The 72089-nt window shown below is 41.6% G+C and overlaps 1 protein-coding gene across 1 annotated transcript; it reads left to right on the top strand.

Annotated features, from left to right (window-relative positions):
- The first annotated feature begins 24351 nt into the window (after nucleotides 1–24351).
- Nucleotides 24352–50999, top strand: LOC142151174 (uncharacterized). The gene is made up of 6 exons (XM_075206538.1): nucleotides 24352–24763; nucleotides 41739–41868; nucleotides 42068–42153; nucleotides 43412–43636; nucleotides 48689–48865; nucleotides 50444–50999. The coding sequence occupies exons 1-6, from the start codon at nucleotides 24697–24699 to the stop codon at nucleotides 50644–50646; spliced, it is 888 nt and encodes a 295-aa protein (XP_075062639.1). The 5' UTR covers nucleotides 24352–24696; the 3' UTR covers nucleotides 50647–50999.
- The last annotated feature ends 21090 nt before the right edge of the window (nucleotides 51000–72089 follow it).

Here is a 72089-nt window from a genome sequence, read left to right as displayed (position 1 = left end):
CATTGCCAGGTAACATATACATACTGCACTAGCAAATTCAAAGAAAATTAAAAAATATATAGTTAAAAAAAGAGGAACGGATTTAGGGCTCTTCTCCCTATGATAAATAGACCCGTCTAGCTGGGAGTTAAAGATGGAATAGTTATGTGATAGAATTAGTGACATTTTGGAATGTAAATATGCAACAAAGAAAAGCGGTAGTAAACGTATACACTGCGCTCCGCTTCTTTGCACAGTTTTTGCGCACAGATAGAATATTATTATTCTATATAACATTTTTGCCTTTGGGGGGTTTTTTTGTGCAACACAATTATGTTCTGCCAATGTAGTTGTCTAAAACACATTTTCTGCCCCACACAGCTCTATGTTTATCTAAAATAAATCAGCCATGGATCAGTTCTTTATTTGGGGTTCGCTATTATCCCCTCCTTGGTAGGAGCAGAGATAGTGAATCCTTCTCACAGTGTAGGCTCAAAAATGGGAGTGTAAACTGGCGATATGGCTTTTTTTAATTTCCCCCTATATATTACCGGGTTACTGGCAGCAACGATAACTGGCGGCGGTAAACCAAACGCTAGTAAGATTTGCCTGCTTTCAATGGACGCTGTTAAAATAAACCATTTTTTTAGTGTATTAAAGTATTTTCATATTTTTTAGTTTTTACTACCACAGTCATGGAACTGAAAGCCCAAGGGGGTATATTTACTAAACTGTGGGTTTGAAAAAGTGGAGAAGTTGCCTATAGCAGCCAATCAGATTCTAGCTATCATTTTGTAGAATGTACTAAATAAATGACAACTAGAATCTGAATGGTTGCTATAGGCAACATTTCCACACCTGCAGTTTAGTAAATATACCCCGAAATCTCACACAGACTCGCCGAAGTGGAATGTTAACCATTACTGTTCTGGACCAGTATTGTATTCTTAAACTGATTTAGTAGGGAAATTAGACTGCATGCTCCACTGATTGATGTGAGTGATTAAACATTACTTGCAAAGCAATTAAATGAATAAATCCAACGTACAAGAAGAAGAAGCCTTGGGATCTCTCCTCCAGATTTACACTTCAATGTCTGTTACTTGCAGAGTTCCGCTCAACTTTTTATTTACAGAGTGTTGCAAATCATATGTTCATATGGAGGCTGCAAACAAAATAAATTTCTTAGCAGGACAACTGCGGATTTCAGTGTCATGTCGGATGTTCTGTCTAACACAACATGGACTTGCTAGGCTGCATTGCGTGAGAACTACAAATATATCCTCCCCCTCCCCACACACACACATACACACACACACACACACACACACACACACACATACACACACACACACACACACACACACACATACATACACACATACATACACACACACACACATACATGCACACACACATGCACACATACACACACATACACACACATACACATACACACACACACACATGCACACACACACACATACACACGCACATACACATACATACACGCACACACACATACACACACATACACACACACATACACACACACACACACATGCACACGCACACATACACACACACACAAATTAATTAACCCCTTCTGCTGTGTGGTGTCCTCCTCTAACACTCCCTGCAGTAAAGACCCTCTTTCCCCACAGACACATCACAGTAAGGTAGTAACAAGATAGACAGAAGCTGCAAAATGTAAGACTGGAAAAAAAAGCAAAACCAAAAGATAAACAATGGCCGTTTATAAGAAATCAGGGACCGGAGAAGAAATGAAGGAGGAGGGGATTGCTCCAGTCTCCCTAGGGGGACGGAAAGTCCAATAAGCTGGTTATAATTTATCTTTACTTTCCCCTTTCCAGGGGCTGTTTTTAGAGTTGTTGTTGGTCAAAGGCATTGTGAGTGAACACGTCCTAAATTGCCCATTGTGTGCCACACTTGCTTATTCCACCCTATTTTTCATTAATTTTACACTGAAATGGGAGGTTGGTAAAGAATAAATAAAAACAATTGAATTCACATAAACTAATTTCTGTGCCGCCCCCTAATCTATGCTGGCCCTCAGGCTGTGCAGCCCCAGGCACATGCCCGGTTTGCCTATATGGCAAATACAGACAATCTAGAGGCACTTAAGTCAGCTGGTGTTTTATATGGAGACCCTCAATTAAACAGCGCAGCCTCAACAGCACTGGAGCCATTGGTTTGATTGTGACCTGGGCCCTACCTGTATGAATGTGTTTGTTCTTTTACACATCTTTAAAGGCAGTAAAAGCAAATATGCAATGCTGTGTCCACACCAAAGTGTGCACACTTTTTATGACCATCAGCTCAGTCAACAGTGTGATCAGGGTTTTCTGTTGAGGTATAAATTTATGGTAGTACCCATAGTGCTTAGAAAGGCTCTAATCTGCTTTTGGTTAATAGGATGGGATCACTTTATGGTGGCCTCCTCCTTGGCTGGGACAGAGCACACCTGACTTTCCCTGACCCCTAACTATCCTCATCTGATACTGTATCATGGTGTTGCTCCAAGATCCAGTAGGATCCTGGTTGGGGGAGATGTTATAAGAAGCCAGTGTCACAAACCATGGCAGTAGTGGTCATATTGTACAGGGCTATTTATGTTGTCAAGACCAGTCTGTATAGAAAGTTGTCAAACAGGTATACATCACATAATCAAATGTAAATGAGTGAAAAATCACAACCTGAAAATAAAACAATAAGCACAGTCCAAATTCATAATTTTGCTAATATGGAATAAATTAATCATAAGACATAGTCCACATGTCAAAAAACTAGTATATAGATGATGAAATGGCAATCATATATCAGCAGGCTCAAATAACAGTCTGCACAGCTGTGTGTGCGTATCAAATTCAAGGTAAATTGAAACAGGGTATCGGTGAGAAATAATTTCCATACAATATGTACGGTGCTTATCCGTTCCTATAACCTGTATGATGAATCGAAGAGATGATAATCCAACAATGAGCCAACGAGTGAGCCTTGAAATACCTAGAACTGTGCATGAAAAAATATTCAACCACGGTGTTTAAAATAGTCGCTTCACTCCAAAAGATCAGAAAGTCTACTGGCTGACGCGTTTCTCGTCATGTAGAAGCCGTTTTATCATACGCAAAGGAGCAGGGTAGCAGCGGGTGTCCTAATGAGGAGTTATGTCATTCCAGGTGCTGGACATGCACCTGTGTCTATAAGTATCTGGCAGCAGCAAGCAGGAGTTGTCAGATTATTGAGTCCCTTGGAACAGTGTCTAGCATTTCCAGTTTCACTGCAATTGTGTATCAGACCAAGGCTGTGAACTCAACTATGCTTTATTGTATCATCCCAGGGCTGTTTCCCATTGGACACGATGGGCAATTGCTCGGGGGTCCCACAGGCATAGGGGTTCCATATGCAGGACTCTATTATTATTATTATCATAAATTTGTAAGGCGCCACAGTGTTCCGCAGCGCCGTACAGTAGGGAAGACAAGGACATACATAAAACAGGACATACGTAAAACAAGAACAGACAAGGCAGACAAAATGAATGGAGACATGAAAACAAAGGGTATGGAGGACCCTGCACATTAGAGAGCTTACATTCTAAAGGGAAGAGGGCACAGCAGGAACAAGAGGACCTTTTTGCGGTGGCGTTCCAGCTCCCTCTCTGTTCGCACTGAATTTCGTGCGTGACATTATTCCTGTGAGTGGTTGTGTAGGTAGGGCCCCAGTGCACTGCTCTGCCCAGGGAGCCCATAATGTTGTTAAGATGGCCCTGTATCATCCTGTGTATCAGGCTTTGACCGCTGCTATACTGCTGCTCATTGGTCACATAGGGGTTTTTTTTTGGTGTATCAAGGAACATATAGTCCTCTTAGTGTTTCTAATTTTAGACTTCTTTATAACAATTCCTGAGTATATTATAAATACATTTGACTCAATTGTTTAGTTTCTTCTTCTTCTTTTTTCTCCCTCTATTAGATCTTCTTATTGCTCCAGTGTTGTACCTCTCTTTTCCTATGACCAATTTAATATAACTCTATCTCAAATTAATTTATAATTCTGACATTCTAATTAATATTGTGCAATCTATATGGACTCTAGGGGGCGCACTCTGCAGTAATCTAACATCGCAGAATTTGCCTCTCACACACATAATTAATATGCCTATATTGCACCTCATTATTAATGAGTATGCATTATGCTTTCTTTCTGTCAATTCTCTATAGTCTTTCTCATACATATTTTTTTGCAGCACAGTGGCTTAGTGGTTAGCACTTCTGCCTCACAGCACTGGGGTCATGAGTTTGGTTCCCGACCATGGCCTTATCTGTGTGGAGTTTGAATGTTCTCCACATGTTTGCATGTGTATCCTACCACAATCCAGAAACATACTATTAGGTTGATTGGCTGCTATCAAATTGACCCTAGTCTGTCTGTGTGTCTGTGTGTTAGGGAATTTAGACTGTAAGCTCTATAGAGGCAGTGACTGAGTTCTCTGTACAGCGCTGCGTAATTAGTGGCGCTATATAAATAAATAAATGATGATGATCTGTAATTAATGTTGGCAATTTTCAATCTTAATGACTCAAATACAGCCTTTGAAGATTATAACTCAGATATCACCGCTGAAAATGATACTATTTCAAACATCGCTATCGCCCATATATTCCTACGTCCAGTGGGGTGTAGTAACCTTCCTTTGATATATTTATACTTATAATTTCACTATTAAGCAGTATGATTAAAATTCACCCCCGTTGAGTTTGATCTGTATCTGGGTGTCAGTATTTGTATTGATGTTTCTGTATTAGTAAATGTCTGAAATCTCTATTCTGTGTATATTATTGACTTGTACATATGATGTACATTGAATGTACATTCGCCACATATACTGGTACGGCTGTTATTGGTTTGGGTTGATAGTAGAGTATATTATGACCAACACATTCATGAATAGGGGCTTACAGATAACAATGTCTATTTATCATATCATGTATCATAGGCAGCACTAAATCTGCCTTTTATAACTGAGCACATAAACTTCCATCCCTTTAATGTCATAAATAACAGTATGAATTAGTATTGTATACTAAATATAGCATTAAGGTGTTAAGACATTAATCAAAATTATAATTTAAAGATACTTCTATTGGATTTTTCGGTGAACGTATCATTGAGGACCATCAAGAAACTTTTTTAATTTGTGGTGTTATAAGTGTGAAGGACTTACCTGGATGGGGTCGTCGTCCGTCTCCAGGCGGCGGCGGTCCCCTCTGTTCGGCCGGGGCGGTGAGCCAATCAGGGCTCACCTCCCGGCCGTTTGAAGCTATGCGGCGGCGGGCCAATCAGGACCCGCCACGTCATCGCGTCGCGTCGACGCTGCGTGATGATGTCAGCGCGTCACCGACTATTTAAGTCGGCGCGCGCGCCGCCATTTTTAGTCCGTCGGCGGAGAGAGAAGAAGCAAGATGTGTCGCGGAGAGCTGCGGGATCAACGCTAGAAGAAAAGAAGACAGCGCAGACCAGCAGTGGCGGCAGAGAGCCCTTGTCAGGGCTAAGAGCGCCTCTGCTGCCTGAAAACCGGCGTGATCAAGACCAGAAGCCGGCGGCAGAGCGTGGAAGCAGCGGCAGACGGGGAAGGAGTCCAGGAGAAGCTCCCTGAAGACTTCAGAAGTGGGTAAGGCCCCTGTCGGGCACCACCTCTACCGGGCCCCCGCCCGCAGTATACCCCCGCTAAAGTCGGGCACTAGGCCCGTGGCCACGGTCGGGCACAAGGCCCTAGTTAGTGGGCTCAGAGCCCTGAGTTAGAGGGGGCTCAGGCCCATAGTCAGAGCACAAGGCTCTGTAGGCAGCTGTGCACGAGGCACATGGTGTGTAGGGCATAAGGCCCTGGTGGTGTGGTAGAGGCGTGAGAGCCTTGTGAGTGTAGGCGCGGTCCTGTGTGAGGAGAGCCCACGGAGTTAGGAGGTACAGTAGAGCGGAGGCTCCTGTGGGTGCTGTAGCAACCTGCTGGTTGGCTAGCAGCTGTGTGCTCTGGTGAGTAGCGTGCAAAGTACTGTATACTGTATTTATTCTGTCTGTGCGGCGAGTATTGCTTGTATTACGGTATTTTGGGGGTGTGCTACATAACTGTGTCCAGGGGCAAGATGTCAGGCCCCCATTAAAGGTAGGCTCTTGTTTCCTGTGTTTTGCTGTGGGGACAAGTGTAGATTACCAGCTTACACAGGGGAGAACATACGTAGTTTTCCCGTCCCTTAGGTCCCTGGGGTCACACTGGTTCCCAGAGGGGGTGGCTGAGTGAGTCGGTGGCAGTGCAGCACACCTTGAGGCAGTTCCAGGGGCGGCCCATGGTTCTAGTTGAGGGTCCCCAAGTCCGGTTTCGTGCAGGTGGACCTGTGGCTCCGGACGTAAGGACACATGTTAGATACCCGAGTACAGGCAGTCGGGCGGTTCAGTTTCGATCGGCTGTTCCGTGCGGCAGTCGGCCCGCGGGTTAGTGTGCTGTTCCACTGAGCCTCAGCCGGGCCTGAAGCAGCCAGTCCTTAGGGTCCGTGGGTGACCCCATCGTAAGGAGACACTCTCCTTGGTTAGACCTGGGTGAGGGAGTTAGGAACCGCCCTCCGGTATAGTCCCTGAACACCGGCTAGTGTTCCCCGTAGTGCTTAGTGAGTAGTTCCTTTAGTGCACCACACCTAGTTAGTCATAGTTGTTTGACTTTGTTGCGTTGCCGACCATTAGAGCGTTGTTAGGGTCGGGTCGCTGTTGTAGTCAGTTTAGTTTTCTGGGTGCCCATCTTAGTCTCACTGAGAGCGCAGAGGGAGGCTGTGTGTTCCTTGTCATCCGCAGGTGTCGGGGAGGTGCAGGAGAACCGGATCGGAAGTGGGAGTGTCCCGGTGAGTATCACGCTCGATTACCCCTTTCGGTTAGGCCCTCACCAGGAGGTGTGCCAGGTACTTGAGGCGGGACTAGTCCTGGTCTCAAGTGCCTGTAGACCCCCGCGCCTTGGTGAGAGCAAAGTGAGGAGGCGGCAAGGGGGCTTGGACTGAGTGTGTCCTTGTTCATTGCCGTATTCTCGGACAGCCCTTACTTGGTAGGCTCGGTTTAACTCTGTTTCTCCTCTTAGGTGTTATTCGCGAGCATACAGAGAACTTCCCGATCCGGGACCGAGGTAGGATCCAGTCATCCACGTGAATCGTGGTAAGTCTTGAGGTACTAGGAGTTAGTCGCCCTGTGAGGCACATCTCCGCGAAGGTCCTTACATAAGTACTATATATGTTGCTTTTGGCTTATTCTAATCTCATTTGAGCTGTTAAACTTCAATTCCACTAAGCTTATATTGATTAATGTATTCTAAAATTGACATTTTTGTTCTTTATTGTTTCATTTTGGTAGCACTGTAAAATTTTTAATAACATGGTATGTCAGTTTCCAACAGGATTCCCTGGGTCTATCACTGTCAAAGGAATTCTCTAATAGTAGTTGTTAATAGATTGCCTTTATAGGTTTAATCAAATGACCAGCATTGTCACTAAGGCATATTTTGTAGATAGATTAATCTACCAGTGGCTACAGTTGTATTACCGGCATTTAAATTATTTAACTTTGGCAGCAGTGGCATTAAGCCGCTGTCCCATTGATCACCTTAAGGGTTTGTGATGTCACGCTTAAAGTCCAAACCCAATGAAAGTTTTGCCATTTGCTTTCTCTGCAAGATGTGCATTTAAATGCAAACCCGTTTCACCACTAATTAAATTAGTAAGGACATTTAGTATATATAACCTGGCCCATTTGACACCAATATAGTGTATTGTGATGACCCAGTTAATTTAAATCTGTTGTTTGTTCTTGAATGATTTAACCATCGGTGGTCTGCTGTGCCAAGTGAATCATATATGTACATTTGTATTATTACCTTAATTGGTTACAGTCAAGGGAACCATCTTTAAGATAAATATATAAGAGTATATATATATGAGTTAATATATATATGAGTTAGGCTAGGTACACACTGAAGAATTTTCCAATCGAAGTGTTATCTCAAACGATTTTACCTACGACTAAAAGTTTGATCAGTCTGGCGAATTATGTGTACACACTGACACGATTTACTTTCAGATCTGTGCTCTTCATCTGGTCCTTCATCTGGTGCTCTAGTACGGAGAATGACAGCACAATATTCATTCATTCATTATTGACACATAATGAATTTCGTTAGCTTCTGTGACTCTGATACGAAACATTATGTCTCAGAACAAACAAATGAATTATTCCTTCTACAGCACTCTCTGCATTTTTTCATCGGGACATTCATCGCTAGCATCGCCTGAAAAGAGCCTGACTCTTTTGAATATCGTGAGCATGAGTGCATATATACTACATGATTGGTCAGTGGTTGGTCGGAAAATCTTAAACTCTTTATCCAACCAAATGAAACGATGCCCGGAACTTTGGGACGACTTTAGATCATTGTGTCACTAGACACAGTCATATGATATCTGACCAAACAGTCGGATGTTGGATGATTGGAGGTTTTTCGTGCAATCATCGGGCCAGTGTGTACCTAGCCTAAAAAATGACCAGCCTCACACTGGAATCACAAAAAATAAACTGATGTGCAGAAGTCTTCTGTAAAGAAATCAGGTGTCCAAAGAGAAATTAGACAACAGGGCTCCCGGACTGATTACTGCTTACACATAATGTGACATGCTGGGTAACAGTTGTTTATGTGTGGGGCGGCTATTGGGTTAAAACCAGTGGTCGAAGTGGCTGATATACGGTGGTATGCCATATACCGCCACATCGCCTACTGCTTTGATTGTACAACTATTAAATTCCATGCACTTACATTATAAATATCACAACTTATAAAATCGCACTGCAACCACCAGGGAAATCTGTGAGAGGGTGGCTAGTGTGGCTGGGAATTATGGGGAGTGTTCTGGATGGAATTGGATAATTAGAGGATACAAAGAGGCTTTGTGAGCTCGAATGAGGTGTCTTGTGGCAGTTCTTCTAAATGGTAATTATAAATGAATGAGTCAGAAGCTGTATGAAATCAACTATTACAGTGTTTATAAAACATGGCTGAAATTAAGGATATATGAATGCACTTGTTGGAGAGTTGGTATGATCTGAATGGGTAATTCTATGTGAATGCATTGTGCATGAAATCATTTCTTAAAGTATGAATCAAACTTTGACATGGAAAAAGGGTTAAACTGCTAGTATTACATATATGAATAAGCTGTGTGAACATATATGAAATCACTTGAAAAAATATTATTATATCAAGCATGAATATTGAATGGCGTTTCTAGATGTTATGTGAACACATCTAAAGTCATTTGTTGGTATAACTTGAAGCTGGTGGTTTGACAAAGTATAAAGCTGGGAATGTGGGATGGGTATTTATGTGGCTAAAAGCAGTGGGTGAGTGGGGGCGGAAGAAATAATATGTATTCATAAGGAGCAATGGGAAGCATGCGAGAACAAGATTGAAAATTGAGGTCATGTGGATAGAAGTGTTAACAATGGATGAAGTAGGGTATGCAGCAAGATACTGGCATGGGTTTTATTAATCTGATTGGTTTTTGTGAATGGTTAGAGGAATAAGTGCCTTTAAGTTTCATTTGGGGGGTGGTCCATAATGTCTGTACAGGTTAATAGAAGCTCCAAATGTTTATGTCTGTTTTTAGACCATTTGGGATGAGCCTTTTCAGTTAATATAGCCTTTCTTTGGTTTGAAGCTACCTATGTTGCTTTGTCTGATAAAGTGGATTTCTTCCTCGGGTTGTTTAGAATACATATGAAATTTTATTCACATCTGTTTAGGTAGAGGTTGGCATCGATTGGGGGAAATTTAGTTCCCATTGCTGTGCCTTGCATTTGCAGGTGGTATGTGTCTTGGAATATAAAATAGTTGTGTGTGAGGATGTAATTGATGCTTTTAAGGATGAAGACTATTTGATCTGTCAATGTCTACATATTCTTCTAATGTTTCTATAACTTTGTGCTGTGGGATGCAGGTGTACAATGAACTATCGTATATTATTTACCACATGTATGACATATATAGCTCAGTAAGAAACTGAAGCACTGATACTGCACAGCCAGAGGTATAGACCCCGGTGGCTAGTGGCCACTGCTATAATGTATAGAGTTAGCAAAGAGGATGCACCCTCTAGTGGAAATAATATAGCATAAAGAACAAGTAGTAAAGACAGACCTGCCAATGAGTATCAATTCTACAGTCGAGTGGTGTGCAAAAACAGAATTTATGCAGTTAACAGCACCAAAGGAATTCTGGCAAAAGGTAGCAGGCATTGGTTTTTTAACAATGTTAAAACATAGGTCAGAGCCTGATATACACATAACGAAGAACCAGCAAAGAGATTTCACACCGGACACAAGGCATTTGTAATAATGTAGGAACAGGCACAGGGGCAAACGCAGGATTTGTAGTGGGGGGTTTCCACACCACGCCACCAGTGGGCATGACCAGCATGCATGGTGGCGTGGCTATAACTTTAGACAGTGCTTGGCTGCTCTCCAACTCTTCCTATCCCTATAATATACATGGGCAATGCTGCGTGTACTGTTAGGTGCATGCAGCTTTTCCTTTTCAGGCAGAGCTGTGTGAAGCGGGAGCAGGGTCCAGCCACCTCAATTATACAGTGCCCCAAGCTTGGAGGGGACTAGGTACTAGGAACCCCTCCTTCTTGGTTTGCTTTTGCTGCTATGCTTTCAGCGTGGCAGTGCTTTACTTTTGTGTATTATTTTTCTTACCTGCTACAGTTTGACAGTCATTAATCTGTGTGTTTTTACCTCTACACACACTGGCTGTTTTTTTTCATAATATTTATTCACAAAGAGAAGACAAACAGCTGCTCAAACCATATTAAAGCCTTCCTGCAGGTTCATCGGGGCTGAATCAGCCAATAGGATATGTTTCTCTCTGTGAATTTAGAATTAAGATTGACTGTTCTTAATTTGATTCTTTGGAGATAGCAGGTGTGTCTGCTATCCGCCGTTATCTCTTAGTAAAAAACAGCACAGCAATATTTGATATTTATTGAGTGTGACTGAATCACTATTAAATAACTTTTAGTAAAAATGTATTTAAAGCAAATAGCGCAGGGCACTTATTCATGTAATTGCACGTGCACTTATTTTTTGATATTGAGTATATTGTGAGATAGGAAATCGCTTCTGAATTTGTGAGACCAGGGGAAGAAATATGTCTATTGTTTAACCTTGCTATAGGATATGCCTATTTCTTATGTATATATCTGATACAATGAGCCTGTGTTTACCAAGCCTTTGGTGTATTGTAATGTGGGGAAGTAGCTTGTTTTGGGGTTTTTTGTTGTTCTGTGGGAATGGGTATTCCACGACTGTCTGAAGTATTTATGCCAGTCAAACCTTTTGACTTGCTAGTGGGTCTCCTGCCTCTGAAATAAGATTTAGGAAAACACAGCAAAGTTTTTCAGAATTTCATACCTAAGTATAAATATTAGCGGCTTTGCAATGCATGTAAATATATGTTTGTGTAAATAGAGTATATCCTGATGCTAAAAATAGCATGTGTCTGAAAGGTATAAATGCACTGACTTGTACACTGAAATGTATTCTGATGTTCCATCTGACCTGACCACTGATACCTTAAATCAGTGGGACTGTCCTTGTCAGGACACTTGAGCAATAAACATCACTCTGCTTCAAAGACCTGCTTGACAACTTCTTCCATATTGCTGTAATCCTGTGACCTGCCGATTAGACCCTAAATCGAATCCGTTCTCTGGCTGTCTGAGGTTTGGACCCAAGCTTTTCCAGTACCACCGCTCTGCCTGCTACCTGCAGCTCTGGTCAGTGTGATAGGCCAGGGAGGATCCATCCACAGCAACCCGGATCCATAGTAAGAAGTCCGGAGTTACCAGCCCAAGTGTACCAGCACAGGAGTACACTAGCAGTGACAGTTACCCAGAAGGAACTTGGTTCTGAGCGCCATAAAGGAGTTCAGTGGTGGCAGCATTTTAAGCCCCTCCCACTGTGGCAGGAGGGGCGTATTTTGGATAACGAAAGGGAACGATGGCAAAGTAAGCCCAGCCGGTTCCCAGCAACAACAGACAGGGTGGCATAGGCGGTCCATCCTGTAACATTGAGCCTTGGGTTTCCTAAGACAGAACTCGATTTAGGGAATATACGGTCTACTTTGTGTCTTTATACATATTGGCTACATCATTACATTTGACATCTATATTGAATAAGGAATGGTCTCTGAGAGACACATCTAGCCGTACTTTTCTTTGTACCTATCTTGTTTTTTTCTATTTTTATATGTGAAATGTTTTGAATACATTTATGTTTTTATGTGCAACCTAGGTGTCCTTGGATGTAATTCCGCCATATTCTTACTACCTTTTTATTATCTATGCTTAAATTTTGATGCCCCTAATTGTTTATAAATACTTTCAGCTAGTCTGGCACTCAGGCAATGACTGGCAGTAGTTATATTCCAGATGCAAAGTTTGATACATGGAGCAGGAATAATCAGTGAGCAGGCTGCAGCCAAAGTCCAGTATATATGGGAAGAGATAGCAGCATTCGGGTTCATAGCTGAAGTCCTGTTTACAAATACTGAATAAGCAGCAGTCAGGGTTCACAGCTGAAACACCAAAGACAAATAAGCAAATAACTAAACTCACCATAAAAGTCTGGTACCTTGGTACAAAAAAGTCAGTGGTCAGATCTGGTACACAAATACAGACACGCTAGACACCTGGAAGATAGAGAATCACATGTATAAGACACTTTCTGAATAATTGTTTGTAGAGACTGGTTTTAACAAAGTAGCCATATGCTGTTGTACATGCACAGGACCTGCTAATACCATCGTTTGTGAGTCTTTCCATGTGTGGTCTTGTAGGATGTTCAGTATATGTTTTGTGTCTCTGAAATATGATGTTGTTTTACTAACATATGGTTGTAGGGCAGTATAGATGTAGGTTTTGTGTTATATAGGTGTAGGTTTCGTGTTATGTGTTATATAGTCTATGCCTGATACAATGGGTCTCCCAGGTGGGTTGGTGATGGATTTGTATATATTTTGTAAGAAGTAGAATGTGGGAATTTCTGGTTGATTGGTTTAGAAATGTTGGAATTCTTGTTGGTTCAAGATATTGTCCTCTAGAGCTTCTTCTAGAAGGTTGTCTAGTTCAGAGATTCATTGGTTAGTGTCACAAAACTCATCTGCTCCCCACTCCTGTGCTGCTGATTTTCTCTGCTTCTGTGTAGAGGTCAGAACTTCCTGGTTTGGACAGTCACATGATCGTGGCAGAGTATATAAAGCTCACTTTGACACTGCAACAGTGTCAGAGCAATAGGTTTTCCTGCCAGTCTGACTCCCTGTTTGCTGCTGAAGCTAGCTTACCTGTGCTTCTCCCATGGCTTGTCTCTCTGCCTGTTAACCCTTCATGTACCAGTCCTTGCTTGTTTTGCCACTCTATCTTGGATCCTGATTTTGTACTGCACTACTGCCTGTGTACTAGATCCCGGCTTGTCATTGGACTTCCCTGCTGCATAGCGATTTTGTACCTTACTACCGCCAGTGTAACAGTCCTTGGGTAGCTGACTTGCTTTCAGATTTCCCTTTTTATCCACTGTGTTGCAACTAGTGCTCAATCAGAGGACTGCGACCTGCATGTTCCCAGCCACTAAAATCCATCCCATCTCACAGCGGTTCTGGGTGACCCCATACCATTAGACTCCGTACCTCTGTTTGGCCAGTCCTAGACAAGGCTAACATGTGTATCAATCACGCCAGGGCTTTCCACCTGAGACAATCGTTACAGTTAGTGGGGTCGTGGGGGAGTTTTGTGTATGTGTGGGGTTAAGACAGGAGTTTGCTTTCTCTATGTATTTATGTGTGTCCATAAAAACTATTATTTAATTATTTAATTATTATATGTCTTTTTAAGGAGTTTGTGGGCTATGGAGTGTTCTTTGGTTAGGTTGAATGTGTGATGGGTTGTTCATCTGTTGTAGATGTTCTAGGTCTTGTGTTATGAGTATTTTAAACAGTACTTTTAAATCTTGGTTAAGTTTGGTGTATCTTGATGACTGTGTTAGTGGGAGTTTGTGTTTCTAGATGAGTTTTGAAGTTTCTTTTAAGTGTTTCTGCAGAAGTGTTTCAATGTATGTATCAAAACTAGATGTGTATGGGGTGGGTGCGAAACTGAGTCCATTTATAAATAAGCTCTGTTGAAGTGCGTTGAGTGTTTTTCTGTTGAGATTGAAGATAACCGATTTATATTCATTGGGTTTGAGTTTGTGTTGAGAGAGAGCTCATAGGATAGTATTGGATTTTGTCTTCTTGCAGCAGTGTTTCCAGGTAAAATGTTAAAACTCCTGTATAAGATTACACAGCGACACAGTGGTTAGCATTGTTGCCTCACAACGACGGAGTCATGGGTCTGATTCCAACCAGTACTCTATCTGTGTGGAGTTTGTGTGTTCTCTCTAGGCCTGAGTCATTGAGGTTCGTATTTCTGTTTTTTGTGCGCATTGCATGCAAATCCCATTTGCGCATGCTCACATTGGGCTCACCAAACGCAAGTCTGCTGCGTATGCAGACGCAAAGGACATATACTACGGTCTATCATTTCGGGTGTGAACAGGTAGGTGAAGGGGCGCGGTTCCGTAGTCAATGTACAATGAGTACGTTCCCGAGCAGTAATGTCCAAACCAGTCTAGTTTAAACACTGCTGTCAACCGTCAACATACAGTTGCATACCGCGTTGTGTAATGAGATTGTGACCTTTGCTCCCTACACCTGCATACACTTCTCTCATTAAACACCACTATATTAAGACCCATTTTAGCATGCTCTATATGCTGCCATTTAGTATGCATCTGCTATTGATGTCATTCTGCTGTATACAATTCTTGGAGAGGCGCCTTTTATTAACTAGGTATTCATTTTGTTCACATTTTCTTTGCCTTTGGTTGCTTGTTTCATGTTATGGCCCAGTGACGTGCCTGTTTAATATTACTTTATTTTATTGTTTTTTATTTCTTTTGGGGGATTTTTGTTTGCTCATACATTTATTCCCCTAGCAATGTGCCACATTGTTTTTTTTGCTTTTCTTTGTTTCTTTGTTTCATGTTATGGCCCAGTGATTTGCCTGTTTAATATTACTTTATAGTATTGTTTTGGTTTGCTCATACATTTATCCCCCTTGTAATGTGCCACAGTTTTTTTTGCTTTTTTTTGTTTCTTTGTTTCATGTTATGGCCCAGTGTTGTGCCTGTTTAATACTACTTAATTTTAATTTTGTTTACTTTTTTCTGATTTAACTCGTAATAGTTTCTCAATGTATGCCCAATGAATTATTTTCTCTTTTTTTTTTTTATATAAAAATAGTTTCAAAGCCACGAGGTAATGTATTTTTTGAAACCCTTCATCCTGATCTCTCAAATTTAGCGTTTCTTTGAAGTGCCGGAGGCACAAGTGGAAGCACAGGAGGGCAACAGTCATCGTCCCATCCAAAACCAGCAACTAGACCATCGTCGCCGGCCCAGGGAGAGTGTCTTCAGGTCACGTGTTAGCCTCTTTGGGATGTCTGATGCTGAGGTGATCCGTTGTTATCGGCTCTCACCTCATATCATCCTGGACAGGAGTAACCTAGAGCCAATACCGCCATTGACCAAACTGTTGGCGGTATTGCACTTTTGCATGACAGGGTCACTCCAGACCACAGTAGGAGTCACGGCAAAGACATCCCAGAAGTCCTTTGGTCATGTGCTGAAGGTTGTTCTGCGAGTGTTCCTGTCGTGGCTCAGGCAATTCATCCATCTGCCACTCAATGAGGAGTCCCTTGTACCCACAAAGCAGCAGTTTGTGACCATAGCTGGCTTTCCGCACGCCATAGGGGCAGTAGATGGGACACACGTAGCCGTGGTCCTGTTGTGTGGGAATGCTTCGATTTATTTGAATCGGAAGCATTTCCACTCGATAAATGTTCAGGCTATATGTGACGCATCTCTCCATATTCGTGACCTGGTAGCTGTGTGGCCAGGGAGTACACACGACTCCTTTGCCTTCTGGCAATCAGGGACATGACAAAGATTACAACAGCGGCAAGGGGGCCAGATGGTGACGCGTGGCTATTAGGTACTATTTACATCTATAAAATTATTTTCAATTTTTTTTTTACGTGAAAACACTTCATATATGTAGTATGTAAAACTGGTAGCCAAGCCGTAATTTCATAAGTGAACATTATTGGCATTATATTGCATGTAGTAATGTTAATATTCATGGCCTTAGTTTTATAGCTTAATATACTGACAGCTTAGCATGGAGTATTCCAATATGCTTTCCCCGTTAATTTTTAGTGTGATGTAGATATATCACATGGCCAGCTTCCCTAAAAAAATATGTCTCAATATTTCCAAAGGACCTACCCTCTTTTTATAAAAAAATACGGACCTCTTTGCCTCTCTGAAGAAATCAGTTCGCTATCTTGACTGTTTGTCTATCAACATGTTGTTCGTGTCTTTACAAGTTTGTTGTTCATATATTGCTCTTTGTCTTTCTTGTCACCCCTTATAGGAGACAGTGCACATCTTTTTCGCCCTTGGCTCCTCCCTCCTCTTTTGAAACCTCATGTTGCATACAACTCAGCACATACAGCCACAATATCAGTTGTGGAGCCGGCATTTGGCTTTTGTTGCCAAGACCGTCTGTAAAAAATTTAGCTTCATTACATCTGACTGTAACCGCCAGCGTATATTTATGACTTTTGTTTTTGTTAGTTAAGGGCAGAAAACATTAAATTACTTAAAGCTATACTCCATTCAAATGTACTTGGTGATGTTAGAGGCTCAGTGAAGGGTGGGCTTCGTCCATTGTCCATGTGGTCCACCCCTTGCACCATCTCGTCATCGATACAGGCCAACGCTATGGTCTTAAGGGGGCTGAGGGGGGGAATCACCACCTGTCCTGTGATCATGCATGCGGTGGTCCCTCAACTGGTCCTTTAGTCTACGTTTAAAGTCTTGCCACCTGAGAGAAAAGTTCACCAACAGCAATGTTGACATTACCCAAAAATACCTTTCATCATTTTGTAAAAAACAAAGTGGCGTGCAGATGCACCTACGTGCAGTACGAACCAATAACTGCATGATGTTGAAAACTCTCATTTACTTGCAAACATGCGAGCAACAATGTACACATGTGCCAAGCAGCCGGTCCTAACAGCAACACTTGACAGTTGCTTTCAGCCAGCAGCTCGGTAGGTCAGCAATGAGGAGAAAGTGAATGCATACAGGCAGATGAGGTTGCTCAAGCGTGCAGCTCCGGAGACTGCTCTCTACAGCAGTCAACCTGAACAGCTGCTGGTTGTAGAAAGTATGTACAGGGTTATTGTAGTGCATACATGCCAACTCTCTCCCGAAATTCGGGTCAGTCTCCCGGGCAAGCTGGCATTTCTCCCGCATCCCAATCTCACACCGAGAATCGCGTCATTTGACGCGATTCTCTGTGAATCACGCCATTTTGGAGGACGGGAGGGGACGGGACGAGGCCAATCGCGTCATTTTGGCCCCGCCCCCCGCGACGCAAATTACGTTTTCGTGGGGGGCGAGGCCAAAATGACGCGATTGGCCTCGTCCCGCCCCCTCCTGCCCTCTAGTCACGCCCCCTCTCCCGGTGTTTCCGGGAGTTGGTAAGTATGTTGTAGTGTAGTGGAGTTTTCAACATTTTCTTTTGCAGCAGAAAGACATAGACATGTGAAACAGGTTCTCCTTCCCATGGTCACAGTGTACAATACCAGAGGACATCCTAAGTACCCCCAATGGGGAACCTGCTAACCCCCCCCATCCCCCCCCCCAACTTCTTGCTTTGTGTGGAGTTGGCCGGTACAGCAGTGGATGGCTTGAAAATTGTAGCCTGGGGGGTGAGACTCTGCTTAGCAGCCTATTGGGAACATTTCATTTGAACAAAAATGCAGCCAAACTTGCAAAACACACACTATATATACTATATACTTCTGAATACTACTGTTTTTAGCATAACATAAACCTTTGGCCTGTTCATGACATAACATACCATTTGTGAACTCTACCAAGCTTGCAAAATGTACACCCATATAACTAGCATTTCACCATATCAATGCTTTAAGAGTGCATTTTCAACATTGTTTTATTTCCTTTTTTGCAGCTGACTAGGAGTTGATGTCGCCACAACACAGTCACACCCCAAGATGCTGCCCCTCCCAAGTGCTTTTATGGCAAATCAAAAAACAAAACAAAAAAGTATAAAAAAAATAAATAAAGAAAGGCAAAAAGAAAATTAATTATTTAATGACTTTGCTAAAATTAAAGTTATTTTGTAAATAAAATTGTTTATTTAGTATAAAAAGTGTGTGTGTGTCTGTGTGTTTGATTTATGTTTTAAAAATGGGTATTAAGGTTTTTGAAGTTAAAAATGCTGGGTCTCAACCCCCCGACCCCCGCAAGCTGTCCCCAGCTCCATGCTGATAGCACTAGGACTCTTTCCACACCCCTGGGTGATGGGTGTGGGGGTAACAGTGATTTAATTATGGCCAGCAGACGGTTAAAGGGCAATGGGGGAACAGACCGGGCATGGTCTCACTATCGTAGGGGCGAACCTCCTATTAGTAACAAAGTTTGGAAATTGTAGTAACAACAAGCACCTATTCATGGCTGCCAGGGCAATGGGCATGCTGACACTTTGGGATTCACAAGTGCCAGCATGCTCTGTTACCCAGAGGCCACTGGTGCCTATAGGTGAACAAAGTTGCATAAAAAAAATGAGGAAACATATTTTAATGTAAATTACAACCACCACTACACAACCCTCACTGTAGAATATTTCATTGTATTGTTTGGTAAATAACAAACAAGGGTAGTCAATAATAAACCATCTCCTGAGAGCTCCACGCCAATGTTCCTATTCAAATGCATAGCGTTCACTGCCGCATGTAGGTCTGGGAAGTACCTAGTGGCCGAACAATGTACTATGTGTGCACAAACGTAAATGCTGTTGCTCCCAATGTCATTAAGCAGGGTATGTGACGATCCGTGTCGTGGTGTTGGAAGTACACAGCGGACATTTACGCACGGTAAAACGCAGACGCACAATGGGCCTGATTCATTAAGGAAAGTCAAGCAAAACATTTAGTACGTTTTCTTACTAAAGTTTTCTGGACAAAACCATGTTGCAATGCAAGGGGTGCAAATGGGTTTATTATTTTGCACATAAGGAAAATGCTGGCTGTTTTATCATGTCGCACACAAATACTTGATAGCTTATTTGTACACTGAAATTTAAAGTTGATCTAGGACATGCCCTGCCCAAATTATAAATCTGCCATCGCATTTTAAGTTTACCTCCCCCTCCAATGCAACATGGTTTTGCCTTACTTACTGTTGCTTAACTTTCCTTAATGAATCAGGCCCAATGTGCCTAGTATTCGTGCCTTAATGACTCAGGTCCCCTGTGTTTGTGGGGTTGGGTACGAATTACCGATTAGCACAATTCCGACATCTCTTATACCTACAAAAAAAAACGATAGCACAAAAACACGAAGTAAATACAAGTAGACTTGCCTTCGATGAATGGTAATTTAAAGCGGCAATGTCTGGACCCTGCAGGCTAACTGTTGACACACTTAGCCGCCGGGGTCCGCACATTGCCACTATAAATTACCATTCATTTAAGTCGCGCACACGTTACACTGAAGTGCCGGAGAGCTGTCCATTCGGAATCACTGCCTGTCAGCCTGCGGTGCTATCGGACATCTGCCTCTTCGTCTTTCAGGTAAGTCTGCTTGTATTTAATTTGTGTTTTTGTGCCAGCAGGTTTTTTTCGTAGGTACAAGAGATGTCGGAATTGTGGTAATCGGTAATATGATTACCACCGGTGTTTGTGTGGGTTGGCTCCAGGTGCTCCGGTTTCCACCCACAGTTCCGAAACACACTGGTAGGTTAATTGGCTGTTGACAAAATTGAAACTAGTGTGTGTATCTGTAGTCCTATACTTGTGGGAGTATTGACCTGTTTACACACCAACAGTGTGGGTACCTCGGTCATAGTGGGGACATAAAATGACATCCCCACAAAATTTGCCAATGCTAATCAATGCAGATGAGCTGCTAATATACTGCTCATCAAAACCCTGCATGTCTCCGTGAGACACATTTGCGCGACACCACTGGATGTCACTGGAACAGCAGCGTTCAAACATGTGCACATTGGAAGTGAAGAAGATTTCCAGCTTTCCCGCCCTTTTACACACAATGGGAAGAGAGAGAGAGCAGTGGAGATTAGTATGTCCCTGACACTTCACAGACACCAGCAATAGCAGCGGAGATGCTCTATTCAGGGGCAGTAGAACAAAGCGAAGGAACACAGAGGCAAGTTCTATGCACAACAATTCTAGACTTAATGGCAGCGATGTTTTCAACACACAAGGCAACAAAGATGATGCAGTCTCTGTCCAAACACTTTCCCAATAACGTAATGGCAGCAGGGTGTATAATAAACAGCAATACTGCTTGTGTATAATAAACAGCAATACTGCTTGTGTATAATAAACAGCAATACTGCTTGTGTATAATAAACAGCAATACTGCTTGACACTTTAAGTTTGTTAAGTTTGTTTGTCTCCAATTACCTTCCTGTGTGGTGGAACGGATATTTTGTTGCCGGCAGCCCCCAGATCTGTAAGTCGTGACCACACCTTTATAGATGCCATCTGCTATTCTGCCCGGGCATGCTTTAACACAGTTTACTCATTTTTAGGGATATATATGTAGAAGTATGGAGCTTTTATTTTATGCTTGTCACTATTATTTTTTATTATGTTTCAGTATTCCCATGATTATTATTATTATTATGTTTTATCTCATAGGACTGTTTTAGTACAATATATACACTACATTATTGGTTGTATACACTTATTTGTACAATTAGAAGAGCGTGACTATCATAGATTTTCCCAGTGCTCTGCAGTGTTTATCTTTCTTTCTATCTATCTATCTATCTATCTATCTATCTATCTATCTATCTATCTATCTATCTATCTAAGTAATATCTATCTATCTAAATAATACCTATCTATCTATTTATCTATCTATCTAATACCCATCTATATATTTATCTATCTATCTATCTATCTATCTATCTATCTCATATCTATCTATTCGTCTCATATTAACCTATCTATCTGTCTCATATCTATCTATCTATGTAATACCTATCTATCTATCTACTACCTATCAATCTATATATCTGTCTCATATCTATCTATCTATCTATTTATCTATCTATCTAATTTCTAAGTAATACCTATCTTTCTACTTATCTATATAGCTATCAATCTATCTAAGTAATATCTATCTATATACTTATCTAGCTATCTAACTTTCTGTCTCGTATCTATCTATCTTTCTATCTAAGTAATACCTATCATATCTATTTATCTATCTATCTCATATCTATCTCTATATCTATCTATCTATCTAAGTAATACCCATCTACTTATCTATATATATATATATATATATATATATATATATATATATATATATATATATATATATATATATCGATCTATCTCTCTAAGTAATACCTATCTACTTATCTATATATCTATCGATCTATCTCTCTAAGTAATACCTATCTATCTATTGATCGATCGATCTATCTATCTATCTATCTATCTATCTATCTATCCAAGTAGTAACTATTTATCTATTTATCTATGTAATTATCTAATTCCTATCTATCTATTTTTTTAATTATCTGTCTCATATCTATCTCTCTATCTATCTATTTAAGTAATACATATCTATTTATCTATCTCATATCTTATAAATGTGACAAAAAGGACAGTTTGCCACAAATTGTTTAGAGACTGATTATCTTTCAGAGAGTCTGCCAACTCATGCTGTAGATTCCTTGTACTCTAATTCCTTGTACTCCTCTGCACAGGACACAGGTACACAGGACACAGGTACACAGGACACAGGTACACAGGACACAGGTACACAGGACACAGGTACACAGGACACAGGTACACAGGACACAGGTACACAGGCGGAAGACATGGGTGGCATTCATTTCTTTTTTTTTATTACTTAATTAGTGCTGGGGAGGAAGTATAAATAGGTGGTTCTGTGTTGAACTAGTTGACCGGTGATTAGTTGGTAACCGAATGTTTTGACATATACATTATATTTGTTTGCTGGAACTGCACATCTTGCTGATTGAACCATCATATCTATCTATTTCTCTCTGATAGCCATCTATCTATCTGTCTGTCTGTCTGTCTGTCTGTCTGTCTGTCTATCTATCTGTCTATCTATCTATCTATCTATCTATCTGTCTGTCTGTCTGTCTGTCTATCTATCTATCTATCTATCTGTCTATCTAGTGTCGGACTGGGGCATGAAGGGCCCACAGGGGGAATACAATGGTAGAGGCCGACCAGAGGGGGTGTGGCCAGCCACTAGAGAGGCGCAGCCAAACCATGGGGTGTGGTAAGCCCATGAAGGATAGCTAGCACCATAGTATAGTATATAAAGAATGCAGTGTGTATATAAAGAGTACACAGTCTTGACCTACCCCTTAGATTGGGCAGAACAGTTATCAAAAATCGGGATTGTCCCACTAGAATCAGAATATTTGACAGACTGTCATGCTCTCTCCTGCCTGTTCTTGTCACTTTCACCACCTGTGGCTGCTGGTTTCTTTAGTTGCGGCTTGTCTGGATCCTGAAATGTTGGGGGCCTATTTTGGGGGAAAAAATGGGTACATTCAGAAAATTCCAACCAACCCTGGCGTTAAATCAATAGAAACCACGATTACTACTTTAGGCCTTCCTCCAGCCCCAACATTAAAATAATAGTATTCCCATTTAATAAATAGATCTATATCCCTCCAACCAACCCCAACATTAATGTAATAGTATTCCCATTTAATAAATAAACCTATTTACCTCCAAACAACCCCAGCAATAAATTAATAGCATTTACTTATAATAAATATACCTATTACCCGCAACCGTCACTGCCATTAAATAATTCATACATTTAATAAATAGACCTCATGCTCCTCAAACTCAGCTCCACATTCAATTAATAGCCCCCAAACCACCCCATCTTAAATTAATAGTCCCCACTATAAAATTAAATTGCCCCACCTTTCATCACCATGTGCCACACTGCTCAAGCTCCCCCCTTCATCACACTGTGCCATCCTGCTCCCCACCTTCATCACACTGTGCCATCCTGCTCCCCACCTTCATCACTCTGTGCCATGCCGCTTCCCCCCCTTCATCACTCTGTGCCATCCTGCCCCCCCTTCACTCTGTGCCATCCTGCCCCCCCCCCTTTCATCACACTGTGCCATCCTGCTCCCCCCCTTCACTCTGTGCCATCCTGCCCCCCCTTTCATCGCTCTGTGCCATCCTGCTTCCCCCTTTCATCACTCTCTGCCATCCTGCTTCCCCCTCCTTTCATCACTCTGTGCCATCCTGCTTCCCCCTCCTTTCATCACTCTGTGCCATCCTGCTTCCCCCCTTTCATCCCTCTCTGCCATCCTGCTTCCCCCTCCTTTCATCACTCTGTGCCATCCTGCTTCCCCCCCCTTTCATCACTCTGTGCCATCCAGCTCCCCCCCCCCTTTTATCACTATGCACCATCCTGCTTTCCTCCCTCCTGTATCTATCTATCTATCTCTCTCTCTCTCTCTCTCTCTCTATCTATCTATCTATCTCTCTCATATCTATCTCTCTCATATGTATCTCTCTCTCTCTCTCTCTCTCTCTCATATCTATCTATCTATCTATCTATCTATCTATCCTGTTATTTTGAATCTTGCTAATAAATAACATTCTATACTATGTGAATAAGCAACACTTTATGACTAGACCATACTTGTTTTTTACGGTAAAACAATTAGACCCCAATAAATTAGCAGTGATGGGCTTACAGTGGTGGGTTTTTTTTCTTTGTTCCAAAATGAAGCATTTAGAACCCCCCTCTAGAGATCATTTCTTCGCCCCTGACACCTCCAACATAACACGACTTTACCGAAAATAATCACGGAACAACTTAATTACATTTTAATCCTTTTCAATAAATGTTATCATATGATGTAAATGATAAAAAACAACTGCTGAGGAGTTACATTCAGCATACAGAAGAGTCCACCTTACAAGCAATAAAACATTAACCATGTTAGTACATTACATCACCCACACGGTGTTACTCATTGAAACACGGGGCTTTCAGATGCTTACGTATCATGGGAAAAACCCAAAGCAAACTGAAAGTAAGGACACAAGCTCGGTGACCGAGTGAAGAATAGACTATAATAGGCAGAGAGCAAGCAAAGCAGAGGCAATGAGAGGACAATAGAGACGAGAGAGAGATTGGGAGAGAGAGAAATTGGGAGAGAGAGAGAGGGGAAGAGAGAGAGAGAGAGAGACAGAGAGAGAGAGACAGAGAGAGAGAGAGTGCGAGAGAGACATAAGTAATTTACAGAAAGTAATTGACACACAGAGGTTTAGACAACTACATACACAGAGACACAGAGTAACAATACAACGTACAGAGATGTAATCCTAACTATCAAGCACACACGTACTGTTCATACTGTAGAGCTGGTGGGATGATGTTTCGAAGAGTTAACTTTTTCTTTTCACTATACGTGATCTTGGAGCTCAACCATCGACCAGGTACGTGACTCATTTCTTATAGAGGTTGTACGTGTGTATCCTGATGATAACGTTCCTGTTTTCCTGTACCATTTGCATGTCATTGTGGAATGTAATTATCCGTCCCCACAAAGGCTGTGTTCTCTTTAAGCTTATGATAATGCAAATGTAAAATAGCATATAATCCATAGCCTCAAACAGACCACGTTTTACAAGATTTACCTTCAGATCTGTGCTCCTCATCTGTCATAAGTCCCCGGCTGAAGAGATTGTGGCTCTGCACACTCCATAGGAGATCTATGGACACGAGAATTTTAGTCCGTTTATAAAATCAATTGAAACGATACGACGTTCTTTGGAACGGTAATTGTTCGTGATTGGAGCGTACACACTAGTGCGATATCGCACCGAACAGTCGTTTATCGTGTGATTGGCCCAAAAATCGGGTGAAAAACCATTAGTGTGTACCCAACCTAAGTATCAATCAGCCATGAGAGTACCTTCATTTTACTATGTCTGAACAAAATATATAATATATAGTCAAAGTGTTTGTAAAAAGGCTGGGGGAGCCTGCTGGGATCTATAGTTCGCTAAACACAAAACACATCAGCCTGTTGTAAATGATATACAAACATGTAAACAGTAATGACTAGCCTCTGCTCTAAAGGTTACACAGATTACCAGTACATATAGACTATATTACAGATAGGCGACGTAACGCTCACCAGGCTCTCTAGGGATAGTACCTGTATAACTGTTATATAGCCGCTGGCAGCAAAAGACTGCTCTGCCGGCTGTGCAAAACTATTAGTGCATGCTGAGTCTTGTAGTTCTACAACAGCTACAGAGCTAGTTTGCAAGCTTCCATCAACATTGCTATTGCTGCTAATGCTTGATACAAACTAAACCTCCTTATTGTAGAACTTTGCTTATAGAAAATAATAATATTTGTTAATTTTATTAGTGTAATGTGTGTGTGTTGCATCTCTCAGGCACCTTGTGTCAGAGTCTTAACCTCCATCGCCCTCCAGAAGTGAAATATTTTTGCTGAAACAGTAACGTGTTTTAACTTGCAAAAATGAAAAGTAGATCATGAGAGTCTTTAAATACACACTGATTCATGAGCTGTCAGCTGTACGTTTAATTCTTTGTATTTTATTTTTCATTTTTGCAAGTAGAAATATTTTAGAGCGCCATCTACTATTTCAACATATTACATCATCATCATCATCCTCGCCGTTTATTTATATAGCGGCACTGATTCCGCAGCGCTGTACAGAGAACTCACTCACATTAGTCCCTGCCCCATTGGAGCTTACAGTCTAAATTCCCTAACATACACCTGACACAGACAGACAGACAGACAAGGGTCAATTTTGATAGCAGCCATACATGAACATATTGTCTAAAAAATAATTTATTAAGAATATATAATATAACAATTTACATAATCATGAACAAATAGTTTCAAGAGGTTTCAAACAGTAACATTTGATATTCTTGATCACCTTTATACTGACATTTATAAATGTGTAACAGATAGTTTATTCATATATTTAAGACATGGCCACATAAGATTGAACAGAATTGGATCCTTAATAGAATCAATGCTTAATAGAAACAATAGCTTGATGGATCTTCCTTCTCCGAAAAGCGTTTAAACAGATTTTTTGGACAATTTTGGATGATGATACGGCAGAAAGTACTACCTCCTCCCAATCACAATCACCGGGATCTTAAAACAACACGAGGCAGTCTTTCCTGTATGTGTATTTTGTGTATTCACAGAGCAAAGATAATTGCTTGCGTGGAGTGATAGTGTTATATTCACATGTATAATATCATGTTTACAATTATATTATAATGTGCCTCTCCACAGTCATTAGTTGTCAGATCGGAACTTTAGTGTTTCTTAAACTCAGTATAAATCACTGAACTTGGCATTAAGTCACAGTAAACAAAATAATGACCACTACATTACCGCCTAACGCGGTGAACATTTTCTTTTACCAGTTTAAAATGGCTTTGCAATGTAAAAGAATCTATAAGTCAGGAATGACGTGTATGCCTCATTAGAGACTGTGAATTAAAATATACGCAGGTTTGGTCCAGGTGGTTAAACTCTGGTTATGCTATCGGAGATGGTGTTGGTGATTATTTGTTATACTGGGCCCCCAGACCCATACATTTTTGTTGCATTTCTCTTAATATTGTGTAAACTGGCCAATATATCTGTGCGAATTGTATCTGTATCAATTTAATGTACTTTTTTTATTATTTACTGTTTTCAATATACTTAAATTGTCAATAGAGCTCATAGGAAGTCATATCATATAATAGACACTGTTGGGGGGAACAGTGTGAGACTATCAGAGCATAGCTACTGTGTGTTCAATACACAAACAGTTACTGCTACAGAGTACTCCTGTATAACTCTATCAATGGAGGAGATTGAATTCCGTGCAACATCCACGGAGACACCTCGAGTCAATGTTCCTTCCTGGAAACTACACTCATTTTTTCTCGCACCCCATAGCCGTGAACTGAAACATGAGCGGAGATTTCTACCGTAACTGCCGGCAATGTGCGTAGCCGGGAATCGTGGTGATGTCTGCACGCCAAATCGCCGTCAATTGAATCTCCCCCAAAACTCCTCATTCGGCCAATAAAACCAGCACAATAGGCCGTGAGAAAACGAAACACTGTTAAATAAAAGCAGTTTTTGCTGAAACAATGTATCAATAAACAAAACACTATTTACTTGTGCTGTCGATATAAAGAGAAAATAAAGAAGAGATCATAGCAATGCGGGTCTAGGAAATTCTTGCCAATGTTTCATATGGTTTTAAAGAGCAGTCTGTCATTAGAGCAACATGGGGTAGCGTAAGGAATGTGGCAGGATCTTGCCTATCCTTTACACCATCCGGCAAAAAGGCTACTACTCCCATATTATAGAAGACAAAATAACATTACATTGTGCCCACTATCCTTGACACTTCGGGTCTACTTATTAACAATAGATGATAGAGCTATCGCCATCATTTACCATTAAAACCTCACAGAGACAGGTGTGCGCTACCCAGCTGCCTCTGCGATTCTGGCCAGGAGTGGTAAGAGTTAAGAGTCTCCAGGGATATGTGCGTCTGTGACCCGGATAACCTGCCCACACATGCCGAGTGGAACTGAACGCTCGGACTTGGTCTCTGTCCAGAAAAAATCAAATACTTTTTTTTTTTAGTATTTAAATAGAAATTATTATTAAATTAAGAATTATAAAAAAAAATGCTAAATTTAATATTATTACCAGGTGAAAAAAAATTGTTATTTAAGTAATAATACATTCATTCTTTGAGTAGCTCCTCCTGAGATGGTGATGCTTCGCTTATTTGTTTATGCCTTGCCCGGTGAATCTTTCCTCTTGAGGGTTCTACCTCTGGCATACCTTCCAAGTGTCACGATTTTGCCCGGAAATCCCGATTTGCCGGCTGTGAAAGGGGTGACCCTTTGATAGACAGATAGATAGGGGTGACTCTTTGATAGATAGTGGGACACATTATCTCTGGTCAGAACCACCCGTCTCGCTTGGCATGGTTTTATTAGAATAGGTTACTTTAAGGATAGGGGAGGAAGATGTTGTTCTTTCTGTATTTTATTTATTTATTCAAAATAATTAAAAAAATATATTTAATTTAAAAAAAATTGGCTAATAGTTTGCGTACAGTATTTTGTGTGTAAAAACAGAAGGGGAGGTGTGGTGTTAGTTTCTGTCTGACTGATATATCTGTGTGATATTAGGGCAGAGAGTGGGTGAGACAGTTTAATGTGTTAAGTGTAGCAATGAGCACAATGTTCTAAATTATTCTGTGAAATATTCACCTTGTTCTGCATGTGGATGCCAAATTTTAAGTGTTTACAGTAACAATACCCCAATCACGTCACACAGCACTAGTAATTGGCCGCCATTGTTCCCGCTTTAATCATAAATGTAAACATTATTAACAACTGTGGCTGGATCACGTAGAAATAACTTATTGTAGATATTTATTTTAATTAGGGGTATAGTGCCCCGTTGTATATCATTGCAAATGTACTGATTTTTTTATATTGTATTCTACTTCTGACTTCTGTATAGGAATTGTATTTATTTCTGAGGAAATTGAATGTTCCAGGGGAGGAAATTGGATGTTTGTAACTTCTCTAAAGGAAGCCTCATGCTAATTAATTCTTTTCATCTGAAGTAGCCAACATGTATTTTTAGCCTGAAAGCACATCAGGGAGTCATTGCCTATTATCCTGACTTGTTAAAGTGAAAGGAAACCTCTGAACAATGTGATTTACAATATCACAGATTGCTGTAAATTTTGTTAACTTTGCATAGCATTTAAATCTTTGGAAAACATATTGCATTCTGATACTAAATATCTGATATAATATCTCAGTCTTTGCGGAGCCATCTAGGATCGGGGATGGTGTTACCCCCTGCGAACATGTGTGTCAGAATGTGTATAAAAGGAGCACTGTTTGACCATGTAATGTATCTTTACTTTCTGGATATCACTAGTACCTTCAACTAGTGTGTAACTGTCCTTTTTAGGACTTCCTGATCTAATAAACATCACTGGTTAAGGAATCTGCTTTGATACCTACTTAGCCTGCTGTAATTCCTGTGACCTATAGATTAGACCAATCGAATCCGCTATCCAACTGTTCTGAGGTTGGGACCCTGCATCCAGTATTAACACTCTGCCCCGCTACCCTGCAGCTCTGGCCACTGTGATAGGCCCGGGGGAACCATCCACAGCAACCCTGATCTAAAGGAAGAGGTCAGGGGTACCAGTCCAGATGCCCAGTGAGGGGGTACATTAGCCACTTCTGATTACGTGTTGACCACTCCAGCTGATAGTACTTAAATCATTAGCATTGCAGCTAAATATAGAAAGTCATGCACGTCTATTTGCATTACTTTCAGCTCTGCATTTATTTTGTCTACCTTTTATGTCCCTGTTTTTATGTCCTGTTTTCCTGTCTGACACTGCGGAGCACTGTGGCTTCTTACAAATTAATGATAATAATTACTTAATTGATATTTTCATTTGGACAACTGCAAGAAAGAAAATCCCCAATTGATTTTAAAGGGGTAAGCAACAGACGTGGAGGTCTTTGTATTTAATGAAATATTTTATGGAAAATGCATCTTTTGCATTTATTAATAGTGTTCAAGACACTGTACTCTTTTGTCTATGCACTATATTATATTATTGTATTATTGTATTGTGTACAAATAGGGTAATGCGGCTTTTGCATTTATTACTAACACTAACAAGCCGCATCTCTGCGCTATCATGAGGCGTAAGTATACACTTTTGTACGCTTGCTGTTTTGAGCTAGAAACATCTTGAGATGTTTCTGACTCAACATATACACATAAATATGCTTTTCATTTCCTACATACGTTCAGTGCGCAAATTTGTCCCACGCTAAACGATTCCCAAAGTGTAGAATTCCGATCCACAGATGGGGAAGCAAAACTTTACTCACACAAAATGTTGCCCACAACTTCGCTCATCTCTACATGGGCAAATTGAGGGGGGGGGGGGGTTCCTAGTGCCTGGAAACCCCCCTCCAAGCCTGGGGCACTGTATAATTGAGGTGGCTGGACCCTGCCCCCACTTCAGACGGCTCTTCTTGAAAAGGGAGAGCTGCGTGCACCTAACAGTAGTGCACGCAGCATTGCCCATGTATATTATGGGGATAGGAAGAGTTGGAGAGCAGCCAAGCACTGTCTAAAATTATAGCCACGCCCCCATGCATGCTGGTCACACCCACTGGCGGCATGGTGTGGAAACCCCCCTCTACAAATCCTGCGTTTGCCCCTGCTCTAGCTAAGGGTTATGTAGAGGTTTTAGTGTATAGCTGTGTAGTATACTGGGTTTGGTAGATTGTGTAGGTTATTTTTGTAGGCAGGTTATACTGTGTGGGGTCTATTGTTGTATGTAAGGGTATAAAGTTTTTAGATCAGTGCTAGACAAATCCCAATTGTTAACATATTATCCCTTATCCACTCTGACCTATGCCCAGAATTTTTATCCATTGAGCCGCACCTGAAGTAACTGACTATCCAATAGCCAATACATCAGCCGTAAACCATTTGGAATCGGTTCCGGGGAAAACACCTCCTGGCATTAGCGTTCCAATGACGTATATTACATCTGACTATTACTTGTGCATATAAAGATTAAACAATAAAACAATATGTGAGATTTGACAAAAGGCTAGCCAGAAGCAGCAAAGTGACTTAACGCAGTCCCAAATCTTCCTTTCCCCCCGAGGGAAATCTTTCTACCATTAAACAGGATACTGTCATGCTTCCTCTAGCTGGGTAAGACATACCAGATAAAACGGTGTACTTTCCCAATAGGCTTGTGCACACTGATTACACTGTAAATAAACTGGGAATTTTTATTTTTTTTAACTGGTATTTGAATTGGATCATCAAACCGGTTTGCTAAAAGTGTGTGTATATGCTGATATAATTGCAGCTTATGTAGAGCAGGCTTTTTCAGTTATGTTACTAATATAACATACATTGACATTATTACAGGTAACTGATTATTGTTTCAATGCTGTATAAATGTATATGTGTACGCAACATATTTAAGGCTGTTTTATAGAATAGCTATATATCTGTAGTAACATTCTACTACAATGCCCTAGGGATGCGATTGACTCTAATTAAGTCACAATCTATTGAATTACTCAGCTTGATTTTATTTTATTGCTGCTACTTTCTGATATTGATTGATCCACTGCTATTTATATCATATTGTTCTTGTTGTTCGTTTATATTGCTATTTTTTGTATCGCTATTTATTATGCAACGGTGCTTTTATAATAAATGTCAATGTGTATACTATTTCATTATCTGGGACTGCGCCTTTTAATTGATCAGCGGGGCAGTGTAGAAACTCTTTATTTTAGTTCCTAGAAATTGCAAAACTTGTTTCCGAGCTTTGGGAATAGGCCAGGAATTAATATTGTACACTTTGCTGAACACTGGGGCTACTGTTTCACCTCCTATCTTGTGTAGATATTGAACCTTTGCTTTATCAAAATGGCATTCATATGTCTTCATAGAGTAAATATATATACTGCTTGTATGTGTATATATATATATATATATATATATATATATATATATATATATATATATATATATATATATATATATATTATACACACACATGCACTCTAATGACTTATATAGCCTACAATTAGTACAGAACAATACTGGGACGTTTAAGCTTTTATTGTGCTAAAGGTACCTGCCAATCTCCTCTACATCTCCTCTAAGGGCATCCATAAATTAATTTCCTACTAATCAAACATGTCATCTGCCTTAGGCATAGGTTAAGCATCTGTGATATTGTTATGTTTACACTGACCCACGCAAAACCGGGTGCTACCGTCTTCCTTAATACCTTTTATTCCACCGCTTACCACCAAAATATCATGTCTGATCTGCAATTTCCTCACTTACCTCTGCATAATTAAACACATTAAACTTTCATTGTAATTAGGTGCTTCTTATATAATATATACCGTATATACTCGAGTATAAGTCGACCCGAATATAAGCCGAGGCACCTAATTTTACTACATAAAACTGGGAAAACTTATTGACTCGAGTATAAGCCTAGGGTGGAAAAGAGCGCTAATTTAAAAACCTAAATAAAAATGATAGGTTCAATCTATGAAATCATTTTTAGATAGATGACAAGGAACATTCATAAATGATTATAAAATCAGAGAGAGAGAGAGAGAGAGAGAGAGAGTCAGAAAATATATAAGGATATTATGCCTCCTCTCAACAAGCATGCAAGTTGTTCTAAGCAACTGACTGAGGACTTCAAAAACAACGGTAACTCAGAGTTACAAGGCAGAGAAAAGCTATACAAATATAGCAAAATGCTTCCAGTTAGGAATTTACCCTGTCAGAACCATCATTAAGAAGTAGAAGAGGTACTGGTGCTGTTTAAATCAAGGCAAAACCTGGAGACCCAGAAGATGTGATCGAACGGCTTGTAAATCCACCCCGCAGTGGAACGCATATGCGTTCCAACAACAGGAAGTTCGGCATTTGGAACGCAAGTTTGCGTTCCAAATGCCGAACTTCCTGTGTTGGAACGCATATGCAGAAGTTGAAGCCGAGGGACCGGACACCAGGTAAGTTCACCCGTGTATAAGCCGAGTGCCCTTTTTCAGCATACAAAAGTATGCTGAAAAACTCGGCTTATACACGAGTATATACGGTAATTAATATTTTTATTGCATGTCCTGACAGACTACAACATATAATACGGTAGAATTTGGATGTTTGAAGTACATATTTCCACTCACATCATAACCTTTACCAGCTCCATAGCTTGCAGACTGCTTATAGTATATATAGAATGCCTGTGATACATATTACAAGTGTTTATATAGAGAGATAGATAGATAGATAGATAGATAGATAGATAGATAGATAGATAGATAGATAGATAGATAGTTAGCTAAATAGATAGATAGATAGATAGATAGATAGATAGATAGATAGATAGATAGATAGATAGATAGACAGATAGATAGATAGACAGACAGACAGACAGACAGATAGATAGATAGATAGATAGATAGATAGATAGATAGTTAGCTAAATAGATAGATAGATAGATAGATAGATAGATAGATAGATAGATAGATAGATAGATAGATAGATAGATAGATAGATACAACAAGGTCTGCTTGGACCACAGGCCATAATATCGTTTCATCCACTTTCCCACCAGCAAAGTGTCCCTGGGATTTATTGTTAAATGCCAGCAACTATGGGGCTGATTCATTAAGGATCTTAACTTGAGAAACTTCTTATTTCAGTCTCCTGGACAAAACCATGTTACAATGCAAGGGGTGCAAATTAGTATTTTGTTTTGCACAAAAGTTAAATACTGACTGTTTTTTCATGTAGCACACAAATACTTGATAGCTTATTTGTACACTGACATTTAAAGTTGATATTTGTGTGTTACATGAAAAAACAGTCAGTTTTTAACTTATGTGCAAAACAGAAAACTAATTTGCACCCCTTGCATTGTAACATGGTTTTGTCCAGGAGACTGAAATAAGAAGTTTCTCAGGTTAAGATCCTTAATGAATCAGGCCCTATGTTATTATACTTCAGCCATAAATAACAAATAAGAATGATTTATCTCTTCCCACACTGCAGTTTCTATAGCTTGCAGAGTTTCGCTTAACAATTTTTTACAATGTGTTATAAACCATATGTTCACGGGGAATGAATTTCCTTGTTAGTGAGCTGTGGGTTCCAGTAGCGTGTCCTTTGTTTTGCCTAACACAACTTTGGACTTGCTCAGACTGCACAGTATGAGAATTACAAATATAACCCCCCCTCTCATGGGTTAACCCCTTCCGCTATTTGGTGTGCCCTCCTCTAACACTCCCTGAAGTATAGTTGTAGAGACACAAAGGGGTTAAAGTACAAGAGAGAGAGAGAGAGAGAGAGAGGGGGAGAGAGAAAGAAAGTAGAAGAATGTATGACTGGGAAGGGTGCAGACATGAAAGATAAACAATGTCAAATATGAAAGAGAGGGACTCAGGTAAAGAATGAAGGTGGGAGGGGGGGAACTGCAGACTTTGGATTTAAAATTATGAAGTGCACTCAATGAGCAGCACAAACACTTTGGTATTGCATCCATGTGCCTAGGTCAGGGGTGTCCAAGCTCAGTCCTCAAGGGCTACCAGCAGTTCATGTTTTCTGGATTTCTGTCTGCAGAAGCAGATGTGGCAATGCTCATCTTTGATATCTCGGTGAACGACGTTGCAGGAATGACAGTGTCGTACAGCTTCCCGGAAGAAGTTGGCCACCAAACCTACACTCAGAGCCCCCGGCTCTGTGATGAAATCAAACTGATCCTGCACGGGCTCTGGTCTCTCCATAATGATACAGCCATCAGGTTCAGCCCAATAGATTAACTTACCTGTGCATGATTAAAGAAATCCTGAAAACATGAACTGTTGGTAGCCCTTTTGGACTGAGTTTGGACACCTCAGGCCTAGATGATCTGTCCTACGCACATCGAGGACTTTCTGCTCTGGGGAAACATCTCTCCTCTAACCTGGGGATCTGGGGGGAAGGAAAGAACTGAAAAGTAGAATGATTACAGAACGCACCTTGCGAGAAATGAGTCACAGACATGATGGGGTCACGTTAACACCGTGTTGTGTCACATATCAACAGTGTAACTTAATATGTTAATATTGCATAACTATGGATGTAAAAGAGCTATCACTGAAAAGGCTAAACACTAATAAACTGGTAGATTATGCTCAAAATTACACTACTCCAACAATAGTTTAAAAGGGATTAAATATAAATGATAGTAAATCCATATTAGATGTCATTCCAATCGGGGGAATTTTGCAAAAAAAAAAAAAAGAATAAAACAGCCAGAACAAGCTGTTGAGGAATCAGAAACTATTGTGCAACACAACTTCTAATCGTTGTTATTTTATTCATGTCCAGACTATGAGGAAGTTGGTTTTAAATGTGAGAACATCATCAATTTTGTGTGCAAATTTTTTTTGCTTACTGTAGGATTTTTGTTTCTAATGTTTACAATAGTCTTTGTAAAATGTCTTTTTTGGGGGGGCAAATTGCTGTTTTCAGGCCTGGAGTTACATTTTGTGCCCCCCTAGGACACATACATACTCCTCTAGCGCTTCAGTGCTCCTAGCTTCAAAACCACACAACGTCCTTTCTGTAGAGGTGCACAAAGGAACAGCGGAATGTTGCAAGAGTCTGGTTTAGTGGTGGAACAAGCTGATTCGTAGAGGTTCAAAGTTCCAGGGAAACAAACTTCAAGACTTGAAGTTCAAAGTCATGCACAGTATTTGGGTGGAAAGATAGCGCTAAGAAGAAGGGATTAACACATGTGGAGAGGAGACCAGGGAGCATAGCAGCGCGGTTAATGTGGACATTTCACGTTCTACACTTTTAGGCCTATTCATTATAGCAATAAAAAAACCTCCTATGGCCATAATTTACCAAGAAAATATTACTGTGCCGCCTGAGAAATCCTCAACTGTCCGGGGATACCGGCTGGCAGTATCACCGGGCTCGTCTTGGTGGATCTACACATACGTGACCCAGCTAGCTAGGGGAACTCAGAGCCCTGAATTGGGCTTTCCACTAATTAAAAAAAAAGTTTAAAAATATCTAAAAATTAGTTTTAAAAAATGTATTATTTTAATGTTCGTCACTGTTAAAAAAAACGCTTTATTCGGATAATAATAGTAGAAAACCAGCAAATATTATCACCGGCAAGGGGTTACCTCCAGCAATAGCAGTGCTCTCATTGATGTTGACGCCTTGATAGGGAGAAGCCCTGTCTTCAGTGAAACACCCATTTTCACCAGAGATAGGGCTTTTATCTCTTTAATAAATAAAGCCTTTTTTAATTTACAAGTAAGCAATTTGAATATATAACAGCTATTCAGAGTATAAATATTCATAACCCACTTCATTCTAATTCCCAAAGCATAGCGACTGTGAAATATTGTTACTAAGAGTTGTATTTAACGTATACGTGATCTTGGCATCTGCCTGGGCCAACACTGTCTAGGGGGCAACACAGTCTGAGGAACAGCACAGCTTTGGTGGCAGCACCATCTGGGGAGGACACAATCTAGGGGCCAGCACAGCCTAGTGGTAGCACCGTCTGGGGGGGCAGCACAATCTAGGGGCAGCACAGTCGGGGGGGGCAACACAGCTTAGGGACAGCACAATATAGGAGGCTGTTAGCTCAATCTGAAGGGCAGCACAGTCTGGGGGGCAGCACAATCTGGGGAGCAGATCAGACTGGGGTGCAGCTCAGTCTGGGGGCAGCACAGTCTGAGGGGCAGCACAGTCTGGGGGCAGCACAATCTAGGGAGCAGCTCAGTCTGGGAAACAGTTTACTCTGGGAGACAGGTCAGTCTGGGGGGCAGCACAGTCTGGGGGGCAGCACAGTCTGAGGGGAAGCACAGTCTGGGGGGCAGCACAATCTAGGGAGAAGCTCAGTCTGTGGGGTAGCACAGTGTGGGGGGCAGCACAGTCTAAGGGGCAGCTCAGTCTGGGGGGCTGCACAGTCTGGGGGGCAGCACAGTCTGGGGGGCTGCACAGTCTGGGGGCAGCACAATCTAGGGAGAAGCTCAGTCTGGGGGGTAGCACAGTCTGGGAGAAGCACAGTCTGGGGGGCAGCACAGTCTGGGGAGCAGCACAGTCTGAGGGGAAGCACAGTCAGTGGGCAACATAGAAATGGCTTTATGCTAATTGTATTGTTTTTATTTGGTATTTGCCAATCTCACATTATTAAAGTAAACATAATGAAGAACGGGTGGAATAAGCAAGTGTGGCGCACAATGGTTAACTCAGGCCATATTCACTCACAATGCCTTGGGGCAGCACCGATCCCAAAAACAGCCCCTTGGAAAGGGAAAATAAATGTACATAATCCCAGTTTATGAGCCTTTCCTTCCCCAGAATCTGCAGCCGCCCCCTCTTCCTGGGTTCAGTCACTGATTTCCTATAAACTGCCCTTGTTTATCTTTCAGTCCTGCTTCATCTCCAGTCTTACATTGTGCAGCTTTCTGTCTATCTATTCACCACTTAACCCCCACGTGTCTGTGGGGAGAGGAGGACTTTACCACAGGGAGTGTTAGAGGAGGGCATCACACAGCAGATGGGGTTAATCCATGCGAGGAGGGGGGAACATAATATTTACAGTTCTCATGCAATGCAGCCCAACAAGTCCCATGTTGTATTAGACAGAACATCCGACATGACACTGGAATACGCAGATCACTCGCTAGGAAATTCATTTTGTTTGCAGCCTCCTTCCTTATGACTATAGGATTACAACACTCTATAAATAAAAAGTTTAGGGGAACTCTGTAAGTAACAGACAGTGGAGTGTGCATACTTGCCAACTCTCCCGGGATGTCCGGGAGACTCCTGAAATTCGGGTCTGTCTCACTGACTCCCGGGAGAGCTGGCAAATCTCCCGCTACTGCCACCCCTAAATTTGTCCCCACCCCCCGCAACAAAACGGCATTTCCGTTGTGGGGGACGGGACCAAAATGACGCATTTGGCTGCGCCCCTGCCCCATAGACTTGTAGAACACAGGGTGCATAATATGATTTCATCCACCTCTCCACCAGCATTTTTTTTACCCCCTTCCCCCCACCACAAGGAGATTGCAGAGGGAAGTTCCAAGTGACAAGTGCAGGGGGTGCGGTGACACGATTAGAGTCATTATGGCCCCACCCACAATCCGCTGTGCCCAATTTGCTACATCACGCAGCAGAGGGCAGGGTCATTGCGACGCGTTTCGCAGTGGGAGGGTGCCCTTCTCTCCCAGAGTCTGGGAGAACTCTCCCAAATTCTGGGGGTCTCCCAGATATTCCAGGAGAGTAGACAGGTATGATGTAGACTCATCTATCTACCATTCATACAACTGTTTCCACTTCATTAGCTCTCATCAGTGCAAACTGTGGAACAATGGCTTCTATGTATAAGTATTGCATTGAAGTCATGCAGAACAACCATTAAGATTAGGCTGAGGTAGCCTAAATGAACTAAAAATCCCTCAACTGTAAATAAATTACGGCAACAGAAGGAAACTAATTATTGTGGTCCTGTATCTCTATTCAGTGGGGGCAGATATTTTGTGGGCTTATCCAATACTGACCAGCGACATATCTGAGACATGAGTATTGGTTCAACCCACAAATTTAATATATATGCGATGGGTACGCTTTTAAAACAGGTGTGCCTATAATAATTATTTATAATTAGTATTATGTGCGTATGTAAATAATTTGAAGTACTTAGGGATTTAGTCAACAACATTGTGCAATGTGCTGGAAACCATATCAGCCAATCAGATGGGTGTTTTCATTTGTTAACCTGTGCTTGAAACATGACAGCTAGAATCTGATTGGTTGCTATGTGTTACAATAGCAGAGACTCAACGCGTCAGAATTTAAAATCTCTCATATTTCCTCACGTCTGATGGAGATTTGAGGGAAGAGAAGCAGAGATTTCTGTACCATGTTATCCTGAGGTGCGCAGCTAAACATTGAGGCGATGTCCGATGGCACATTGCAGCTAATTGAATCACCCTCTTAGGGCTAGATTTACTAAGCCTTGGGGTTGAAAAAGTGGAAATGTTGCCTATAGCAACCAATCAGATTCTAGCTGTCATTTATTTAGTACATTCTGCAAAATAACAGCTAGAATCTGATTGGTTGCTATAGGCAACATCTCCACTTTTTCAAACCCGCATTTTAGTAAATATACCCCTTAGTGTCTTCCATGTAAACTTAAAAACATATGTTTGCCCTCTCTTGTTCTCTCTTCTATAAATCCACCCAGAGGTGAATATTTGTACAATTGAAGACCAAACATACTTTAAATTCCAGCTCCTACAATTACACTTTGTGCTCCCATAGAAAAGAGGAGAAAGAGAAAGTTCCACCTGCACTTTTCACTGGACAAATACATTTTTTATATTCTCCAGACATGCAATAAATACCTGTAGATATGATGTGAAATTCCTGACATTATGCACAACAATCATTTATAGAATGTGAAAACATCACCTATTTTATTGTACATCATGGGTCATGCTGGATTTTGTAATGAGTTTTTTTTTGCACATTCTATCCCGTGTGATGGAAAGATTCAGGGACTGTAACAAGCAGCTTACATTATTACAATTCAGTACCTAATATCACTATTCCGACACGGAGAAGCCCTACAAAAAAAATCCAAAATTATGAAAAAAACTATTTTAAAATAAACAGACTCTGGAGATCTCCAATGAAAGCACCATGCTGACAGCAAGTGATTCTGATTGGCTGACGTCATCGCGACGTCTGTCAATAGAAATTTAAAGCGGCGATGTCGGGTTAAGTGTTTAAACACTTAACCTTAAGGGTCCCCACATTGCCGCTTTAAATCTCTACGTGGCAATGACGTCAGCCTGCACTGCCGAACACTTGTTCAAACGGAATTACTTGCTGTCGGCATGGTGCTACCATCGGAGATCTCTAGCGTGGTGTTGAAGGTAAGTCTGTTTATTTTAAAATCGTTTTTTCATCATTTCGGGGGTTTTTTGTAGGGCTTCTCTCTGTCGGATAAGTGGTGACCGAAAAAGTTCACCCAAAAACTTACATTTGTTGTCTTTCTACACTCAAATAACCTTGACCCCCAAACCAACATTGCTGTGTGACTGAAATATATATCACTCCACTAAGCACCATTTCTCATTGCTAGCAGCATGGTGGCTAAGTGGTTAGCACTTCTGCCTTACAGCACCTGGGTCATGAGTTCAATTCCTGACCATGGCTTTATCTGTGAGGAGTTTGTATGTTCTCCCCGTGTTTGCGTGGGTTTCCTGCGGGTGTCCTGGTTTCCTCCCACACTCCAAAAACATACTGGTAGGTTAATTGGCCGCTAACAAATTGACCCTAGTCTCTCCCTCTCTCTCTCTGTCTGTGTGTATGTTATGGAATTTCGACTGTAGGCCCCAATGGGGCAGGGACTGATGTGAGTGAGTTTTCTGTACAGCGCTGCGGAATTAGTGGTGCTATATAAATAAATGATAATAATAATAATAATAGCTGACTGGACCTATATGTAGTATGTGGCACATATGTAATATGCAGCATTTATCCTTATGTATCAAACTCCTCTTTTAGTAAAGATTGTAAGATTACAAGCCGGGCCGTCTTACCCCTCTGTCTGTCTGGTAATACCCAGTCTTGTTTTATTACTGCGTGCTTGTTCGTTCCCAAATACATACCAACTGTCACAATTTTGGCTGGGCTTCCCTATTCGCTAGTCACGAAGGGGGGTGGAGCATAGCAAAAGGTGGGTGGAGTTTAAAACCAAATTTCCCCATTTGTAGGCAGAGTTTGTGCTGAACAGGGCAGAGCTTATTTTGTTTTCCAATTTCATGATTCTAAATGTTGGGCGGTATACAAATATAAAGCACCGATGAGCATGTCGTCTCTATTTGCCTGTTTGTTATTATCCAGTACTAAAGCAAGACTGGAAAGTAACAAAAGGATAAAGAGATAGAATACATTAAGGTGGTTGGTGACACAATCTATATTATTACTTCCCTTATAGTACAACCCATCTCTAAGGCTTATCTACGACCGCTCACAGCTCCTTTATGTGCACCTATTTGTCTGCTAGTGCATTTAACATGAGGGTAGATTTACTAAACCTTATACAAAAGGAAAGCTGGAGGTGTTTTCCATAGCAGCCAATCACATTCTAGCTATCATTATCTAGAATGTACCAGATAAATGACAGCTGGAATGTGATTGGTTGCTATGGGCAACACCTCCAGCTTTCCTTTTTTATAAGGTTTAGTAAATTTACCACCTGATCTCTGGGAACTCACTGGTGGTGGAAATAGAACGTTGTTTTTTGGAGGGAAACAAACGTTGTGCACCCTCTGGGAAAGAGGGGAAATCCCTCTGTCCCCAATTTTAAATAATATTGTCCACACGAAAATAACAAATATTGTTTTTCCATGTTGGTGCAAAAGTGGGTTCATTCATGCTCTAAATTTGTACTGCACAAAGAATCCCCCCCCAATCCAAACAACTCCTCCCATTGGAGGCTGTATATCTGTACTCCTGCAGATGCCTCCAATTTGGGCTGCAAAGCCACCCGCTGATCTAGAAGGTGAATTGTACTCGTGCAAAAATAGGCTCATGACGCCATAAAAAGTGCACCTGTGTCACTGATGGATCCTCTGCCATTTCTGGAGTTATTCTCCTGTTTATCACTATCTTATCTATTCATTATAGAGACAGCAGGCTACTGCATAGAAATGTATTAATTCTCATGGTTATACGTCTTATTTGATCTTTTCTCAGGTCTTTCTCAAGTGGGTAACACATTCAAACACTGCCCAGAATGTACAGCGTTAAAGGTATGGCAAGACAATTTTGCCACACTCTTAAAGAAACATGCAACATATAAAGAGTGTGGTAACAATATTGTCAGGTAAGAATGATATCCAATAACCTTATAGTCCTATTCCCTAATAAAATAAAATCTTACTCTAGTGTGTACTCACGTACTTCTTAACCTGTATTTCCTTTCATTTCACTAATTAATTTAATGACCCATTATCTCCCTCTAACCACACCTCCTGCCCATCGTTCTCACCTGGTGCTGTCTGGGTTTATCTTCTTCTTTCCAGATTTAGCTCAATACGGGGGTTCGTCTGTTTTGATAAATCTGAAGCAAGCGTGCTGGCTGTCATGAAGGAAATTGATAAACTTAAAGGTGAGGTTGTATTCTGTGGTCTGTTCAGAGTTATAAAGAATACAGGGGATAACGTATCCTCTACTATCCAGCGGACGGCCCGTGGGACAGATGCGGCTCCCAAACCTTTTTTCTGTGGCCCCCAGCTTTCCTGAAAGATCCGTCGTCTCTAATTGATGACATAATATTATAGACAGTACTGTGATGACGTAGTTAGAACACAAATGTGGCCCCCTTTCAGGGGCGGGCTGGGCCGGGGGGCAGGGGGGCAGCCGGCCCTAACAGCCATGATTCTGAGCGGCCCAGGGGGCCAATGCCCCCTGCCCCCCGGCCCAGCCCGGGCCGCTCAGAATCACGGCTGTTAGGGCCGGCCGCCCCCCCGGAAGCAATATAAATGTGACGCGGCCGCATCCCGTGTCATGTGATGCGGCCGCCTGTGCGGCGTGTGCCCCCCGGGCTGACGTCCGTCTGCCCCCTTTATGGTAACACTTGGAGAGCACTACTGTAGAATATTGGAAGTCACTCTGGCATTCTATGACCATGTGAAAGCACAAGTCCGCAGGCCTAATATCCTTATACTCTAAACCGGTGGTCGAAGTGGAAATTTAGAAGTGGGGGTATGACAACTGTAATGGAAAAGTAAGAGAATGGAATTTAATAGTTTCACAATTAAGGCAGTAGAAGAAGTGGCGGTATAGCATACCACCGTATACACCCCCACTTCTACCACCAATCAAAACACAATTGGATATGTTATCCAATAAAATCCCTTATAATACTATAATGTTTCTCTGATAGCAGCAGCCAAAAACCAGTTGCGGGGGCTGATTTGAGACGAAGGTCACACCCCCCCCCCATTCTGTGATCTCGGCACAGTTTCCCGGCACAATCAAGGTGGCCATCTGGTTTGTGAAGCCTCAGGCGCAGTAAGTCACAGTGACTGGGCCAAGGTCACAAGGAACAGCCTTAAAAGGTCACTAAATCTAAAATAAAAGTTGGTTGGCACTGGTAACTCAAAAGTGGCTGATGACAGAGAACAGTAACTTGTTCTCATCCGCACAGAAAATGCAAATGCAATGATTTACCTCTCAAGTTCTGTCAAGGTATACATACACTAATTGTATACAGACTGACTTGTATGTAAGGTTCTGTGGCCCTTTAACAGCAGGGCTAATGTGACCCTCTTTTTGTATATCAACAGAGGAACAATGTGCTGTTGTTTCTGAATTGTATCATTGTGTCCAGGTTGCAACTAACCATCTATGTCTCCTCTGTACAGAGACCACTCTAAGTTCTTCACATCCTGAATCCAAGCCAGAGTTTTCCAAAGACTCCGATAAGAAGCCCTCGACATCCATCGTCCCCTCAACAGCCAACCCAGATGTCTCAACACAGAGCCGGATGGCTGAAAGCCATAAGCCCACCCAAGCAGATGTACAGACCACGCAGAAAGGAGCACTCACCACATCACCATCAGACCCCAACCTGAACCACCACCTGCACGGTACAGCACAGAAATACTTTACACTCTATGGCTCAACATAATGTGACAATAACCATCAAACATACATCTATAAAGCACAAACAATGTGAATATACGTACAATATCCTGTATGTGTCACAGTGGTCCAGTATTGCTGGGTGCATGTGTTCTATTCTAGATAGAGATGTTCACTGACCCCCGTGTTCTGGTTTTGGTTTTGGGTCTGGATTAACTTCGTGTTTTGGGTTTGGCAAAACCGCCCTCGTGTGTTTTGGTTTTGGATCTGTATTTTTTAAAAGAATTGCTAAAATATGCTAAAATCACATAATTTTGCTCTTTATTTTGATCCTAGATTATTATTAACCTCACTAACACTAATTTCAAGTCATTTGCAATCAATTTTGACCACCTCACAGGTCACAATATTATTTTCATATTCTTTCAAATAAAGACTGCAGCAGTTCTTGCCGGTGATAAGAAGAAGACCATTGTCATGCCTGGGCATAAGACCAAAAATCCACCTCTTATGTGTGGAATTATTTTTACACATATTCTGACAACAGTTGTCTAGCCATTTGTAGCATTGTAAAGCTACAGTCAGTAGAGGTAGGGACCTTAACCATCTAGGATCCTCATCCATGTTGCGCCATTTGAAGCGAGTTCATGGAAAGCTCTTGGGAAAATCAGAAACTTATGGTAAAAAATAACAACAAGCAGTCCAGCATCAGCTACCTCCCTTCTCTAATCTACATCCCAGCACCTGCAATCTACACCCCCAACACCTTCATCATCAATATCCTCATATGTGATCGGAGTTAGTCCTACATCCAAGTTGCTAAGGCGAGATGACTCCTCTCCTATCCAGGACTCCTCAGAAGAATCCTTGTGTGTGTTAGGCCCAATGCTGCTGCTCCTGCTGCTGCTGGTGGTGGATCTTCAACCCAGAAGCAGACCAAGAGGAAGACTACTAGTAGTTTACAACAATTGACTGTTATACAATATTTAGCAAGATTGAAAGCTGTCACCCAGTCGCAAAGCGGATCACAGACGCCATGTGGACTATGCTAGTATTAGTTCTGCGTCCAACATCCACTATTAATGCAGCTGGTTTTAGACAGTTACTTGAGGTCTTGTGTCTCCGTTACCAAATTCCATAATGACACCATTTTACTAGAAAAGCTATTCCTCACCTCTACCAGAAGGTTCATAAATTAATTATTGGGCTACAAAATGCCATTCTACCCACTGTACACTTAACCACAAATATGTGGACAAGCAGAACTGGGCAAGCTAAAGATTATATGACTGTGACAGCCCACTGGGTTGGTGATTCACTTTCACCAGTTGGAACCGCAGCAGCATGTACCCAAGTACGTCACATTTTTCAGAGGCAGGCTACTCTGTGTATCATCTGCTTCACTAAGAGACATATTATTATTATTATTATTATTATTATTATTATTATTATTGTATATTTGTAAGGCACCACAGTGCTTCACAGCGCCGTACAGTAGGGAAGACAAGGACATACATAAAACAAGACATAAGTAAAACAAGAACAGACAAGGCAGACAAAATAAATGGAGACATGAAATCAAAGGGTATGGCAATGACAGTTAGCAATGGAGCAACAATTTAACTGCAAATTCAGAAGACCAAGCCTGCCAGCCCTAGTATGTATATCTCAGCAATGCCAATTAGCAATGGAGCAATGGAGCTCTCCTCTTTGTGTGTAACCTGCCAGCCCTAGTATTTGTATTTCAGCAATGACAATTAGCAATGGAGCTCTCCTCTTTGTGTGTTACCTATTATAACACAGTACAATGTGACTGCAGATTTACACCAAGCCTGCCAGCTCCAGTATTTGTATTTCAGCAATGACAATTAGCAATGGAGCAATGGAGCTCTCCTCTTTGTGTGTTACCTATATAACACTGTACATTATGGGACTGCAGATTTAGAAGCAATGGAGCAATTGAGCTCTACTGAATGTCACTGTAGACTTTAAAGAACACTGCTACCCCCTTATTTTTCTATTCTACCTATGACATTGCCCAACTGCTCTACAGACTGTGCTACCCCTTCTGTGTCCCTCTGTGAAATGGCGCTGGATCGCCGTGGAGGGCGGTACTTATAGGATCCAAAACTTGCGAGATCCGATGACGTAACGATGATGTTTTGCCTCGTTTTCAATTCCGAAAGCATGCGAGAGTACCGATGCGGATCTGCTAAGTTCAGGTGTGTTCGGTTCTCAGGGAACCGAGCCTTAGAATCTCTAATTCTAACCAGGGTGCTACCTGTTGGGGATTTGTATGTTCTCCCTGTGTGTGTATGGGTTAGTAATGATAAAAATTTAGAGAGTAGAGATGTCTCTCCTATATAATATAATTTATAATTGTAGAGCAGTGATGTACCTCCCATTAAATAAAGTAAAAATAGAGACAGAGGTGCTCACCGTTAAAATAGGATCCTGGTGCTGGAATTTTTATAGAAATAATGAGTCGTAATAGATCAGCTGATCGAATATTTAAAGAGTAATTCCTGATCATGTGACTGCAGTGACGTCATCCAGAACCGATCGCACGACCCAGTCAAAGTCATGTTTAAAAAGAGCGCCAATAATAATAATATATTATGTAGCAGAAATATGTTACAAGACAGAGGCGCACATATCAATTTTATATATTGTGTTACCTCTTATGTTTGTCTATCTCATCGCGTGTCTCATACTATATTGGCTGAACTATACGCCCTTTGACGCTATAGGTATAGATCACATTAAGGCTGACAGCAGGGTTGATGATTGCTACAAAGACAATCCTATTGGATGGATTGTTATGAAGATTCTGGACTGAACATAGAAATTGAATATAAGCTTATTATTATTATTATTATTATTATTATTATTATTATTATTAATATTATTAAGTGGTTAGCACTTCTGTCTCACAGCACTGGGGTCATGAGTTCAATTCCTGACCATGGCCTTATCTGTGAGGAGTTTGTATGTTCTCCCCGTGTTTGCGTGGGTTTCCTCCGGGTGCTCCGGTTTCCTCCCACACTCCAAAAGCATACTGGTAGGTTAATTGACTGCTAACAAAATTGTCCCTAGTCTCTGTCTGTCTGTGTCTGTCTATCTGTCTGTGTGTGTGTGTATGTTAGGGAATAAAGACTGTAAGCCCCAATGGGGCAGGGACTGATGTGAGTGAGTTCTCTGTACAGCGCTGCGGAATTAGTGGCGCTATATAAATAAATGGTAATAATAATAATAATGATTATTATTATTATTATTATTATTATTATTATATTGTGTTTATAAGGGGCCACACAGTAGTGTGTAACAGTAGTATTCAATACACAGCAACAATCAACTACACATTACATAATACATGAAAAACAAAATAACACAAAGACCACACATACTGATCTAACAAATAATACACAGATAACTTGGTAAAGCAGATCCAGTTATTTACAGGACAGTGAGTGAGAGTGATGGTAATATCCAATATATAGTAGGACTGGGCTCAGGAAACCAGGGCTAGGGAAGCAGGCCCAGAGGTACAGAGAGTGATACAATAGTAGAAGGAGGACACAGGGCCCTCTTCCTGAGAGCTTACATCCTACAGGGAAGAGGAAGACAAGTGGGGCACCGAGTGGGGGAGTAGAGGTGATTGGTGAGGAGTTAGAAGGAGGTTGAATAAAGAAATTGGTTTAAAGGGAACGCTTGTCTATAGATAACCTGTTACTCTGGTGTCTTTGTGATTCCTCCTTACGTCACTTCTGACATTACAAACATAAAGAATAAAGGTTCTCCTTGTAAGCACTCTCGGACTCAGTGCTCCAGAGTAAATTCATTGGGTGAACAATGGAACTAGAATTTGTTAAAAACAATATTCTTTCTAAGTTTCCATGAAAAAAAACGGACATATATATCACATGTTGCGTAATCAAATCCTAGTGAAATATTAGTAAGTAAAGTAAGTGATACAGGAAAATAAAGTGTTGTATGATTACTAAAGAGTAAGATCATAAAGGCCTCCTTATCCAACTCTGATTAGTGGTTTAACACCATTACATACAGATATATTCTAATTCAATAACAGTTCTGAATTCTCCTCCTGATAATCCTTATATGTAACAAACATCAGATGTCGAGGGATAATTCTGTCCTGATTTAAGACGGAATAAAATATTGGACCTAATTTTCCAACCTAAGTCAAACTATGATTAGATCCCGAATCTTGTATTTATGTCTTGTTGATATACAACGTTATCCTTAGATGCGAGGAAGAAACAGGAAATCTTAAATTTAGTAAGGAACATGAAGTTCATAGATATGAAAAGCCCACAACAACACTACCCCTGAATACATCTCAAATTACGTATCAAAATACTCTCCCTCTCGACCTCTTAGATCTACCTCTGACATTCACCTTGTCTCATCTCTGGTAACCACCTCTCACTCCCACCTACAAGACTTCTCCCGTGCTGCTCCCCACTTATGGAATTCCCTACCACACTCAATCAGACTTTCCCACAGCCTTCAAATCTTTAGATGCTGTTTAAAAACCCATCTTCTTTTTAGAGGTGACCTTATCCTCGATAACACTATTCACACTAATGCACCCTCACAACTGTCCCAATCTCCACTCTGAGCCACACTTGCTCCTCTTGTTTCAGCTGTGCCTTCTTCCACTTAGAATGTAAGCTCTCTAATGAGCAGGGTCCATCATACTCTATGTTTTCAAGCCTGCGTTTATTTTGTCTGCCTTGTATGTCCCTGTTTTATGTATGTACTGTTATTCCCTACTGTACGGCGCTGCGGAGCATTGTGGTGCCTTACAAATCCAGGATAATAATAATAATAATAATAATAATAATAATAATAATAATAAATGTTACTAGTAGTTATTTTATACAGACCGGCTTATATGTAAGGCTTTGTGGCCCATTGTAGCTGAGCTTATGTGGCCCCCTGTTATATTGAGACATAGAAACAATGGGCTATTCTTTCTGAACTGTATTGTGTGTCAGGGTTACAACTAATCATCTAGGTCTGTTTTTCCAAAGGTTTCGATGAGAAGCCCACAACACCCACTGTCCCCGCAACAACATCGGCAGCCAACAAAGACGTCTCCACGGGGAACCGGATGGTTGAAAAACATAAGCCCGAAGCAGATGTATATACCACGGAGAAAGGAGGAACCACCACATCATTATCAGATGCAAACAATGACCGCCAGCGTGGTACAGCAATATATTACACTCAACTTAATGTGACAATTTCCTATAATTTATATATATATATATATATATATATATATATATATATATATATATATATTTATTACCATGAAGTGACAATGTGCTATACTCTGAAATTCACACAAAAAGTGAAAGCTATGTGTACTATACATAGACATAGTATACTTTGTATTTAACATTTCAAGTGGGTGTATAAGAATGCGTGCCACAACAAAGGGGAGATGAGGCTTCTCATATAGTGTATATTGGTGTGGTCCTCTATGTCCATCCTCCTGGATAGATCTCAGGTCCTTAGGGTCCCAACAGCCTCCTGTTAGTTCAAAGTCTGTCCTTAGGGTCCCTACAGCCTCCTGTTAGTTCAAACTCCGTCCTTGGGGTCCCTACAGCCTCCTGTTAGTTCAGACTCTGTCCTTAGGGTCCCTACAGCCCCCTGTTAGTTCAGACTCTGTCCTTAGGGTCCCTACAGCCTCCTGTTAGTTCAGACTCAGTCTTTAGGGTCCCTACAGCCTCCTGTTAGTTCAGACTCAGTCCTTAGGGTCCCTACAGCCTCTTGTTAGTTCAGACTCAGTCCTTAGGGTCTCTAGAGCCTCCTGTTAGTTCAGACTCCATATTTAGGGTCCCTACAGCTTCCTGTTAGTTCAGACTCCATCCTTAGGGTCCCTACAGCCTCCTGTTAGTTCAGACTCCGTCCTTAGGGTCTCCACAGCCTCCTGTTAGTTTAGACTCCATCCTTAGGGTACCTACAGCCTCCTGTTAGCTCAGACTCCATCCTTAGGGCCCCTACAGCCTCCTGTTAGTTCAGACTCTATCCTTAGGGTCTCCACATCCTCCTGTTAGTTCAGACTCCATCCTTAGGGTCCCTACAGCCTCCTGTTAGCTCAGACTCCATCCTTAGGGTCCCTACAGCCTCCTGTTAGTTCAGACTCCATCCTTAGGGTCTCCACAGCCTCCTGTTAGCTCAGACTCCATCCTTAGGGTTTCCACAGCCTCCTGTTAGTTCAGGCTCCATCCTTAGGGTCTCCACAGCCTCCTGTTAGTTCAGACTCTGTCCTTAGGGTCCATACAGCCTCCTGTTAGTTCAGAGTCCATCACTCCATCTGTAATTACTACTAATAATTGGGGAGCAATGATGACTCTACTCTAGAATACATTTATTAAATGTTTTACATCTGCTTTTGTTTATTGATTTATAGCAAATTGATTGAGGTCATAAAACGGGTTTTAGAAGCCCAATATCTGGAATATAGGGGATAATGTACTCGCTACCATAAATTAAAGAGATATTATAAACGCTGAGTGCTTATATACAGGTCATGGAAATCTGAGATGACTGCGTTACTCTTTATAATACACAAGTTTCACTGATTTAATGAAATTAGACTTCTCTGATTATACTGATATTATATATAGGGGTTTATGCATATATTAGCATCACCTGTGTATTGTAAATGTAACCATGGGTGTCCTTTGTGACATTATACCATATCATATCTCCATTTTCTCTCTTTAGTCCTCCTTCTAACACCTCTCTGTACCCCTTATTGTCCTTCTCCCTCACAGGCAAGGAACAATCAAACAAAGAAAATGGCCCAACGATGAAACATATGCAGACAGCCATAATCTCATTAATTGCAATCATTCTGGTAATTACGACTGTTGGAACTATTCTTTGGTGCCGGAGGAGGAATCCTGACTGTAATTTGTCTTGCGAAGACAGACATTTGGGGTACACAGTCACATCATCAGAAGACTCCGCAGTATGAAGATCATGTGGTCAAGGAGGTGGAAATTGAACAAGAGAGAGGTTCTGTAATAGGTGGAAGAGTCTGTCTTACACAGTCCTGGTCTACGGCATTCGGAGGACTCCCATAAACCTCTATGGTAAAACTTGATCTGCCAAACGTTGGTCACTCACTCATTGGTATTCGATGAATGAGATCCCCAGAGAGGCAATTTTGTGACCCTTGTATCCCATCTATAATAACCTTGGGTTGATAGGAACCCTTATACCATAAAATTCAAGTTAGGAATAACCACATCCATAACTCTTACATAAATAAATGATAATTGTGCAAAATACATGCAATCTCCTACACTTTTGTTAAAAGAAAACTTTGGTTCTTGATCTAGCGCCGGAAGAGGGTCAGGCACCAGGATATATAATAGGTAACCTGTGGCTCTCCAGCTATTGACAGAATGCTGAGACTTGTAGTTCCCCAACACTTAGGGAGCCAGAGGTTGCCTGCATTACATACAGCACTTCGTGGTCGCTGGTGGCTGTAGGGTTGGTGCTGATTAGGGAATCTGGGGGAGCAGCACTACCGATTTTGCTGAGAACAGCCCCCACATTATCTGTTTTCTTACCTCCAACTCGGACATTCCAATGCTGAGTAATTTTATTACTCACCCTCACACTACCCAAAGTTTATAGGTCATAGGTTATAGAAAGGTCATCACCCTCAGATGACCCTTGCCTAGATCCCCCATCTCAGAGCAAATGTTATACCTACATAGGGTAGGCCCAAACAAATACATTAAAATATTGGCTGCCTAGGCTAGAACAGGAGCATCCACACCTCTCAGCCCAACCCATTGGCCCAGTGCCTGGAGAATATTCTCCCTCCCCTCCCTTTAATTTAGGTCAGTGCATTGCTCCACCGGTCTCCTTTCCAACCTCACAACGGTAACATTCCTTAATGCACTGTTGCTTTAGCCAACCGTGCTTTGCATTTTTCATATATGCACAAATGTTCCAGGCTACAACCTATATCATTTTTTTGGGCATTGGGTTACAAGATCAGGCCATAACTTTTACTTGGTCATAACATAATGTTTTTTTTATTAAAAGGGAAAATAAAACTTCATCCCAAGGCTAAGCTGCATTTAATGAGGTTTACTGTCTTATACCAATTTTCCAGGGCTTTATAACTGCTGAATACATAGATACATAGAAGTCAAGTGTGACACTTGCAGTCATAACGAAACAGCTTCTAACTTCTTCTTTATTAAAAAAAAAACCCAGCTTATATCAATCTCAGAAAATACAGTGTTATTACTGCTTTTCTCTACTTGGAAGCAATAACCATTATCCTCCAGTTTGTTTAGTTGTCAAAAAAAAAAGTCTACACACCTAGTAGGCAAAATACCACTAGATGTGGTAGAACAGGCTTTAGACAAGAACACAATCTACACAAAGGATATGATTTAACTCACAGTAAGCCAAAGAAACTGGTATACTGGATTCTATCACTTCATATCTTGGTATATTAATTACCAGGTCAACTTTATAATAAATTCAGAACTATTATATGTTTACTGTGTTATTAACGATATGTGTGTCATTAACTTGTCTGGGTGTCAGGGTGCCCTCTTGTGGAAATAAATGGAAATGGAGACGGTCACTGTTGTGTAAGGTGTTGGGGCACCCTTTTTTATGTTGTTTTCATAGCTTTGGGGAGAGGTGGGAGCAATCCCTGCTGTAAATAGCAGTCAATAGGAAAGGGGAGGAGGGGGGGTAAAAGCTCAGACGTCTAAGTTTTCAAACTAACTTGATACGTGTTTTTTTTATTACCAAGCACTTATGCCCTGTGATGGCGTTTTCCGTATGGTGACCAATCATGAAAGCCTTGCTAATCAATAGGGCTGGCTTTTTCTTTCTATAATGATGAAGTAACACAAAGAGGAATATATTATTCTGCACTGAAGATTTTGGGCTTAATTCATCAAGAAACGCAAAGCAAACGTAATGTGCGTTTATTTTTAAATGCGCGTACAGCCGGGATAGGCACATCTGTCTTGTAAAGATACGTTTGTTGATGTACATGGGTCAAGGTCCACTACATATGTGGAATGTAAAGTTACAAAAGAACGCACAGAACAAATATTATTTAATTATTGTCACCTGTTAATAATATAGTCATTAATGACAAAACATTAAACAATAAAAAAAATGTTTATTACGATGTTATTAATGTCTACTGTACATAAAATACATTTTTTTGCAGTCGCTCCTGTTTGCAAACACACGGTCTAGCTTGAATACACAGCCGTCATCACTAGTAATCAAGCCCTGTAGCTTTGTATGCCCTTACTGTACAGTGACTACGTGCATACGCCAATTTCCCTCCATGTTCTGCTCATGAAAACGTAGGCTTGTCATAAGGGCCCTTTGCGCTCGAAGATGAATTGGGCGTTGCTGCGTATTCTGGCGTACTCTCCGGTTCAAGACACGGGCAGAGATTTTGCACAAAATCCGCAACGTATCGTCATTTATGCTCCTTAATGACTCTTGTTTTTGTGTATCAACCATTCACAAATACTACTGAGAGAAGCCATATTCTGCACTTTGCTGATGTAATATGTGTTCTCTGAAAACAATAGAGCTGAGCCATGCAAGAAAATGTGGTACAAGGCATTATACAGGAAGAAGCTTAGAAATAGTACTGAATGTAGCCCACTGGTAGGGATCAATGTGTACTTGTAGGGATCACGTGGCTGGACCACAAATTGCCTGATCGATTGACTCAAGGTATTTGGAACCATAATAGATGATGTCATTTGTGAATTTTCTGACTATATTGTTTTTTTTACTTCTTTACCAAACTGAAAATTTGAATATTTGAAAAATGTTATGGAAATAATTGTTATATACTAATTTTTTATGTGTTTATATGTTTTTGCTATAGCCCAGCTTTACTATGGCTTTGTTACAGAGATGATTGACCATTCATTAAATCTAAATGAATTCTATTTTTTATCATACCTAACTCTCTTTGTTTTTATTACTGGAATACTCTGTAAATACTGAATTGAATAGTTATAATATATATATATATATATATATATATATATATATAAATGGGGACACTCTGCACTCTCCAAACACATAATTGACATAATTAATGCTGTACTAAATACGTTCTATATTAAAAACGGGGTATGTTAGTTCCACATATTGCAATATATGCTAAGCTGACCAACTCACGACAAAGTCTTCCCATTCTGATCGGTCCTAACCATACTTGCCAACCTTTTAAGAGGTCTTTCCAGCTTTCCAGGAGATCCCAGGCAGGGGGACGTGGTTGGGGGGCCGTTTTCGTCGTGGGGGGGGGCAAAATGACGCGATTCACCATTTGCGGGATATTTGCCTGCTCTCCCGGGAGTCCGAGAGATCCACCCGAATTTCCGGAGTCTCCCAGACATTCTGGGAGAATTGGCAAGTATGGTCCTAACATGATCAAATGCTATGCTTTTTTATCTGGGCTTAAGTACAGCATTAATTATGTGTTTGGAGAGTGCAGAGTATCCCTATTATATATATTTATATATACTGACTCCAGCGGCCAACTTATAATTGAACACAGAACATTTTGCAAAACGTTGCCCTTATTTTACTCAGTAAAAATAGATCTATAGAAGGTGTATTGTTAATTATAGTGAATACATTATGCAACGTTTCCACAGCAGATCCTTGTAGAGGGGAAGTACAATGTCAAAGCGGTGATGGACCGGCTGTCTCAATCATGTGGATATAAATATGTCTGACTATAGGAAGTGAAAATGTTGTGAGACCCTATGTTCCTCTTATATCTTATTATATCATGTGCTGTAATGTGGTCAATGTGCGGACTGGAAACCTCATCAAGGAAAAAGATGTGGTTACTTTTATAAAAGGAAGCAGACACAAAAAAAGGTCTATGTATTGTATAAGTAGGCAGCATCACAGAACTGACATCAATCATCATCAGCATTTATTTATATAGCGCCACTAATTCCGCAGAGCTGTACAGAGAACTCACTCACATCAGTCCCTGCCCCATTGGAGCTTACAGTCTAAATTCCCTAACACACACACACACAGACACACACACACACAAACACACACACAGACTAGGGTCAATTTGCTAGCAAGCAATTAAGCTACCAGTATGTTTTTGAAGTGTGGGAGGAAACCGGAGCACCCGGAGGAAACCCACGCAAACACGAGGAGAACATACAAACTCCTCACAGATAAGGCCATGGTCGGGAATTGAACTCATGACCCCAGTGCTGTGAGGCAGAAGTGCTAACCACTGAGCCAATGTGCTGCCCACAATGCTACACGGCATGACGCAATGTCCATGTAGTATTACCATTAGGTGAGCCACTAGACTAGAGCCAGGATAATCATGGTCTTGGCCTTTCAAAGCCCCCTTATTGTTAGAACTTGATGTGTTACACTGTAGTCGCTGACCAACATAGCTTCAGCTAGTGAGGACAAGGATTATCGGACAAGCCAGGTCAGATCCTATCAAGTAAAACAGAACCACATCAGTTATCAGAGATCAAAGTCAATAACCAGGCAACAAGCCACGGCCAGTGGAGAGAATCAATGGAACGGAAACAAATGCTAGACTCGGTATTAATATATTGAGATAGACAATAGCACCTAGGTCAGTATACGGCAGTGGCGGGTAGGGCCGATCGGCATGACCCAATTTTGAAGCTTTTGGGATGGCATCTGATGGGAGAGATGGCCGTACAGATAGTAATGATTGCAGCCTATGCCAGCTGCGTCACTCACTATTCCTACGGGGGTTCCATAGGACTAAGGTTCCCAAGGTGAAAGACGCAGCTGCATAGAACGTGATAGCTGGTCCCCACCTGCCAGGTGTTTGTGATTGTGGTCCATGTGACTGCGTCATTCCCCATAGCAAACTGTGGTCCTACCTATTTTTTTCAATAACAGGCCCCGTAGACAGGAGTCTGACATAAGGACCCTAAACTCCCAGCATTGCCGGGGGGATAGTCTTTAAGCATCTATGTAGCCACCATTGCATACTTCTTGGTGGATGACCAATTTCTTAAGGGGTGGCAACAGCTCAGGAACAAAGGGGTCACAAGTACAGAGGGTGGGCACTGCACACATACCTCCTAACTATCCATGGCCAAAAAATGTCAGACATGTAACAGTGACAATTTGGAAAGGAAAATGGACAGAGGAAGTTGGGTAGAAAGGAGGAACTCTGAGTAATATGTGAGGGGGCTGGCTCGGAGTTCATCGTGGATTTCAATTTGTGACACTAGGGGGTAAATGTCTCAAGCTGAGAGTTTACCGGCGGGTTTGAAAAGTGGAGATGTTGCCTATAGCAACCAATCAGATTCTAGCTATCATTTTGTAGAAAGTACTAAATAAATGATAGCTAGAATCTGATTGGTTTTTCAAACCCGCCGGAAAACTCTCAGCTTGATACATTTACCCCTAGATCAGATGCAAAATAAGAGTTGCGCAACATCAATGGATCCTTCACTAAGCCCACGATTGTGAAAGCTTGAACTGGAATTTTGTTACAGGACTGAGAATTGAAGTTCGTTAACCGCATGCAGTCCAGGGAAATGCAGATTCAAATGACGTTTATCCTGCAGACAACCCCTTATTGTATCTATTGCTGATCATTCCTGCTGAGAATAGAGTGGTTTTGCTAGGTCTACTAAGTTCTGACTATTATCCTGAGTATGAGAACACATGGAGGCCCTTGCCTGCAAGAATGCATACACTGAGGGCCTGATTCATTAAGGATCTTAAATTAAGAAGTTTCTTATTTCAGTCTCCTGGACAAAACCATGTTACAATGCAAGGGGTGCAAATTAGTTTTCTGTTTTGCACATAAGTTAAATACTGACTGTTTTTTCATGTAACACACAAATACTTGATAGCTTATTTGTACATCGAAATTTAAAAGTTGATATTTGTGTGCTACATGAAAAAACAGTTAGTATTTAACTTATGTGCAAAACAGAATACTAATTTGCACCCTTTGCATTGTAACATGGGGCCTGATTCATCAAGGTACGCATACGCATCTGCTAAACGGGACTTGAGCTACGTAAAAAACACCACATACGCAGCGCAAACAGAGCAGATACGTCACTCAAAGTCAACTCAATCTCAAACTCCAACGTAAATATAACGGTTTGCGTCACTCAAACTATGAAACACAGATGCGTATGCATTTGCGTACCTTGATGAATCAGGCCCATGGTTCTGTCCAGGAGACTTAAATAAGAAACTTCTTAATTTAAGATTCTCAGTGAATCAGGCCCTAAGACAGTTAACCATCGTTGAGTCGATAAGCTCAAAAACGAGAGAGGTCTTCCTCAAAGGCCAGTACCTGACTTAGGATGTTAGTGAAAGGATTAGGAAAAGAGTTAGGAAAAGATCTGGGGACAGCGAGATGGAAATTGGGTCAGTTTGTTGTCTTCTCTGTCTGGAGCCAGGTTGGTCTATTTGTAGCTGGCCTGCCAAGAGACAGGGTAGCAACGTGCTCCAGAATTGTTTGACGTAAAGCCTGGAGTCTCTAGGGAGAAAGACGTGGAAGCTCCTGATCCATCTATCACCACTCTGCTACAAAATGATAACCCAAATTCTATCTCAGCTACCCTTTCTATAGCTCAGACATGGAGAAAGGGGGCACTCTCTGTATATCCACCAAATATGAGCTTTAAGTATTCCCTAAAGCTCTTCACAGAGGCCTGAGTCTATATTCTGCCTAACCGCTCAGCAATGAGATACCAATCGTGTAACTTTTGCAAATATGTTTGATTTTCTCATATTTGCTTTAGCTGACTGATATTTGATCTTGGTTCTTTTAAATGTCCCCAAATACTTTATTGAAATTAACTATGTCAACAATATTTAGACTGCAGTAACTGTGTCTGCCACAAGGTGGTGCTAGCACATTTAACTACAAACGCGTTGCTTAGTGGTTTTGTTGTGTTAATGTTAAGCATTTAAAAAGCGCCAATGTATTCTGTAGCACTGTACAATAGTGGAAGGCTGCAGGACAAAGACATCAAACAATAACGTACAAAGAAACAAGATACAGACATAATGTTTGAGAGAAAGTGAAGTGACTCATTTGAGAAATTCCTGGAGTATAAAATTTAGGGATGTGCACCGGCGACTTTTGAGGTCTCGTGTTTTGTGTTTTGGATCCGGATTTTCGTTATTTTTGAGGTTCGGATTTGTCTCGCAAAACACTTGACGAAAGGTCTCGGTTCGGATTTAAGGTATTGGATTCGGATTTTTTTTGAAAAAAACATAAAAAGTTTAAAAATCAAGTTTTTGGGCTTATTTTCACTCCTAGGCTATTATTAACCTCAATAACATTCAATAACAAGCATTTCCACTAATTTACAGTGTATTCTGAACACCTCACAATATAGTTATTAGTCCAAAACGTTGCAACAAGGTATCTTTCTGGACTGCGTAAAGGAGTGGGTCACCACAATATATATTAAAAACCCTGAACTTTTATGATTCGCACCAATAAATGTACCTGGACTGCGTAGAGGAGTGGGTCACCACAATATATATTAAAAACCCTGAACTTTTATGAATCGCACCAATAATTGTACCTGGACTGCGTAGAGGAGTGGGTCACCACAATATATTAAAAACCCTGAACTTTTATGATTCGCACCAATAATTGTACCTGGACTGCGTAGAGGAGTGGGTCACCACAATATAAATTAAAAACCCTGAACTTTTATGATTCGCACCAATAAATGTACCTGGACTGCGTAGAGGAGTGGGTCACCACAATATCTTAAAAACCCCGAACTTTTATGAATCGCACCAATAAATGTACCTGGACTGCGTAGAGGAGTGGGTCACCACAATATATTAAAAACCCTGAACTTTTATGATTCGCACCAATAATTGTACCTGGACTGCGTAGAGGAGTGGGTCACCACAATATAAATTAAAAACCCTGAACTTTTATGAATCGCACCAATAATTGTACCTGGACTGCGTAGAGGAGTGGGTCACCACAATATATTAAAAACCCTGAACTTTTATGATTCGCACCAATAATTGTACCTGGACTGCGTAGAGGAGTGGGTCACCACAATATAAATTAAAAACCCTGAACTTTTATGAATCGCACCAATAATTGTACCTGGACTGCGTAGAGGAGTGGGTCACCACAATATATTAAAAACCCTGAACTTTTATGATTCGCACCAATAATTGTACCTGGACTGCGTAGAGGAGTGGGTCACCACAATATAAATTAAAAACCCTGAACTTTTATGAATCGCACCAATAATTGTACCTGGACTGCGTAGAGGAGTGGGTCACCACAATATAAATTAAAAACCCTGAACTTTTATGAATCGCACCAATAATTGTACCTGGACTGCGTAGAGGAGTGGGTCACCACAATATATTAAAAACCCTGAACTTTTATGATTCGCACCAATAATTGTACCTGGACTGCGTAGAGGAGTGGGTCACCACAATATCTTAAAAACCCTGAACTTTTATGATTCGCACCAATAATTGTACCTGGACTGCGTAGAGGAGTGGGTCACCACAATATCTTAAAAACCCTGAACTTTTATGATTCGCACCAATAATTGTACCTGAACTGCGTAGAGGAGTGGGTCACCACAATATCTTAAAAACCCTGAACTTTTATGATTCGCACCAATAATTGTACCTGGACTGCGTAGAGGAGTGGGCACTGGGCACCACAATAAAATATATAAAAAACCTTCAACAGATCTGCATTACACTACACATACGGCTGCTCCTCCATCCTCTCCATCATATACATGTTGGAGTTTTAGCGTGTGACAACCTCTTGTTTTTGATAATGTCAGTGCATTTTGAATATTTTTCAATTTGCCCCACACCACTGAATGTACTTTATCTATGATACGCAATACGCATCTATCTATCTTGACTGCGTAGTGTGGTGGCCCCGGTACACAATTTGGTACCGAGGCCACAATATAATTAAAAAACCCTCCACGTGTCTGAATTCCACCAAACAAGTATCTGGACTGCATAGTGGGGTGGCCCCGGTACCCAATTTGATACCGGGGCCACAATACCTCCTCCAAACATGGTACAGACAATTCTTCATTGAGATCCCAGACAGACAGGGTCAAAGTGTTATTGTTTGACTTTGTAAACCCAAAAAACTGTCCCTGTTGCACATAGTCGTGCAATGAAGACTGACTTTTTCATTTAAAGGCACGATCTTTCAAGTGTAGTGTTTGTAAGTCTAAGTCATATTATACTTTTGGTAAAATTGGTTTATTTTGTTCCTCTTTATGGTAATTAATTAGTAATAGAATTAAAGTATGAAATAGAATTAAAGTATGAAATAGAATTAAAGTATGAAATAGAATTAAAGTATGAAATAGAATTAAAGTATGAAATAGAGTGGTATAGAGTTGTAGTGTGGTATAGATAGAGTGGTCCACACAATATAATAATAATAAAACCCTCCACGTGTCAGAATTCCACCAAACAAGTATCTGGACTGCATAGTGGGGTGGCCCCGGTACCCAATTTGATACCGGGGCCACAATACCTCCTCCAAACATGGTACAGACAATTCGTCATTGAGATCCCAGACAGACAGGGTCAAAGTGTTATTGTTGTTTGACTTTGTAAACCCAAAAAACTGTCCCTGTTGCACATAGTCGTGCAATGAAGACTGACTTTTTCATTTAAAGGCACGATCTTTCAAGTGTAGTGTTTGTAAGTCTAAGTCATATTATACTTTTGGTAAAATTGGTTTATTTTGTTCCTCTTTATGGTAATTAATTAGTAATAGAATTAAAGTATGAAATAGAATTAAAGTATGAAATAGAATTAAAGTATGAAATAGAATTAAAGTATGAAATAGAATTAAAGTATGAAATAGAGTGGTATAGAGTTGTAGTGTGGTATAGATAGAGTGGTCCACACAATATAATAATAAAACCCTCAACTGGTCTGAATTCCACCAAACAAGTATCTGGACTGCGTAGTGTGGTGGCCCCGGTACACAATTTGGTACCGAGGCCACAATATAATTAAAAAATTGGGCATCAACTGTCACCGTTGTTTAATATCTGATACACCTAAATATGGACTGCACAGTGGAGTGGCCCCGGTAGTAAATTTGGTGCCGGGGCCACAATACCTCCTCCAACTTCCAAGTGTAGTGTTTATAAAGACAGACAGCGTCGAAGTGTTATTAGTTGACTTTCTTAACCCTAAAATTGTCCCTGTTGCAAATATTCGTGCAATGGACAGTTACTTTTCTATTGAAAGACTCAAGCTTTCAAGTGTAGTGTTTATAAAATATAAACAACAATACAGTAGTTTTAGAGCACGTCAATACCTCTTGTTTTAAATTATGACACGGCATTTTACTTTTGGTTTAATTTCTTGAATTTTTTTACATTTGGTTTTACTTTTTGAACATGGCAAACGACTGTTGATTGGTCATATAATGCAAAAAAAAAAAGTTCCAAGATGGAATTGTCCTTGGGCCCTCACACCCACCCTTATGTTGCTGAAATAGGACATGCACACTTTAACAAACCAATCATTTCAGCGACAGGGCCTACCAAACAACTTTGGCTGAAATGATTGGTTTGTTTGGGCCCCCACACCAAAAAAGCTATTCATCTCTCCCTGTACAGACTAAACAGGCTCTACTGAAGCAAGATGTCGTCCTCATCCTCAACCTCTGATTCCTCTCCCCCTACAGTGTGTACTTCCTCCTCATCACACATTATCAATTCGTCCCCGCTGGACTCCACAACCACAGGTCCCTCTGTAGTATCTGGAGGGCAGTGCTGTACTTCATTGAGGAATTGATTATTCATTTTTATAAACATCATTTTTTCAACGTTGTGAGGAAGCAACCTCCTTCGCCGCTCACTGACCAGGTTCCCCGCTGCACTAAAAACTCTTTCCGAGTACACACTGGAGGGGGGACAACTCAGGTAAAATAGAGCCAGTTTGTACAGGGGCTTCCAAACTGCCTTTTTTTCCTGCCAGTAACAATATGGACTGTCTGACATGTCTACTTGGATGGTGTCAGCAAAGTAATCATCCACAATTTTTTCTATTGTGACAGCATCCAATGCAGCGAGAGTAGACATGTCTGCAATGGTTGGCAGGTCCTTCAGTCCGGACCAGATGTTATCAGCATCCCCGCCAGTGCCTCTTTTGGGAAAACTGAGCTTTTTCCTCGCAGCCATAGATGTGGAAGAAAATGAGGGTGGAGCTGTTGGCATGTCACGGTCCTCTTCAGAGGACAATCTCCTGACCAGCAGGTCTTTGCACCGCTGTAGACTTGTGTCCGCCGGAAACAGAGACACAACATACGCTTTAAACCGAGGATCGAGCACGGTGGCCAGAATGTATTCCTCTGACTTTAAAAGAGTGACCACCCTCGGATCCTGGCAAAGCGTACGAAGGGCTACATCCACAAGAGCTACATGCTTGGTGTAATCGCAATGGCTTACCAGCTCCTCCCTCACTTTCTCCAGCTGCTTCTGCAACAGCCTGATCAGGGGAATGACCTGACTCAAGCTGGCAGTGTCGGAACTGACTTCTCGTGTGGCAAGTTCAAATGGCTGCAGAACCTTGCACAACACGGAAATCAGTCTCCACTGCGCTTGACTGAGGCGCATCCCCACTCCTTTGCCTATGTCGTAGGTGGCTGTGTAGGCCTGAATGGCCTTTTGCTGCTCCTCCATCCTCTGCAGCATATAGAGGGTGGAGTTCCAGCGCGTCACAACCTCTTGTTTGAGGTGATGGCAGGGCAGGTTCATGCTTTTTTGATGTGCCTCTAGTCTGCGGTAGGCACTGGCTGAATGCCGAAAGTGTCCAGCAATTTTGCGCGCCACCGCAAGCATCTCCTGCACACCCCTGTCACTCTTGAGGTAATGCTGCACCACCAAATTAATGGTGTGGGCAAAACATGGGACGTGCTGGAAATTGCCCATATTTAATGCCCGCACAATGTTACTGGCATTGTCTGACACCACAAATCCCCATGAGAGTCTAAGTGGGGTAAGCCACTGGGAGATAATTTCCCTCATTTTCTCTAATATGAGATTTCTCTCAGCGTTGTGCCTCTTATTAAAGCCTGTAATGCACAATGTTGCCTGCCTTTGCATGAGCAGCCATTTTGTAGATGCTGCTACTGATGCAGCTGTTGCTGTTGCTGCGGAAGGGGATGCATCTACCCAGTGGGCTGTCACAGTCATATAGTCCTTCGTTTGCCCAGAACCACTTGTCCACATGTCCGTGGTTAAGTGGACAGTGGGTACAACCGCATTTTTAAGAGCACTGAGGACACTTGATCGTACTTCTCTGTACATTTTTGGTATCGCCTGCCTAGTGAAGTGGAATCTCGAGGGGATTTGGTACCGGGGACACAATACCTCCATCAACCCTCTAAATCCCACTCCACTGATGGCGGACACCGGGCGCACGTCTAACACCAACATTGCAGTTACAGCCGCAGTTATACGCTTTGCAATAGGGTGACTACTATCGTATTTTGTGGTCATGGCAAACGACTGTTGGACGGTCAATTGTTTTGTGAAAGACTTAGCGGTCTTACGACTTCCCCTCTGGGAAGATGACCGACTAACAGCAGCAACAGCAGCAGTGGCAGTAGTAGGCGTACCGCTGCAGGATTCCTCGGATGAATCCCGTATTGAGGAGGACTCAGTCTGGCTGCTGACTTGGGCTGCAGGACTGAATCTGATGGAGATTGTGGAGGAAGTTGACGAGGAGGGTGTTGCTGGTGTGTATCCAACTGGACCACGGGATTTAGGTGTCCCTGTACCGATGAGGGTCCTAGCCCCAGTTCCTGAACTAACCACTGAACTATGAAGGTTATTCAGGTGACGTATAAGGGAGGATGTTCCTAGGTGGGCAAGATCCTTACCCCTGCTTATTTGAGCTTTACATAAGCTACATATGGCCATACATTGGTTGTCTGGATTTGGATAAAAATAACTCCAGACCGAAGAGGTGCATTTTTTGGTCTTCTGACCAGGCATGACGATGGGCTTTTTCATCCCATGGACATCAGCTGTTTCCCCCCCTGGTGCCTCATTTACAATAACCACATCACCATCCTCATCATCAAGTTCCTCCACAGCGCCAGCTACATCATCAATAGCCTCCTCCCGAGCCACCTCTTCCCGTACAGTGATGGGAAGGTCAGGCTTGACAACCACCAACACCCTTGGACTCGCCTTGGGGATTTGTGATAATTTCTCTTTAGAAGGCAGAGTTGTTTGCTGTTTTGTTGCTGACAGCATAACTCTCTTCAATTTTTTGTAGGGGGGGGGAGGAGGAGGAGGGCTAAGATCCGTGGGTGAAGCTGAACCACTAGTCATGAACACGGGCCAGGGCCTAAGCCGTTCCTTGCCACTCCGTGTCGTAAATGGCATATTGGCAACTTTACGTTTCTCCTCAGATGATTTAAAGTTTCTCTTTTTGCTACTTTTTCTTAACTTGGGCTTTTTGGATTTTACATGCCCGGTACTACGAGATTGGGCATCGGGCTTGGAAGACGACGTTGATGGCATTTCATCGTCTATGTCATGACTAGTGGCAGCAGCTTCAGCATTAGGAGGAAGTGGGTCTTGATCTTTCCCTACTTTATCCTCCAAATTTTTGGTCTCCATTATATGTAGCACAAGATACTGCAGAATGTGTGAACTTGGTAATATTGCAGTACCAATGGACTTATACTGCTGGATTGGTTTTGCAAATTTGGTTATAATTATTATATATTTTTTTTTTTTTTTACATTTTTTTATTTTTTTTTACTTTTTTTTAATTTTTAAAAAACTTGGGAATAGTGGGGAAAAAACTATGCCCTTAGAAGCACAGAGCACAGGACACAGCACCACTGGACTGAACAGGACACGGCACAGGACCCAGCAGCACTACGGAACTCAGCAGGACAGAGCACAGGACACAGCACCACTGGACTGATACTGCAGAATGTGTGAACTTGGTAATATTGCAGTACCAATGGACTTATACTGCTGGATTGGTTTTGCACATTTGGTTATAATTATTATATATATTTTTTTTTTTTTAAATTTTTTATTTTTTTTTACTTTTTTTTTATTTTTTAAAAACTTGGGAATAATGGGGAAATAACTATGCCCTTAGAAGCACAGAGCACAGGACACAGCACCACTGGACTGAACAGGACACGGCACAGGACCCAGCAGCACTACGGAACTCAGCAGGACAGAGCACAGGACACAGCACCACTGGACTGATACTGCAGAATGTGTGAACTTGGTAATATTGCAGTACCAATGGACTTATACTGCTGGATTGGTTTTGCACATTTGGTTATAATTATATATTTTTTTTTTAATTTCTAATTTTTTATTTTTTTTTACTTTTTTTTTATTTTTTAAAAACTTGGGAATAATGGGGAAATAACTATGCCCTTAGAAGCACAGAGCACAGGACACAGCACCACTGGACTGAACAGGACACAGCACAGGACCCAGCAGCACCACTGACCTCAGAAGGACAGAGCACAGCACACAGCACCACTGGACTGATACTGCAGAACACAGCACAGCACAGCACAGCACAGCACAGCACAGCACAGCACAGCACAGAACTAAACAGCACAGAACTAAACAGCACAGAACTAAACAGCACAGAACTAAACAGCACAGAACTAAACAGCACAGAACTAAACAGCACAGAGGACCACCTAACACACCCTCCCTCTACCCTGATCAATGCCCGAGTGAAGATGGCGGCGACTAGCGGGGAATTTATAGGATCCGAGTATCGCGAGATCCGACAACGGGATTATGAGTCAGAGCCTCAGTTTCACTTTTGAATTTGGCGCCAATACCCGGATCTGTCTCGGATCCGACTCGGATCCGCAACGTTCGGGTGGGCTCGGATTTCATAAATCCGAGTGCGCTCATCCCTAATAAAATTAGACGCTAGCAGAATTTCCCAGGGAAATTTCTCCATAGAGCAGGACTAGAGCTAATAAAGAAACCAGACACTAAAGTGCTGATGATTTATTAAGAATGTTCAAAGTGAAAGCGAAAGGAACACAATAATCTGTACCGTATTGTCCAAACATTGCTCCCTATAGTCTCACCACTTCCATTCCCAGACCTGGTAGAGCCCAACACAGCAGTGGACACCAGAAGATGTAGGGTGGACATGTGTCATCTGGGAGATCACTTAGTTATAAAGGAAACCAATAGTGGTCTTTCCATAGGAAACTTCAGACCAATCACCACGCAGAGGGGCATAGGGTAGCTCAGGATTTTGGTTAACGTGGAACCAGTCATTGGAGAGAGCTAGTCAGCATGGCCATCTTAAAAGCATAATGGGCCCCCGGGCAAAGCAGTGCACTGGGGCCCCTACCTACACTAACAAAATCAAGCCAAAAGTTTAAAAATTAAAAAAAAAAATGCTGTACAACTCTTATCTCACTGCTGTATCCAGCAGAAGATGGTTTTAAAGGGCTACATATAGTCTCTTTACAATCACTGTGGAGGGAACTGTTAAAGTGGGGATTAAAAAAGTCATAAATGGCCAACATACCCATCGCACTACTCCACATGCCATCAAACCTAACTAAATGCCCCTTGCATGCCCATCAGATCTCTCCATATGCCCCTTACATCAACATCAGCTGCTTTTGCTCCCCTTCTTCTGTCTCCACTATTTCACACTGTGCCCTCCATTATGCTGCTTTTGCACCCCTTTATGTCTCCTATTTCACAATCACCCTTTTTCTTTTCTTTCTCTTCTTCTGTCGTTACTCGTCGCCGCCGCGGCTCTTATCTTTGTGCTCTTCACAGAAAATGTTGGTCGTGATGACGTCACGCCCGTCATTCAGTGTGAGCGCAGCAGGGAAGAGGGGAGGAGGGAGCCGAACCCAGCAGGGAGGAGGGAATACTACAAAGGAGATAAAAAAAAACAAAGCAAAAACATTTTGCCTATTGGGCCCCCTATGCCCTGGGCAGTTGCCCAGTGTGCCCATGTGGAAAGACAGCCCTGCTAGTGAGAGCCCAGTGAAATACACATTAGAGTCCAATGTTAGGTCAGAGGACATTGCCCTGTATGGTCGTATAATTGGTAAAGTTGCCTTCCTTTCATGTTACCCTGTATTGCGTTAACTAAAGTTGGCTAATTTGGTGTTTTGTTTTAGTTTGTGATGGGCAGTTGTGCCAAAATAAGCTTGTTTTATTTTTACATGACGTTCTTCTGAACTCTGATTCCTACCCACGTCAAAGTGCCCAAGTTCCCTGTGAGGTTTTTTTCCTAACCAAATGTTTGCTATGGGGCACAAAATATTTAGATAGACATCTGACTGTTCCCTATTTCAAAGAACCTTCTGAGGGTTCTGGCTGGGTTTAGTGGCCACTTTATACCCAGAGGACATGGAGGAGACCTGGGGCCATCCTCTTATCTGGGTATTGTCACCGTTTGTGGCAGCTGTGGGGTTGATAAGCCCAAGGTTTGGCTTGAGCGTGGGAGGAGCACATGAGGACACACCTAACCTGTGCCCTGTGGACCCACAGCTGGTCGGTACACCATGGCAACTAACCAACTTCAAGTGACTTCCCATCCCTTATATCTGTGGAGATTGGCTGATTCGGAGGCATTTTGTAATGGAAAAACCAATCACAGAACACTGAGAAAATTAGAGGTGCATACTCAATGTCAAACGCCCTTCTAATTCAAGAACTACTGGACTGAGATTGAGAACACACTCAATGAAATCATGTTGAGGACCTGGAGGATGCCGGATATGACAGGGCCCAGGAAACCCAGAAAGAGAGACACCCTGCAACAGTGCCTCCAGCAGCACTGCGTTACAGCTACAGGAGAAGCTAGTGGCCCCCGGATCTCAGGGAGTCTGTGAAATTGAGGGCTTTCTCAAGGCTGGTGGACTAAAAAGATATGAAGAGCTTAAGATGGATATTAAAACCTCCAAAGCTTTCAAAGGCGGTCTACAGGCCGTGGTATGGTGGAGACAAGTCGGTCTTCATACCTTTCGACAGAGTTTGAGCAGTTGGGCGTAGGAGGTCTACAATGCAATGACCACAGTGATCTACCACAAAACTGAAAAATACACTCCCCAGCTTGTACTCACCCCAACATCATATCGACGTTTAGGGTGCTTATAAAAAGGAGCACAGAAACCATGAAATCATAGGTCAAGATGGCAGTAGCTCAATTGGAACAGGCATGGGACTTCATTATGGAGGGGCAATTTCCCCCAAAAAATCCTGCGCAAGCCATGGTGAAGCACGGTGGCTAAGTTTTTAGCACTTCTGCCTCACAGCACTGGGGTCATGAGTTCGATTCCCGACCATGGCCTTATCTGTGTGGAGTTTGTATGTTCTCCCCGTGTATGCGTGGGTTTCCTCCAGATACTCCGGGTTCCTCTTACACTCCAAAAACATACTGGTAGGTTAATTTCGCTGCTATCAAATTGCCCTTAGTCTGTCTGTCTGTCCATATGTGTATGTATGTTAGCAGCCTCGGACTGGCCAGCCGATCTAACCACCGGTAGGCCCCCCCGCGATTAAGCTCTGCCCCCTCCGTTCTTAGGGCGAAACAGACCAACACTTGCTGCGACGGCGGCAGGGAGACTCTGTGTAACCACGCGCAGGTGCAGAGAGCCCAGATGCAGATCTACCTGTAATCAACTTAGTGGCAGTGAAACTGTGGGAGAGCTCAACGCCGTTCTTCATGTATATCTGTCTAATTGCAAAGTATGTAATCTTTTGAATTAAAGCTGTCCTCACTCATTACTTTATTACAGGGATGCTCCAAATCCAGGATTCGGTTGATTTATAATGCAGATCCTTATTTCCCTGTAATTTTAGTGCACAGTTCTTGTTTGCATAAACAAAATTACAGCTATCATTTTAACATTTATATTCCTCCTGATTCATTTTGCCATTTATGGCTTTGATTTGGTGAAGTATGCAGCAAAATCTCTTGAAAAAGTATTCGGTATTGATGCTGGAATAGGTTTGTTCATACTTCGTCATGTACCTCTGGAAGCAGGTAGCTTCTCTCAATGCCAGTGGTATTTTGTGCAATGTAAAGAAGACATGACAATTAAGTTGATTTAAAAGAAAGATGGTCACTACCATTTATTTTCTTCTGTCATCATCTAGAGACAAGGTTTATAGAATGACAGTTTCAGGATTTTGCAGACACTCCAGGTGCTACAACACCTGGAGTGCCACAGGTTAGCCAAGCCTGGTCTAGTGGGACAATCCCGATTTTTTGGTGACTGTTCTGCCCAATCTAAGGGGCAGGTCAAGACTGTGTACTCTTTATACACACTGCATTCTTTATATACTACACTATGGTGCGAGCTGTCCTTCGTGGGCTGACCACTCCCCCTTTAGTGTCTGGTCTCGCCTCTATGATGGCTGGCCACACCCCCTCTGGTGGGCCCCTAGCGTTGCAGTTTCCCGGTGGGCCCTTCATGCCCCAGTTCGACACTGTATGTTAGGCAATTTAGACTGTAAGCTCCAATGGGGCAGGTACTGATGTGAATGAGTTCTCTGTACAGTGCTGCGGAATTAGTGGCGCTATATAAATTGATGATGATGATGATGTTATTATACTATGGAGGAGTTTTCCTGTGTTAGAATTGCGATATCCTTGTCCGTATTGGGTGAGTTGTGTTGTCGTCACAACAGATTATTTAGTTTAGGGGAACATGAGCGACTTTGACTAGCAAATATTTATATGCGGCCAGTCAAATCCATAGGCTTTTTGGCAGAAACATCTGGTCCCCCATGGCATTGGCAAATATGTGACACTACCCCACATCACAACTGTTCTGGGAAAGGGTCACTTGTGCAGCTTTTCAAAAAAGGCCGGGCGACCTAAGGCTCTCCAGGTGTTGTGAAACTACAAGTCCCAGCATCCCCAGCTGGCAACACATGCTGAGGATTATAGTTTTAAAAAACACCTGGAGAGCCAAAGTTTTACCCGGCCTGCTTGGGAAGGGGGGGGGCCCGGGGGGGGGTAGGGACGACATATTTTCCTAAACACAGCTGACTTCCTGTCAGCCACCTTAAAATACGTATCTGTGATGGTCACTGTGATCATTTGTAAGAAAAGCATATTGTTTTCTGTGCGTGTCAGTGACAAAACAGCCTGATGTGTCCATGTACACTAAGCTGGATTGCCTTGGAAGAGTGCTCTGTACTATACATCTTCTCTATAAATAACTTGTATCCCAAAGGCTGAGTCACTAAACGCTGCCAACTGATCTTAGTAAAGAAAATTATAGTCCTTACAATAATAGCTTCTAACTGCCCTCTAGCACATAGAACCATGATATATATATATATATATATATATATATATTATATGAAGTTTGTTTGTTTGTAGGGAAATATATTCATCACCCCTGCACCGATTCAGATGAAATCAAGCCAGATTGTAAGGGGGTTAGGGAACCATCGGACCTCCTTTTGGTATACACTGGGCAGAAGGGAACCAGTTCTGAGCCTTCCACTCAATGGATTTGGACAAAAAAGACATACTAGGGGTTGAGGAACCATTGGTGTAAACTGGACAGAACTTTGACCCGGGGAGCCTGTTCTGGGCCTTCCACTGGATGGATTTGGTTTGTTTGTTTGTCCAGTTATGCATTCATACACCCCTGCACCAATTGGGATGAAACCAACGCAATGTGGTCCAGATGGATCCTGGCCAGGTTTTAAGAGGGTTAAGGTTCCAGTTGGACCTCTCGTTGGTGTAGGCTGGCCCGACCAATATCCCGGGGAGCCTGTTCAGGGTCTTTTAACTGGATGGATCTGGTTTGTCTATCCAGTTATGCATTTGGACACCCCTGCACTGATTGGGATGAAGCCAATGCAAAGTGGTCCAGTTGGATCCTGGCCAGATTTTAAGAGGATTCGGGTCCCAGTCAGACATCCCATTGGTGTACGCTGGGCAGAACTTTGACTTGGGGAGACTGCTCTGAGCCTTTTACTGAATGAATTTGGATGACATTTAAAACAAAAAACGACACTGAGCAATCATCTCATGGGTGTGTTGGAAGAGCTGCTAAGCATTATTAAAATGCTGAGAGTTACATCCAACTCATTGATAACTTAACAGCTTGAAGATTTAATCCCAGGCAAGGCCGGGTACTTCAGCTAGTATATAGGGAGACACACACACACACACACAAAAAAAAAAAAAAAGGCCAGATTACTAAAGGAAAGACTAATAACTTCTCTGGTAGTCTGCAGGCTCATGCATTGTGATGATGAAGTCTCCTCACACAGAGCACAGGGTTACAGATGAAGCACATGGGTGTAATTATCAAAGGGTTCAGCTAGTTTTGGGGAGGAAGCATAAATAGCTGGATCTGTATTGTGGGTGGGGATAACCAACGCCAGTTAGTGGCCAGCGACTATTGAGGGGACCAAGCGTCTAGTTTGCAGCAGGGTCACATGGAATTGTAAATACTTCTGTTTGCTGGAACTACAAGAGTTGATGTCTGTTCCTGAATAAAATTACAGCAAAGTGGTTCAGCAAACCCACATCAGAATCAATTGTTTGGCTTGCTTAATATATGCACTGAAAAGCTTCTTTTATGGGAAGAAGTTATTTTCTTTTGTACTAAACGCTTTCACAGCATAATTTGTCTCTATGTTTATAGAAGTGTTCATATTTGACTATTCTATTGCTAATATTGTTTTAAGCTCTCTATAAGACATGTATGCCTATGTAACAATACAAATATAAAGGCAACACAGTAAAATGCATGAAATATTTGTCCCATACCATATATCGTACTGCATCAAGGTTTCAGAAGTGGGTGGACTTAGAAGGAAATAAATATATATGATGTATATTTATTTAATGTCTCCCTAATCACACATGGGGAATCGAGGCAATTTGAAGTCTGAATTGAGATAGATAGAGAGATATATATATATATATAGATAGATAGATAGATATATATATATATATATATATATATATTATTGCAATGAATCAATAGTTGTGCAAATTTAGCCATCACACATTAACTGATCTACTTTCTCAAACTGCCTTCCCCCACAGTATGTAAATAATTGTCTATGCCACCCCCCTCCTATTTAGACATTTCCATTTGTATACAGAATATGTTCTGTAGCTGCGGGTATTTAATATATACACATTACACATTACATATTAGAACACACATAAAAGAATGTGAGGTATGTACTCCGACCTTATGAAGTCTAGCTAACACAAGGGCACGTCTTTGCAGTGTGAATTGTCCCATTTATTATTGGTACTAACAATTAACGGCAACGAGTTGGACAAAGCAATATCCATATTCTCTCATATAGACGTTATTTTTCTGTT

The sequence above is a fragment of the Mixophyes fleayi genome, chromosome 4, assembly GCF_038048845.1.
Source record: "Mixophyes fleayi isolate aMixFle1 chromosome 4, aMixFle1.hap1, whole genome shotgun sequence".
Taxonomy (NCBI): Eukaryota; Metazoa; Chordata; class Amphibia; order Anura; family Limnodynastidae; genus Mixophyes; species Mixophyes fleayi.
This window is presented reverse-complemented; position numbering and strand designations above follow the sequence as displayed.

What these genes read in the sequence shown, in the direction of transcription:
- LOC142151174 (XM_075206538.1), top strand. Translation starts at nt 24,697, where the DNA reads ATGATGTTTCGAAGAGTTAACTTTTTCTTTTCACTATACGTGATCTTG. An exon ending in GGAGCTCAACCATCGACCAG is followed by an intron (nt 24,764 to 41,738) that starts GTACGTGACTCA and finishes ATCTTTTCTCAG; the next exon opens with GTCTTTCTCAAGTGGGTAAC. An exon ending in AAACAATGACCGCCAGCGTG is followed by an intron (nt 48,866 to 50,443) that starts GTACAGCAATAT and finishes TCTCCCTCACAG; the next exon opens with GCAAGGAACAATCAAACAAA.